Below are 72,089 nucleotides of genomic sequence, written 5' to 3'. Positions count from 1 at the left end.
GTACGTGGGTATATATAGGAGGAAGAAGTACGTTGGTGGCCGCTCGAGGGGCCCAGGAGACAGGGGCACGCCCAGGAGGGGTGGCCGCGCCCTCCTATCTCCTGGCCACCATGATTGCTTTTTTACTTGCACTCCAAGTCCTCTGGATCACGTTCATTCCAAAAATCACGCTCCCAAAGGTTTCATTCCATTTGGACTCCATTTGATATTCTTTTTCTTCAAAATACTAAAATAGGCAAAAAAAATAGCAATACGGGTTGGGCCTCCGGTTAGTAGGTTAGTCCCAAAAATGATATAAATGTGTAAAATAAATCCCATAAACATCCAAAAGAGGTAATATAATAGCATGGAACAATCAAAATTATAGATACGTTGGAGACGTATCAGTTCCCACTCATCTTGTAATTTTCTTGGAACTAAAACTTCTAATTCCAACTTTTTTTCAAAAGCTTTCATCATAGCATCAACAATATGTTTTGTAAAAACTTTATTATAAGCATGCTAGATTTTCTCCCTCTGAATCATAGGGATACGTTCTAACTAAAGTTGACTCTTCTCCAATCCCTTTTTCATCAATACTAATTTGACTAAACAAGGAATCAATAGAAGAAACACCAATCATTTTAAGATCTTCATCACTTTTATGAAAGTAATCACTAGAAAATGCTCTTTCTAAAATATTTCTTTTAGCTCTAAGCATAGCGGTTATTTTCTTAATTTCATCCATAGAAACATAAAGAGCTTTAATTAATTCTTCAACTTTAGGCACAAAAATTTTCATCTTGACTACATCATGAGAAATTCTATCAATACTTCTAGAGATATCATCAACCTTATTTAGATTTTCTTCTATCGTAGCATTGAAAATGTTTTGAGTATTGATAAATTCGTTAATGTTATTCTCAATATCAGAGGTGTTTCTATTATTATAATAATAAGGATTACCATAGGAATAACCATAATTATTAGAGGAATTACTAGGAAAAGTCCTAGAATTAACATTACCTCTATAAGCATTGTCATTGAAATTGTTTCACGAGATAAAATTCACATCTATGGCATCACTATTTTTCTCAATCAAAGTAGACAAAGGCACATCATTAAAATAAATAGGAACACTTTTATTAGCAACCAACTTCATAAGAGAACCAACTTTTTCACTCAAAGAATTAATTTCTTCTACCGAATTGACTCTTTTACTAGCAGGAGCTCTTTCGGTATGCCATTGTGAGTAATTAGCCATAGTGTTATCTAGCAACTTAGTAGCTTCGACCAAAGTAATTTCCATAAAATTACCCCCCGCGACGGAATCCACAAGATTACGAGAAACAAAATTCAACCCTGCATAAAAAATTTGTATGATCATCCAAAGATTTAACCCGTGAGTTGGGCAATTCCTTAACATCAATTTCTCCTTTCCCAAGATTGCGCAACATGCTCATGTTCAAGTTGCTTGAAATTCATGATCTGGGTTCTAAGGGAAATAATTTTTGCGGGTGGAAAATACTTAGTAATAAAAGCATCCTTGCACTTTTTCCAAGAATCAATACTATTGCGAGGCAAAGAAGAAAACCAAATTTTTGCACGATCTCGCAAAGAAACCGGAAATAATTTCAACTTCACAACATCATTGTCCACATCTTTTTTTCTTTTGCATATTGCATAATTCCACGAATGTGTTAAGATGGGACGCGGCATCCTCATTAGAAGTATCGGCAAATTGATCTTCCATAACAAGATTCAGCAAAGCAGTATTAATATCACAAGACTCTGCACTAGTGGCGGGAGGAGCAATCGGAGTGCTAATAAAATCATTGTTGTTGGTATTTGGAAATCACACAACTTGGTGTTCTCTTGAGTCATGATGACTTCACAACAAGATTGCACCCAAAAATAGATCTGACGAGAAAACGGCGAACAAAAAAGAGGGCAAATAAAACACAAATAGTTGTGAAGTGGGGGAGAGGAAAATGAGAGGCAAATGGCACATAATGTAAATTGCCAGGAGATGAGATTTATGATTAGGAACCAGGTTGACGTTGAAGATCCTCCCCGGCAACGGCGCCAGAAATTCCTTTTGATGGCTGCTTGAACTACGTCGGTATTTCCCCAAAGAGGAAGGGATGATGCAGCACAGCAGTGGTAGGTATTTCCCTTAGTGTTGAGACCAAGGTTATTGAACCAGCAGGAGAACCAAGTAACACAACATAAATAGCCCCTACACACAAATAACAAAAACTCGCAACCCGACGTGTTAAAAGGGTTGTCTATCCCTTTCGGGTAACGGTGCCAGAAATTGGTACATGGATGGGAGAAAGTTGTAATAGATTGAATAAATAGGTAGAAAAAAATAAAGTGAAGAAAGGTATTTTTGTATTTTTTTGGTTTAATAGATCTGAAAATAAAAGCAACGGAAAATAGATCACAAAGGCAAATATGATGAGAAGAGACCCGGGGGCCGTAGGTTTCACTAGTGGCTTCTCTCGAGAAAAATAGCAAACAGTGGGAAACCAATTACTATTGGGCAATTGATAGAACTTCAAATAATCATGAAGATATCCATGCAATGATCATTATATAGGCATCACGTCCAAGATTAGTAGACCGACTCCTGTCTGCATCTACTACTATTACTCCACACATCGACCGCTATCCAGCATGCATCTAGTGTATTAAGTTCATGGAAGACAGAGTAATGTAATAAGAATGATGACATGATGTAGACAAGATCTATTTATGTAGAAATAGACCCCATCTTGTTATCCTTAATAGCAACGATACATACGTGTTGTTTCCCATTCTGTCACTGGGATCAAGCACCGTAAGATCGAACCCATCACAAAGCACCTCTTCCCATTGCAAGATAAATAGATCAAGTTGGCCAAACAAAACCCAAATATCAGAGAAGAAATACGAGGCTATAATCCATCATGCATATAAGATATCAATGAAGACTCAAATAACTTTCATGGATAAAAACATAGATCTGATCATAAACTCAAAGTTCATCGGATCCCAACAAACACACCGCAAAAAGACTTACATCATATGGATCTCCAAGAGACCATTGTATTGATAATCAAGAGAGAGAGAGAGGAAGCCATCTAGCTACTAACTACGGACCTGTAGGTCTACAATGAACTACTCATGCATCATTGGAGAGGCACCAATGGACATGATGAACCCCTCCGAGATGGTGTCTAGATTGGATCTGGTGTTTCTGGAAACTTGCGGTGGCTGGAATTGATTTTCATCCACTCCCCTAGGGTTTCTGGAATATTGGGGTATTTACAGAGCAAATAGGCGGTGCGGGAGGCCAACGAGGAGGGCACAACCCACCTGGGCGCGCCTGGGCCACCAGGCGTGCCCTGGTGGGTTGTGCTCCCCTCGGAGCTCCCCTCATGTGCTTTCCTGGCCCACTGGATGTCTTCTGGTCCAAAAAATCCACAAAAAGTCTCGCTGCATTTGGACTCCATTTGGTATTGATTTCTTGCAATGTAAAAAACATGCAGCAAACAGCAACTGGTCTTGGGCACTATGTCAACAGGTTAGTACCAAAAAATGATATAAAATGACAATAAAATGATTGTAAAACATCCAAGAATGATAATATAACAGCATGGAACAATCAATTATTATAGATACGTTGGAGACGTATCAAGGCATACGCTGTGGCTTATCAAAGGTATCAGAGCTTTGGTCTCCATTGCTTTGGTTTAATCACCATTGCATGCTTGCTTGAATTGTATTGTGAATGCTTGAAATTGTGCTAATTTCCAACCTCAACAGGAAAAACTTCAAAATTGCTATCTTTGCTTGTTGAGGGTCTAATCACCCCACCCACCCCCTAGGCACCTCTTCTCGATCCTTTCAATTGGTATCAGAGCTTTGGTCTCCATTGCTTTGAATTAATCACCATTGGAGGAAGATGGATGAGTCTACAATGGGGAGTATTAGACATAGAGTGCCTATGCTTGATGGAGAGTTTTTTAGTGAGTGGAAAATGAGATGCTTGGAATTTTTCAGGAATATCACTTGAACAAGTACATTACAATCCTTGTGAATCCCTTGTTGGCCCCTTGCATCCTACCCATGATGAGTCTCTTGACATGATTCGCAATCTTAGAACTATCAATCTTATCACTAGATGTTTGCTTAGAAATTTGATTGGTCACTTGCAAACTCTTGATTGTGCTTCTACTATATGGAGATTTCTTGAGGAACGATTTCTGGACTATTCCTTGAAACACTTAGATGAGATTCTTCACAAGTCTATTGCTTTGAATAAGATGAATCCCAATGATCCTAAGTTTGGAAATTGTTTATTTGAGCTTCGTGACCTTATGCGTGCCAAAGGAGATGTTGGAATTACTAGCAATTTCATTTCTGAAGCTATTTGAATTCATAGAGATGAACATTGTCAAAATCATATATTTAATGAATGATTCTCTCTAGGAAATGATCATTTCCAAGATGATGTTGAACATGGATACTATGATGAGGATGCTGATAGTGACCTTGATCTTGAAGAGTCTATGAGACAATTTGGTCTTATGGCTAACCTTCATGGCTACATGGCTGGAGAAAAGGAATGGGTCCTTGATAGTGGATGTACCGATCAGATGACCGGAGACAAGGATATGTTTCGTGAGCCTGCTGAAAATGACGGCCCTCGAAAGTATGTCCCTTTCGGTAATAACTCAAAGGGTAAGACGGTTGGCCTCGGTAAGGTGGCCATCTCACATGACAGCTCCATAAAAAAATTTATGCTCGTTGAATCTCTTGGCTATAATCTACTTTATGTATCTAGACTAGCTGAGTTTGGTTTCAATGTCCTATTTACTAAAGTAGATTGCCAAGTGTTTCAAAGAGATAATCATAAAATGGTCTTTACCAGCATACGTAGAGGTGATCTATACATTGTTGATTTAGATAAAAAAGTGTTGTAGGGTCAAACCCTAGGTTGGATCTTTTCACACTTGGAGGGGGAAAAGGAGGAAAAACACTCAAGAACACAAGAACAAAACTCTCAAACAAACCCAAAAATCACATCCACTAGAGGGGCATACATGAGATCCACAAGATTACAAGATCAATCCAAGGGGAATAGCACTAGGGTAAAGGTCTTCTCACTAGGTGAGGTCTTGCATCCAAAGAGGATCTTCTCCAACAGGAGGGCTTGATCTCCAAGAGGAGCTTCTCCAAGTGGATGTCTAGATCTCCTAAAGGAGAAAGATGAGCAAAGCCCTCTTTTGTGTTCTAATATCTTTGCTAACCCACAAATGACCTAGGAGATGCACTTATATAGTCTAGGGACAAAATGAGGGAGGAGAGAGGATAAAAGGGCAAGGCCCCGAGGAGGTACGCAGGCCCACGGCTTCGTCCGGGCACCCGGGATCATGGGGTCCGGGCACCCGGACCAGACAGGGCCATCTTCAGGTTCGGCCGGCAACCCGGGGGCGAAGGGTCCGGGCACCCGGCCCGTGTAGGGGATCGGCTGGGGAGTGGCCCGGGCACCTGGGGTGGTGCCAGGCGGGCGGCTGGGAGGGGCCGGGCACCCAGGGATCCCAGGCCCGGGCACCCGGTGGGGCGGCCAGCGGCTGGGAGCCGGGGGCCCGGGCACCCGGAGGCCAAGGGGACGGGCACCTGGGGCGAGCCGGGGCAGCTCCCAAGTGGTGAGGCCGGGTACCCGGGGCTCGGGATGCCGGGCACCCGGGGTGTCTAGAGGCTCCTCCTCCATTCTTCCTTCTTCGTTCTTCTTGTCCTCTCCTTCCTCCTCTTGCTCCATGGGTGCTTGGGTCTTCCTCCTTGCTTCCTCACGATGATCTTCAATGTATCTAAGAACGCATAGTGTATCTCTTTGAGGTAGGATCCCATTCTCAAATGAAACCGAACGAAACTCGAAGAGGAGAGAATCAACCTCATTCTCGATGGCGCGTACACATGCTCTTGTCATTGGTCCACTCGGTGCTTGCGGTGGTGATGGAGTGTCGGTGCGAGTAGTCGAGGGATGCTCTGGATCATCTTCCCCCCCCCCCTTGGGAGAGATCCGTCCATGGATCGTGTTCTTCATCACCATGTTACTTGGCCAAGTTTTTGACGTTGAAGATGTCGCTAATGTTGTATTTGTCACATGGGATGTCGACCTTGTAGGCGTTGTTGTTGTAGCATGCGATCACCTTGAATGGTCCGTCGGCTCTTGGTAGTAGCTTGGACTTGCGCTCCTTGGGGAAGCGTTCTTTGCGGAGATGTATCCATACTTGATCACCCGGTTGGAACACCATCGGAGACTTGTTGATGTTGAGCTTGGCGGTGAGACGTTGCACTAGGCGCTCGATCGTGGAATGTGTTTCTTCATGCTTCTTCTTGAGGTAGGTGGCTCTTGCACTTGCGTGCATGTTTGCTCATTCTTGAAGTGGTAGAGGAAGGATGTCCAATGGCGACAAAGGGTTGAAACCATAGACGACCTCGAAGGGGGACTTGCCAGTTGTAGAGTGTCTTGCGCGGTTGTACGCGTACTCGGAGATGGGTAGGCACTCCTCCCACTCCTTGATGTTCTTCTTGATCAACACGCGTAGAAGAGTTGCAAGCGTCGGGTTGGTGACTTCTGTTTGGCCATCGGTTTGAGGATGATACACCATGGAGAATAGTAGCTTGATCCCGAGCTTGGCGCATAGCGTCTTCCAAAAGTAGCTTAAGAACTTGACATCCCGATCCGACACAATTGTCTTTGGCACGCCATGCAACCTCAAGATTTCCCTACAAAAGAGATTGGCAACATGTGAAGCGTCGTCTATCTTATTGCATGGGATGAAATGAGCCATTTTAGAGAATCGGTCCAGAACAACAAAAACGGAGTCCTTGACATTTTGAGTCCTAGGCAATCCAAGAACAAAATCCATGCTAATGTCTTCCCAAGGTTGATCTGGAATAGGTAAAGGCATATGTAAACCATGGGATTGAGAGTCTGACTTAGCTTTGCAACATGTAGAGCACCGGTTGGTGAAGCGGGCGACATAGCGAAACATCTTGGGCAAATAATAGTTCTTGGAGAGCGTGGCGAAAGTCTTGTTGCGTCCAAAGTGTCCCATGAGTCCGCCTCCATGAGCCTCTTGCAAAAGGAGCAAACAAAGAGAAGACTCGGGAATGCATAGTTTGTTAGCTCTCATAAGATAACCATCTTTGATATAATATCTTTCCCAAGAAGTATGCGTCACACACTTAGCATAAGGAGTAGCAAAAGTCACATCACCCTCATACAAGTCTTTGATATGATCAAATCCAACTACATTCAATTCAAGTTGAGTAAGTAACATGCATTTGCGGGAAAGGGCATCCGCCACCATGTTTTCTTTGCCCTTAATGTACTTTATCACATAGGGAAAAGATTCAATGAATTCACTCCATTTAGCATGCCGTTTATTCAACTTGGTTTGACCTTTGAGGTATTTAAGTGTTTCATGATCAGTATGTATGACAAACTCATGCGGTCTAAGGTAATGCTCCCACACATGTAACACACGCACTAAAGCAAACAATTCTTTGTCATAGATGGGATAGTTAAGTTGAGCACCGGAAAGTTTTTCACTAAAATATGCAATAGCTCGTTTTTCTTGCATCAAAACTCCACCAATTCCGGTACCACTTGCATCGCAATGAACCTCAAAAGTTTTGTCAAAGTTGGGTAAAGCAAGAATCGGAGCATGTGTAAGCAAAGATTTGAGCTCATCAAAAGCGGTTGATTGCAAAGGTCCCCAAACAAAAGGAGCATTCTTCTTACTCAAAGCATGCAAAGGAGCGGCAATAGTGCTAAAATCTTTCACAAAGCGACGATAAAAACCCGCAAGGCCAAGGAAACTTCGCACTTGTTGCAAATTGGTGGGTTGGGGCCAAGTTTTAATTGCTTCAATTTTAGATTCATCAACATGTACACCCTTGGAAGAAACAACGAATCCCAAGAAAACAAGCTTGTCAACACCAAATGTGCACTTTTTCATGTTGGCATAAAGACGTTCCTTGCGAAGAGTTTGTAAAACAGCCCTAACATGACTTAGATGCTCTTTCATGGATTTGCTAAAGACAAGAATATCATCAAAGTAAACCACAATGAAAACTCCAATGTAAGGTCGAAGCACAAAATGCATAAGATGCATGAAAGTACCGGGAGCTTCCGATAAACCCATAGGCATAACCAACCACTCGTACAAGCCAAATTTAGTTTTGAAAGCGGTTTTCCATTCATCACCTTCTTGTATGCGGATTTGATAATAACCACTTTTAAGATCAATTTTTGAGAAAATGGTGGCACCACTAAGTTCATCAAGCATATCATCTAAGCGAGGAATGGGATGCCTATAACGAACGGTAATAGCATTGATAGGTCTACAATCCGAGCACATGCGAAAACTACCGTCTTGCTTGGGCACAAGTATAACGGGAACGCACAAGGGCTTAAGCTTTCACGTACATGACCGTTGTCGATGAGTTGTTGTACTTGCCGTTGGATCTCCTTTGTTTCTTCGGGGTTGACGCGGTAGGGAGCCTTGTTTGGAAGAGGTGCGCCGGGGATGAGGTCGATTCGATGCTCAATGCCTCGAAGAGGAGGTAGACCCGGAGGTAGCTCATCGGGGAAAACATCTTGAAATTCCTGCAAAAGAGATTGAAACACCAAAGGTAGCTCGTGAGAGGTGTTAGTTTTTGGTTCTCCATCCTTGCACACAAGGACAAAGTGCATCACACTCGATGGGTTCTCACACACTTCTCTCATCTCACTTTTTGTGGCAAATAGTATGAGGTTTTTCTCTCTAGGCGAAGAGGCGCTCAAGTTTGGCTTGTGGCTCTCACTCACATTTGGGTGGATCACTTTCTCACTCTTCTCTCCATGATGGGTGGCTTGCTTGTCGGCTATCACTTGACTAGGAGACATAGGTCGTAGCACATATTCCTTCCCTTTCATCTTGAAGCTATAGTGATTGGTACGCCCATTGTGGATGAAACCACGGTCGAATTGCCATGGTCGACCAAGAAGGAGGTGGCAAACGGTCATTGGGACCACATCACACTCCAAAGTGTCCTCATATGCACCAATTTTGAAGGAGACTTGGACCGTATGCTCAATTCGGATAGTGCCGGAGTCACTTAGCCATTGAACCTTGTAAGGTTGCGGATGCTTCCTCTTGACCAATTGAATCTTGGATCATAGTTCTTCACTTGCCAAATTGTGGAAACTACCTCCATCGATGATGACCTTGACGGACCGTCCATTGATGCCGGCCTTGGTGTGGAAGATGTGGCACCATTGGGTCTTCTTCTTGGTGGTGTTGGAGCGTCAAGACCTTGGAGACCATGAGAGAGGGACTTGAATCGTTGTCACAAAAGACTTGATCATCTTCATCTTTGTTCACGCGCCGGTGCATGGCCACGTGCTCAATGGCTTCCATTTCTTCTTCACTCATTGAGTCGTATGTGCCATCATCGTTGAAGATCATTGTTCGCTTGTTGGTGCATTGGAAGGACTTGTGTCCTCGGCCGCCACATGTGAAGCACTTGATTGAACTTGTCTTGACGGGGTCATCGGGAGGTGCCGAAGATGAAGGAGTCTTGGATTTGTAGGTGCTTGCCGGAGGACGAGTCGAGGAAGGTGCCACTTGCTTGGAACTTGACTTGTCGCCGGTACTTGGTGATGCTCGAGTTGATGTAGGAGGTGCCGAAGTCGCGGGAGCTTGAGAGTAGGAGCCGTAGGTCTTGGACGAGTACTTGGTGTATTTGAAGTCATCTTGCACTTGTCGCTCGGCCTTGGTCGCTTGATGAACTAGCTCAAGAAGGTTGGAGTATGGTTGGAAGTCGGCGATCCGCTTGATTGGGTGGTTGAGGCTGTTCAAGAAGCGTGCCATTGTTTGCTCGTCATCTTCCTTGACATTGTCTCGTATCATGGCAATCTCCATTTCTTGGTAGTATTCTTCCACCGTCTTTGTGCCTTGCTTGAGGAGTTGCAACTTCTTGAAAAGATCTCGAGTGTAGTGAGTAGGCATAAAGCAGGCTCTCATCGCTTCCTTCATTGCTTCTCAAGTTGTGATTGGTGGTTCGCCTCTTGTATGTCGTTGCTCGATCACTTGTTCCCACAAAATGAGGACGTAGTCTTGGAATTCGAGGGAGGCCATGGCTATCTCCTTTTCTTCATTGTAGTTCTGGAGGCGAAAAATCTTGTCCACCTTCAATGCCCAAGAGAGATATTCTTCGGGATCATTGCTTCCGGAGAACTTTGGCATGGTGAACTTGAGCTTGCCGTAGCGGAGTTCTTCATCTTGATAGCGGTTGTGATATCGCTCTTGCCTTGGAAAGTCCTCAAATGCTCGTTCCTCGTGATGTCGCTCTTGGCATGGAGGAGGGTCTTGAAGCACTTGTTCCACTTGGTGTCTCTCTTGTCTTGGAGGAGGGCGAGGAATGTGCGCTTGGTTGCGCCTTTCTTGTTGCTCTTCGTGTCGGGCGGCTTCTTCTTGTATCTCGCGACGAAAAGCTTCCTCTTGTTCTCGCACTTGGCGGTTGCGGTCTTCGGCGGCTCTAGTGGCCTCGGCGAGTGTGCGTTGAGCTTCAAGTGCTTGTGCTTCACGGTCGAGGGCTTGTGTTTCACGTTGCTCTTGTGCTTGTCGAAGTGCATCACCGTCTTGAGGAGCTTGACGTGGTACTTGTGGAGGTATCTGCTCTTGCTCCATTGCTCCATGAGGGACTTGTTGTCGCATTTGTTCACGTGCTCGAACTCGGTCTTGTAAGCCATTGCCATGGAATGGATTTTCTTGTGCTTGGAGATCTTGATGATGATCACGTCGAGGAGGGCAAGCTCGTGGTGGACTTGCATCATAAGAGGAGTAGTCCGAAGATTGCCAACTTGTATGGTGACTTGAGTGGCCCCGTCTTGAAGAAGCCGATGAGGAAGACGGGCGTCGTACGATCATGTTGCGGAGTTCTTCCATTTGTGTGTTGAATTTGTCGTCGATGTTTTGAAAAAGGTCGGAGGCGAGTTGTTCCAAGCACTCACCCAATGCGACATTTTCTTGATGAAGCGCTCATTGCGCGATGAAGAAGTGGTTCTTGGAGACGAAGCCGGAATCATCACCTTGCTCCTCGAAAAGTGGGTTCGACGACGAGTTTGGCCTATCCATCATAACCAAGTGGGGTGAGTATGAAAATGAGAGAACAATACCAAAGTTACCTTCTCCGAGGATTGAAGATGTAACAAGTGTCACTCAATGTAATGCCACAATAGGAGAATTGGAACCGGGTTTGTTTCTCACACCTACAAGTAAGAGGCTTATGGAGTAGTTCGGTTAGGATGGTGGAAAAAAATTCAAGCAAATATTAGTCAAGATATCGATAAGGTTGAGAAGGTTCACAAAAATGCAAGTAAAGCAAATAGATCAAACCCAAAGGTATCACTAGGTACACACGCACGGAAGATACATGGGATCCGCACAACCAAGGAGTGAGCTCGAAATGTGCAACCACGGAAAATGCTCTTGTTGTGCGAATGCTCGAGAGACACTAGCTCGATTGCTCAAATGGGCAAGATACGCTTGTGCACCTACCTATGAGAGAACTGTGTCGTCTTCAATCCCAATTATGGTATATATGCGGTGACCAAGATGATATAGTTATGCAAATGGCTCAACTCTATTGCTTACAAGCTCCTTGTTTCTCCTCTTTTGCTTAAAAGATTTTCTTCTTTTTTTTCTCTATGCTTGATGCTCGAGCCGAATATGATATGAGACAAGTATATATGATATGCACGGGAGAGACTTATGGCACAAGGATGATAACACAATCACTACGGTGCACAATAGCGTGGCCTGGCAATTCTCAACTTGCTAGTCTCAATGGGTAAGCAACGCAAAGTGGCTCGGCCTATCAATGCAAAAAAGTAAGGTAAGAAGTAAGTGTCGTCGAGGTTACCGTCCTTTCTCACGGTTAGCGGTGAAGATGTCTCCAAGTCGATGATGGTGATGACGATCTCACACGCTCCTAAGTAGCTGAAACACCTTAGGAAACGCAAATGGCAACACAAAATCGGTCAAATGCGGAAGGTGGGTGTTTTTGTGATGATTTTTTGGATGGGGGCTAATGGTGGTGGTAGTGGGATGAGTGGATGGGGGATGTCAAGAGCTTCTAAATTAGCTAAAGAACACGAAAAAATGGACTTGGGAGGTGGAAGTTATGGCCAAAATGATGTTGGTAGCGGGCTGATTTGGGGGGGTGCGGGCACCCGGGGGTGTGAGGTGCGGGTGCCCGGGGGTGGCTGGGCACGGTGCGGGTACCCGGGGGTTTGAGGTGCCGGCACCCGGTGTTCTTCGGGAAGGGCGGAAAAATTGGGGGGAAAGCAAAATTCCGTGAATTTCGTGGTGGGAAGGGTGAGGATTGTTGGGGAGGGGCTAGATCAACTTTCCAAACATCAAATCCATGGACCAAAACAACAAAATCTCACAAGATCCAACAAATTGCAAGAAAAATTTTTGGGGTTATTTTTGTGGGGATTTCGGATTTGGACGAAAAACAACAAAATCAAGCTAGCAAATGGGGGGATGGGGCTCCAAGATGTCAATAAACCTTGCTCATGATACCAACATGTTGTAGGGTCAAACCCTAGGTTGGATCTTTTCACACTTGGAGGGGGAAAAGGAGGAAAAACACTCAAGAACACAAGAACAAAACTCTCAAACAAACCCAAATATCACATCCACTAGAGGGGCATACATGAGATCCACAAGATTACAAGATCAATCCAAGGGGAATAACACTAGGGTAAAGATCTCCTCACTAGGTGAGGTCTTGCATCCAAAGAGGATCTTCTCGAAGAGGAGGGCTTGATCTCCAAGTGGAGGTCTAGATCTCCTAAAGGAGGAAGATGAGCAAAGCCCTCTTTTGTGTTAAAATATCTTTGCTAACCCACAAATGACCTAGGAGATGCACTTATATAGTCTAGGGACGAAATGAGGGAGGAGGGAGGATACAAGGGCAAAGCCCCCAGGAGGCACGCAGGCCCACGGCTTCGTCCGGGAACCCGGGGTCATGGGGTCCGGGCACCCGGACCGGACAGGGCCATCTTCAGGTTCGGTCGGGCACCCGGGGGCGAAGGGTCCGGACACCCGGCCCGTGCAGGGGATCGGCTGGGGAGTGGCCCGGGCCCCCGGGGCCCTAGCACAGGCACTCGGGGTGGTGCCAGGCGGGCGGCTGGGAGGGGCCGGGCACCCGGGGGTCCCAGGCCCGGGCACCCGGTGGGGCGGACAGCGGCTGGGAGCCGGGGGCCCGGGCACCCGGAGGCCAAGGGGCCGGGCACCCGGGGCGAGCCGGGGCAGCTCCCAGGTGGTGAGGCTGGGCACCCGGGGCTCGGGAGGCCGGGCACCCGGGATGTCCAGAGGCTCCTCCTCCGTTCTACCTTCTTCGTTCTTCTTGTCCTCTCCTTCCTCCTCTTGCTCCATGGGTGCTTGGGTCTTCCTCCTTGCTTCCTCACGATGATCTCCAATGTACCTAAGAATGCATAGTGTATCTCTTTGAGGTAGGATCCCATTCTCAAGTGAAACCGAACGAAACTCTAAGAGGAGAGAATCAACCTCGTTCTCGATGGCGCATACACGTGCTCTTGTCATTGGTCCACTCGGTGCTTGCGGTGGTGATGGAGTGTCGGTACGAGTAGTCGAGGGATGCTCCGCATCAAAAAGGCTCAACCCAGAACTTGCTAAATTGCTAAATCTTCCAAAGGCTAGTTGTGGCATAGACGGTTAGGTCATGTGGGCATGCGAAATCTTGACAAGCTTATTAAAGGTGATCATATCCTTGGTGTTAAAGATGTCATATTTGACAAGGATAGACTTTGCAGTGCTTGCCAAGCAGGAAAACAGGTTGGAGGAAGCCACCCGGTAAAGAACATCATGACCACGAGGAGATCGCTCGAGCTACTTCACATGGATCTTTTTGGTCCCAATGCCTACAAGAGTCTCAGTGGTAACTCATTTGGATTGGTCATTGTTGATGATTTTTCAATATTTACGTGGGTGTTCTTTCTTGATGATAAATTGCTGGTCCAAAAGATCTTCAAAAACTTTGCTAGGAAGGCCCGAAACCAATTTGAAGTGAAGATCAAGAAGGTTCGCAGCGACAATGGAACGGAGTTCAAGAACACCAGTGTGGACACCTTTGTTGATGAAGAAGGGATTTCACATGAGTTCTCGGCTACGTACACACCCCAACAAAATGGAGTTGTTGAGAGGAAGAACTGGACGCTCATTGAAATGGCGAGAATGATGCTTGATGAGTACAAGACGCCAAAACACTTGGGCGGAAGCAGTTGAGACAACTTGTTATGCAACGAATCGTTTATATCTTCACAAGCTACTCGGCAAGACGGCATATGAGCTTCTCGCCGGTAACAAACCCCAAGTTGGATACTTTAGGGTATTCGTCTCAAAGTGCTACATTCTTGATAAGCATCGTCGTTCAAAATTTGCTCCTAAATCTCATGAAGGTTTCCTACTCGGTTATGGCTCAAACTCTCACACTTATCGTGTATACAAAAATTTCACCTGAAAGGTTGAATAGATGGTAGATGTGAAGTTTGATGAATCTAATGGCTCACAAGTAGAGCAATTGCCAATTGATGTAGGTGGCAAAGATCCTTCGAAAGCAATCCAAGACTTGTCTATTGGCAAGATTCACCCAACGGAGGTGAAGGAGAGTACCTCGTCCGTCCAAGTGGAAGCCTCAACTTCACGCCAAGATGAACCACAAGTTGACTTGGAGGCATCCACAAGTGGGACACATCAAGACGATGAGAACGAGGATGTACAACATGATGAACCTCGACGACCTCCTTATCCATCTCCACAGGAGAACAACAATGCCAACAACAACAAAGAAAGACAAGAGGAAGAACAAGACAATGAAGAGGATGTTCCACCCCGACCCAAACAAAAGCTCTCACGAGTTTGTGTAAGAGTCTCAAGAGATCATCCCATCGAACAAATCTTTGATGATATTCAAACCGGGAGAATTACTCGCTCTAAAACTCGTTTGGCTAATTTTTTGAAGCATTACTCATTCATTTCTAGCATTGAACCTATGGAGGTTGAAGATGCGTTGGAAGATCCGGATTGGATAAATGACATGCATGAAGAGCTACACAACTTTGAGAGGAACCAAGTATGGACGTTGGTTGAAAAGCCCGATGAGAAGCACAATGTCATTGGAACCAAATGGGTGTTTCAGAACAAGCAAGATGAAGATGGACAAGTTGTACGCAACAAGGCTCATCTCGTTTCTCAAGGCTACACTCAAGTAGAAGGTATGGACTATGGTGAGAAATATGCCCCTGTTGCTATACTTGAGTCCATTCACATCTTACTTGCTTATGCCAATCATCATGACATTACCTTATATCAAATGGAATCAAATGTGCTTTTCATAATGGTGAAATTGAGGAGGAAGTTTATGTTAAATAACCTCCCGGCTTTGTTAATCCTCCGAAACCCGACCATGTTTACAAACTCCACAAAGCTCTTTATGGTCTTAACCAAGATCCTAGAGCTTGGTATAAATCCTATTAAGTTTCTCCTTGAAAAAGGGTTTGAAATTGGTAAAATTGATTCTACACTCTTTACTAAAAGGGTTAATGGAGAATTATTTGTGTGCCAAATTTATGTTGATGATATCATATTTGGTTCAACTAACCCTCATTTTAGTGAAAAGTTTGGAAGGCTAATGTTGGAGAAGTTTGAGATGTCTATGATGAGTGAACTCAAGTTCTTTCTTAGTTTGCAAATCAAGCAAACTCAGGAGGGAACCTTTATCTCTCAAACAAAGTACACCAAGGACTTATTCAAGAAGTTCGACATCCAATAATGCAAAAGTATGAGTACCCCCATGCCTACTAGTGGACACCTTGACTTGACAAAGGATGGCAAACCGGTTGACCAAAAAGTTTACCGCTCTATGATTCGTCCATTGTTATATCTATGTGCCTCCCGTCCCAATATTATGCTAAGTGTGTGCATGTGTGCACGATGTCAAGGGGCCCCCAAAGAATGTCATCTTAAGGCTGTGAAAAGGATAGTGAGATACTTAATTCATACACCAAACTTTGGCATTTGGTATCCTAAGAGGTCTTCTTCTAATCTTGTTGGCTACTCCGATTCGGACTATGCCGGTGATAAGGTTGATAGAAAGTCCACTTCGGGTACTTGTCAATTTCTTGGTAGATCTCTTGTGTCTTGGTCCTCCAAGAAACAAAACTCGGTATCCTTATCCACCGCCGAAGCGGAATACATTGCCGCCGGTTCATGTTGTGCTCAATTACTTTGGATGACCCAAACTCTTAAAGATTATGGGATATATGTGAAACATGTCCATTGCTTTGTGACAATGAGAGTGATATTAAGATTGCTCATAATGTCGTGCAACATTCTCGAACTAAGCATATTGAAGTTCGTCGTCATATCATTCGAGATCATGTTGCTAAGGGAGATATCAAACTTAAGCATGTTTGTACCGATAAGCAATTGGCAAATATATTCACCAAACCGCTTGATGAGAAAGTGTTTTGTCGTTTGAGAGGTGAATTGAACATCATTGATGCCTCTAACTTGGAGTAGAAACTCCATGTGGATGCATGCAAGGCATGAGCCTTTCTATGACTATCCTTGATATTTCTCTTATGATGATGATCATATGTCTTGGATATTCTTGTACTCTTGCATGTTATCTAACCCTTGTAGGTACTTGGATAAGCCCAACTCTATGAGATTGCAACTCAATCACATACTAAGCAATCTCTACATCTCCAAGTCTCTACAATATGGTGGATGAAGACAAAGAAGCACGAATCCTTTCAATATATCCTTTGAAAATTTCTTTATATCAAATTTCATGATTGTCATTTTGGATACACAAGTGTTATTCCTTGCAAGACTAACCCATGTAGTTACATGAACATCAACTACAAGTGGTGCTCCCAACTCTTGATGAGCTACATCGACCTTGAGCATCCCACACAAGTTCAACTACATGGTTAAGATCAACACGACCAACCAAGGTTTGTCATTCCATCTTAGAGAAGCTTTACCCCAAGACATGGGTCAAGGCAACTCAACAAGATGAGAATACATCAAAATGCTTATATGAAAAATGGCAACCCCATTTTGAGCTTAAACGATGAGTATGACCTATGATCAAGTGTCTTCACTTGACTCCTAAGTCAATATACTCTAACATAGGTGACTTTGTCGCCGACCAATTCTAAAGGAAGCTCTCTATTGTTTCTTTGTGCGCTTGCATTTGTCTCTTGCATGCTTGTTCCCCTTTCAAAAAAACTTCATCCAGATTTCTTTTCTTTTCTGTTCTGCATTCCCTACATCCAATTCATTGCAAATCCTTTAGTTAATTCCTTGCATATCCTTGTGAGATCTTAGTTGTCTAAGCGAGCTAAGGTGACTAGTGTTTTCGCTCTGGGTTGAACTCGGCCTCACCGGTTTGTTTACTTCGGTTGAACCGAACCATCTCGGTGCCACCGAAAATAACAACTCGGTGCTACCGATTTCAATACTAAGATAAGTACTATGTCATTTACATCCTTCATATTTGCTCGAGCTCCACTCAATGATACTTGTCCTCTACCAGCATCCTATTACATGTTTCTTTGTAATGTGACTCAAGGACCAAACCTACTTGACTCATGCTCCAGAAGGAGATGTTGGAATTATTAGCAATTTCATTTCTGAAGCTATTAGAGTTCATAGAGATGAACATTTTCAAAATCATATATCTAATGAATCATTCTCTCTAGGAAATGATCATTTCCAAGATGATGTTGAACATGGATACTATGATGAGGATGCTGATAGTGACCTTGATCTTGAAGAGTCTATGAGACAATTTGGTCTTATGGCTAACCTTCACGGCTACATGGCTGGAGAAAAGGAATGGGTCCTTGATAGTGGATGTACCGATCACATGACCGGAGACAAGGATATGTTTCGTGAGCTTGCTGAAAATGACGGCCCTCGAAAGTATTTCCCTTTCGGTAATAACTCAAAGGGTAAGACGGTTGGCCTCGGTAAGGTGGCCATCTCACATGACAGCTCCATAAAAAATTTTATGCTCGTTGAATCTCTTGGCTATAATCTACTTTATGTATCTAGACTAGCTGAGTTTGGTTTCAATGTCCTATTTACTAAAGTAGATTGCCAAGTGTTTCAAAGAGATAATCATAAAATGGTCTTTACCAGCATACGTAGAGGTGATCTATACATTGTTGATTTAGATAAAAAGTGTTGTAGGGTCAAACCCTAGGTTGGATCTTTTCACACTTGGAGGGGGAAAAGGAGGAAAAACACTCAAGAACACAAGAACAAAACTCTCAAACAAACCCAAATATCACATCCACTAGAGGGGCATACATGAGATCCACAAGATTACAAGATCAATCCAAGGGGAATAGCACTAGGGTAAAGGTCTTCTCACTAGGTGAGGTCTTGCATCCAAAGAGGATCTTCTCCAAGAGGAGGGCTTGATCTCCAAGAGGAGCTTCTCCAAGTGGAGGTCTAGATCTCCTAAAGGAGGAAGATGAGCAAAGCCCTCTTTTGTGTTCTAATATCTTTGCTAACCCACAAATGACCTAGGAGATGCACTTATATAGTCTAGGGACAAAATGAGGGAGGAGAGAGGATAAAAGGGCAAAGCCCCGAGGAGGTACGCAGGCCCACGGCTTCGTCCGGGCACCCGGGATCATGGGGTCCGGGCACCCGGACCAGACAGGGCCATCTTCAGGTTCGGCCGGCAACCCGGGGGCGAAGGGTCCGGGCACCCGGCCCGTGTAGGGGATCGGCTGGGGAGTGGCCCGGGCACCCGGGGTGGTGCCAGGCGGGCGGCTGGGAGGGGCCGGGCACCCAGGGATCCCAGGCCCGGGCACCCGGTGGGGCGGCCAGCGGCTGGGAGCCGGGGGCCCGGGCACCCGGAGGCCAAGGGGACGGGCACCTGGGGCGAGCCGGGGCAGCTCCCAAGTGGTGAGGCCGGGTACCCGGGGCTCGGGATGCCGGGCACCCGGGGTGTCTAGAGGCTCCTCCTCCATTCTTCCTTCTTCGTTCTTCTTGTCCTCTCCTTCCTCCTCTTGCTCCATGGGTGCTTGGGTCTTCCTCCTTGCTTCCTCACGATGATCTTCAATGTATCTAAGAACGCATAGTGTATCTCTTTGAGGTAGGATCCCATTCTCAAATGAAACCGAACGAAACTCGAAGAGGAGAGAATCAACCTCATTCTCGATGGCGCGTACACATGCTCTTGTCATTGGTCCACTCGGTGCTTGCGGTGGTGATGGAGTGTCGGTGCGAGTAGTCGAGGGATGCTCTGGATCATCTTCCCCCCCCCCTTGGGAGAGATCCGTCCATGGATCGTGTTCTTCATCACCATGTTACTTGGCCAAGTCTTTGACGTTGAAGATGTCGCTAATGTTGTATTTGTCGCATGGGATGTCGACCTTGTAGGCGTTGTTGTTGTAGCATGCGATCACCTTGAATGGTCCGTCGGCTCTTGGTAGTAGCTTGGACTTGCGCTCCTTGGGGAAGCGTTCTTTGCGGAGATGTATCCATACTTGGTCACCCGGTTGGAACACCACCGGAGACTTGTTGATGTTGAGCTTGGCGGTGAGGCGTTGCACTTGGCGCTCGATCGTGGAATCGTGTTTCTTCATGCATCTTCTTGAGGTAGGCGGCTCTTGCACTTGCGTCCATGTTTGCTCGTTCTTGAAGCGGTAGAGGAAGGATGTCCAATGGCGACAAAGGGTTGAAACCGTAGACGACCTCGAAGGGGGACTTGCCGGTTGTAGAGTGTCTTGCGCGGTTGTAGGCGTACTCGGCGATGGGTAGGCACTCCTCCCACTCCTTGATGTTCTTCTTGATCAACACGCGTAGAAGAGTTGCAAGCGTCGGTTGGTGACTTCTGTTTGGCCATCGGTTTGAGGATGATACGCCATGGAGAATAGTAGCTTGATCCCGAGCTTGGCGCATAGCGTCTTCCAAAAGTAGCTTAAGAACTTGACGTCTCGATCCGACACAATTGTCTTTGGCATGCCGTGCAACCTCAAGATTTCCCTACAAAAGAGATTGGCAACATGTGAAGCGTCGTCTATCTTATTGCATGGGATAAAATGAGCCATTTTAGAGAATCGGTCCACAACAACAAAAACGGAGTCCTTGCCATTTTGAGTCCTAGGTAATCCAAGCACAAAATCCATGCTAATGTCTTCCCAAGGTTGATGTGGAATAGGTAAAGGCATATGTAAACCATGGGATTGAGAGTGTGACTTAGCTTTGCAACATGTAGAGCACCGGTTGGTGAAGCGGGCGACATCGCGAAACATCTTGGGCCAATAATAGTTCTTGGAGAGCGTGGCGAAAGTCTTGTCGCGTCCAAAGTGTCCCATGAGTCCGCCTCCATGAGCCTCTTGCAAAAGGAGCAAACGAAGAGAAGACTCGGGAATGCATAGTTTGTTAGCTCTCATAAGATAACCATCTTTGATATAATATCTTTCCCAAGAAGTATGTGTCACACACTTAGCATAAGGAGTAGCAAAAGTCACATCACCCTCATACAAGTCTTTGATATGATCAAATCCAACTACATTCAATTCAAGTTGAGTAAGTAACATGCATTTGCGGGAAAGGGCATCCGCCACCATGTTTTCTTTGCCCTTAATGTACTTTATCACATAGGGAAAAGATTCAATGAATTCACTCCATTTAGCATGCCGTTTATTCAACTTGGTTTGACCTTTGAGGTATTTAAGTGTTTCATGATCGGTATGTATGACAAACTCATGCGGTCTAAGGTAATGCTCCCACACATGTAACACACGCACTAATGCAAACAATTCTTTCTCGTAGATGGGATAGTTAAGTTGAGCACCGGAATTTTTTTCACTAAAATAAGCAATAGCTCGTTTTCCTTGCATCAAAACTCCACCAATTCCGGTACCACTTGCATCGCAATGAACCTCAAAAGTTTTGTCAAAGTTGGGTAAAGCAAGAATCAGAGCATGTGTAAGCAAAGATTTGAGCTCATCAAAAGCAGTTGATTGCAAAGGTCCCCAAACAAAAGGAGCATTCTTCTTACTCAAAGCATGCAGAGGAGTGAAAATAGTGCTAAAACCTTTCACAAAGGGCGATAAAAACCTGCAAGGCCAAGAAAACTTCGCACTTGTTGCAAATTGGTGGGTTGGGGCCAAGTTTTAATTGCTTCAATTTTAGATTCATCAACATGTACACCCTTGGAAGAAACAATGAATCGCAAGAAAACAAGCTTGTCGACACCAAACGTGCACTTTTTCATGTTGGCATAAAGACGTTCCTTGCGAAGAGTTTGTAAAACAGCCCTAACATGACTTAGATGCTCTTTCATGGATTTGCTAAAGACAAGAATATCATCAAAGTAAACCACAACGAAAACTCCAATGTAAGGTCGAAGCACAAAATGCATAAGATGCATGAAAGTACCGGGAGCTTCCGATAAACCCATAGGCATAACCAACCACTCGTACAAGCCAAATTTAGTTTTGAAAGCGGTTTTCCATTCATCACCTTCTTGTATGCGGATTTGATAATAACCACTTTTAAGATCAATTTTTGAGAAAATGGTGGCACCACTAAGTTCCTCAAGCATATCATCTAAGCGAGGAATGGGATGCCTATAACGAACGGTAATAGCATTGATAGGTCTACAATCTGAGCACATGCGAAAAGTACCGTCTTTCTTGGGCACAAGTATAACGGGAACAGCACAAGGGCTTAAGCTTTCATGTACATGACCGTTGTCGATGAGTTTTTGTACTTGCCGTTAGATCTCCTTTGTTTCTTCGGGGTTGACGTGGTAGGGAGCCTTGTTTGGAAGAGGTGCGCCGGGGATGAGGTCGATCCGATGCTCGATGCCTTGAAGAGGAGGTAGACCTGGAGGTAGCTCATCGGGGAAAACATCTTGAAATTCCTGCAAAAGAGATTGAAACACCAAAGGTAGCTCGTGAGAGGTGTTAGTTTTTGGTTCTACATCCTTGCACACAAGGACAAAGTGCATCACACTCGATGGGTTCTCACACACTTCTCTCATCTCACTTTTTGTGGAAAATAGTATGAGGTTTCTCTCTCTAGGCGAAGAGGCGCTCAAGTTTGGCTTGTGGCTCTCACTCACATTTGGGTGGATCACTTTCTCACTCTTCTCTCCATGATGGGTGGCTTGCTTGCCGGCTATCACTTGACTAGGAGACATAGGTCATAGCACATATTCCTTCCCTTTCATCTTGAAGCTATAGTGATTGGTACGCCCATTGTGGATGACACCACGGTCGAATTGCCATGGTCGACGAAGAAGGAGGTGGCAAACGGTCATTGGGACCACATCACGCTCCAAAGTGTCCTCATATGCACCAATTTTGAAGGAGACTTGGACCGTATGCTCAACTCGAATAGTGCCGAAGTCACTTAGCCATTGAACCTTGTAAGGTTGCGGATGCTTCCTCTTGACCAATTGAATCTTGGATCATAGTTCTTCACTTGCCAAATTGTGGAAACTACCTCCATCGATGATGACCTTGACGGACCGTCCATTGATGCCGGCCTTGGTGTGGAAGATGTGGCACCATTGGGTCTTCTTCTTGGTGGTGTTGGAGCGTCAAGACCTTGGAGACCATGAGAGAGGGACTTGAATCGTTGTCACAAAAGACTTGATCATCTTCATCTTTGTTCACGCGCCAGTGCATGGCCACGTGCTCAATGGCTTCCGTTTCTTCTTCACTCATTGAGTCGTATGTGCCATCATCATTGAAGATCATTGTTCGCTTGTTGGTCCATTGGAAGGACTTGTGTCCTCGGCCACCACATGTGAAGCACTTGATTGAAGTTGTCTTGACGAGGTCATCGGGAGGTGCCGAAGAGGAAGGAGTCTTGGATTTGTAGGTGCTTGCCGGAGGACGAGTCGAGGAAGGTGCCACTTGCTTGGAAATTGACTTGTCGTCGGTACTTGGTGATGCTCGAGTTGATGTAGGAGGTGCCGAAATCGCGGGAGCTTGAGAGTAGGAGTCGTAGGTCTTGGACGAGTACTTGGTGTATTTGAAGTCATCTTGCACTTGTCGCTCGGCCTTGGTCGCTTGATGAACTAGCTCAAGAAGGTTGGTGTATGGTTGGAAGTCGGCGATCCGCTTGATTGGGTGGTTGAGGCTGTTCAAGAAGCGTGCCATTGTTTGCTCGTCATCTTCCTTGACATTGTCTCGTATCATGGCAATCTCCATTTCTTGGTAGTATTCTTCCACCATCTTTGTGCCTTGCTTGAGGAGTTGCAACTTCTTGAAAAGATCTCGAGTGTAGTGAGTAGGCACAAAGCAGGCTCTCATCGCTTCCTTCATTGCTTCTCAAGTTGTGATTGGTGGTTCGCCTCTTGTATGTCGTTGCTCGATCACTTGTTCCCACCAAATGAGGACGTAGTCTTGGAATTCGAGGGAGGCCATGGCTATCTCCTTTTCTTCATTGTAGTTCTGGAGGCGAAAAATCGTGTCCACCTTCAATGCCCAAGAGAGATATTCTTCGGGATCATTGCTTCTGGAGAACTTTGGCATGGTGAACTTGAGCTTGCCGTAGCGGAGTTCTTCATCTTGATAGCGGTTGTGATATCGCTCTTGCCTTGGAAAGTCCTCAAATGCTCGTGCCTCGTGATGTCGCTCTTGGCATGGAGGAGGGTGTTGAAGCACTTGTTCCACTTGGTGTCTCTCTTGTCTTGGAGGGTGGCGAGGAATGTGCGCTTGGTTGCGCCTTTCTTGTTGCTCTTCGTGTCGGGCGGCTTCTTCTTGTATCTCGCGACGAAAAGCTTCCTCTTGTTCTCGCACTTGGCGGTTGTGGTCTTCGACGGCTCTAGTGGCCTCGGCGAGTGTGCGTTGAGCTTCAAGTGCTTGTGCTTCACGGTCGAGGGCTTGTGTTTCACGTTGCTCTTGTGCTTGTCGAAGTGCATCACCGTCTTGAGGAGCTTGACGTGGTACTTGTGGAGGTATCTGCTCTTGCTCCATTGCTCCATGAGGGACTTGTTGTCGCAAATTTTCACGTGCTCGAACTCGGTCTTGTAAGCCATTGCCATGGAATGGATTTTCTTGAGCTTGGAGATCTTGATGATGATCACGTCGAGGAGGGCGAGCTCGTGGTGGACTTGCATCATAAGAGGAGTAGTCCGAAGATTGCCGACTTGTACGGTGACTTGAGTGGCCCCGTCTTGAAGAAGCCGATGAGGAAGACGGGCGTCGTACGATCATGTTGCGGAGCTCTTCCATTTGTGTGTTGAATTTGTCGTCGATGTTTTGACAAAGGTCGGAGGCGAGTTGTTCCAAGCGTTCACCCAATGCGACGTTTTCTTGATGAAGCGCTCGTTGCGCGATGAAGAAGTGGTTCTTGGAGACGAAGCCGGAATCATCACCTTGCTCCTCGAAAAGTGGGTTCGACGACGAGTTTGGCCTATCCATCATAACCAAGTGGGGTGAGTAGGAAAATGAGAGAACAATACCAAAGTTACCTTCTCCGAGGATTGAAGATGTAACAAGTGTCACTCAATGTAATGCCACAATAGGAGAATTGGAACCGGGTTTGTTTCTCACACCTACAAGTAAGAGGCTTATGGAGTAGCTCGGTTAGGATGGTGGCAAAAAATTTCAAGCAAATGTTAGTCAAGATATCGATAAGGTTGAGAAGGTTCACAAAAATGCAAGTAAAGCAAATAGATCAAACCCAAAGGTATCACTAGGTACACACGCACGGAAGATAGATGGGATCCGCACAACCAAGGAGTGAGCTCGAAATGTGCAACCACGGAAAATGCTCTTGTTGTGCGAATGCTCGAGAGACACTAGCTCGATTGCTCAAATGGGCAAGATACGCTTGTGCACCTACCTATGAGAGAACTGTGCCGTCTTCAATCCCAACTATGGTATATATGCGGTGACCAAGATGATATAGGTATGCAAATGGCTCAACTCTATTGCTTACAAGCTCTTTGTTTCTCCTCTTTTGCTTAAAAGCTTTTCTTCTTTTTTTCTCTATGCTTGATGCTCGAGCCGAATATGATATGAGACAAGTATATATGATATGCACGGGAGAGACTTATGGCACAAGGATGATAACACAATCACTACGGTGCACAATAGCGTGGCCCGGCAATTCTCAACTTGCTAGACTCAATGGGTAAGCAACGCAAAGTGGCTCGGCCTATCAATGCAAAAAAGTAAGGTAAGAAGTAAGTGTCTTCGAGGTTACCGTCCTTTCTCACGGTTAGCGGTGAAGATGTCTCCAAGTCGATGATGGTGATGACAATCTCACACACTCCTAAGTAGCTGAAACACCTTAGGAAACGCAAATGGCAACACAAAATCGGTCAAATGCGGAAGGTGGGTGTTTTTGTGATGATTTTTTGGATGGGGGCTAATGGTGGTGGTAGTGGGATGAGTGGATGGGGGATGTCAAGAGCTTCTAAATTAGCTAAAGAACACGAAAAAATGGACTTGGGAGGTGGAAGTTATGGCCAAAATGATGTTGGTAGTGGGCTGATTTGGGGGGGTGCGGGCACCCGGGGGTGTGAGGTGCGGGTGCCCGGGGGTGGCTGGGCACGGTGCGGGTACCCGGGGGTTTGAGGTGCCGGCACCCGGTGGTTCTTCGGGATGGGCGGAAAAATTGGGGGAAAGCAAAATTCCGTGAATTTCGTGGTGGGAAGGGTGGGGATTGTTGGGGAGGGGCTAGATCAACTTTCCAAACATCAAATCCATGGACCAAAACAACCAAATCTCACAAGATCCAACAAATTGGAAGAAAAATTTTTGGGGTTATTTTTGTGGGGATTTCGGATTTGGACGAAAAACAACAAAATCAAGCTAGCAAATGGGGGGATGGGGCTCCAAGATGTGAATAAACCTTGCTCATGATACCAACATGTTGTAGGGTCAAACCCTAGGTTGGATCTTTTCACACTTGGAGGGGGAAAAGGAGGAAAAACACTCAAGAACACAAGAACAAAACTCTCAAACAAACCCAAATATCACATCCACTAGAGGGCATACATGAGATCCACAAGATTACAAGATCAATCCAAGGGGAATAGCACTAGGGTAAAGATCTCCTCACTAGGTGAGGTCTTGCATCCAAAGGGGATCTTCTCCAAGAGGAGGGCTTGATCTCCAAGTGGAGGTCTAGATCTCCTAAAGGAGGAAGATGAGCAAAGCCCTCTTTTGTGTTAAAATATCTTTGCTAACCCACAAATGACCTAGGAGATGCACTTATATAGTCTAGGGACGAAATGAGGGAGGAGGGAGGATACAAGGGCAAAGCCCCCAGGAGGCACGCAGGCCCACGGCTTCGTCCGGGCACCCGGGGTCATGGGGTCCGGGCACCCGGACCGGACAGGGCCATCTTCAGGTTCGGCCAGGCACCCGAGGGCGAAGGGTCCGGACACCCGGCCCGTGCAGGGGATCGGCTGGGGAGTGGCCCGGGCCCCCGGGGCCCTAGCACGGGCACCCGGGGTGGTGCCAGGCGGGCGGCTGGGAGGGGCCGGGCACCCGGGGGTCCCAGGCCCGGGCACCCGGTGGGGCGGACAGCGGCTGGGAGCCGGGGGCCCGGGCACCCGGAGGCCAAGGGGCCGGGCACCCAGGGCGAGCCGGGGCAGCTCCCGGGTGGTGAGGCTGGGCACCCGGGGCTCGGGAGGCCGGGCACCCGGGATGTCCAGAGGCTCCTCCTCCGTTCTACCTTCTTCATTCTTCTTGTCCTCTCCTTCCTCCTCTTGCTCCATGGGTGCTTGGGTCTTCCTCCTTGCTTCCTCACGATGATCTCCAATGTACCTAAGAATGCATAGTGTATCTCTTTGAGGTAGGATCCCATTCTCAAGTGAAACCGAACGAAACTCTAAGAGGAGAGAATCAACCTCGTTCTCGATGGCGCGTACACGTGCTCTTGTCATTGGTCCACTCGGTGCTTGCGGTGGTGATGGAGTGTCGGTACGAGTAGTCGAGGGATGCTCCGCATCAAAAAGGCTCAACCCAGAACTTGCTAAATGGCTGAATCTTCCAAAGGCTAGTTGTGTCATAGACGGTTAGGTCATGTGGGCATGCGAAATCTTGACAAGCTTATTAAAGGTGATCATATCCTTGGTGTTAAAGATGTCATATTTGACAAGGATAGACTTTGCAGTGCTTGCCAAGCAGGAAAACAGGTTGGAGGAAGCCACCCGGTAAAGAACATCATGACCACGAGGAGATCGCTCGAGCTACTTCACATGGATCTTTTTGGTCCCAATGCCTACAAGAGTCTCAGTGGTAACTCATTTGGATTGGTCATTGTTGATGATTTTTCAATATTTACATGGGTGTTCTTTCTTGATGATAAATTGCTGGTCCAAAAGATCTTCAAAAACTTTGCTAGGAAGGCCCGAAACCAATTTGAAGTGAAGATCAAGAAGGTTCGCAGCGACAATGGAACGGAGTTCAAGAACACCAGTGTGGACACCTTTGTTGATGAAGAAGGGATTTCACATGAGTTCTCGGCTACGTACACACCCCAACAAAATGGAGTTGTTGAGAGGAAGAACTGGACGCTCATTGAAATGGCGAGAACGATGCTTGATGAGTACAAGATGCCAAAACACTTGGGCGGAAGCAGTTGAGACAACTTGTTATGCAACGAATCGTTTATATCTTCACAAGCTACTCGGCAAGACGGCATATGAGCTTCTCGCCGGTAACAAACCCCAAGTTGGATACTTTAGGGTATTCGTCTCAAAGTGCTACATTCTTGATAAGCATCGTCGTTCAAAATTTGCTCCTAAATCTCATGAAGGTTTCCTACTCTGTTATGGCTCAAACTCTCACACTTATCGTGTATACAAAAATTTCACCTGAAAGGTTGAATAGATGGTAGATGTGAAGTTTGATGAATCTAAGGGCTCACAAGTAGAGCAATTGCCAATTGATGTAGGTGGCAAAGATCCTTCGAAAGCAATCCAAGACTTGTCTATTGGCAAGATTCACCCAACGGAGGTGAACCAGAGTACCTCGTCCGTCCAAGTGGAAGCCTCAACTTCATGCCAAGATGAACCACAAGTTGACTTGGAGGCATCCACAAGTGGGACACATCAAGACGATGAGAACGAGGATGTACAACATGATGAACCTCGACGACCTCCTTATCCATCTCCACAGGAGAACAACAATGCCAACAACAACAAAGAAAGACAAGAGGAAGAACAAGACAATGAAGAGGATGTTCCACCCCGACCCAAACAAAAGCTCTCACGAGTTTGTGTAAGAGTCTCAAGAGATCATCCCATCGAACAAATCTTTGATGATATTCAAACCGGGAGAATTACTCGCTCTAAAACTCTTTTGGATAATTTTTTTGAACATTACTCATTCATTTCTAGCATTGAACCTATGGAGGTTGAAGAAGCGTTGGAAGATCCGGATTGGATAAATGACATGCATGAAGAGCTACACAACTTTGAGAGGAACCAATTATGGACGTTGGTTGAAAAGCCCGATGAGAAGCACAATGTCATTGGAACCAAATGGGTGTTTCAGAACAAGCAAGATGAAGATGGACAAGTTGTACGCAACAAGGCTCATCTCGTTGCTCAAGGCTACACTCAAGTAGAAGGTATGGACTATGGTGAGAAATATGCCCCTGTTGCTATACTTGAGTCCATTCACATCTTACTTGCTTATGCCAATCATCATGACATTACCTTATATCAAATGGAATCAAATGTGCTTTTCATAATGGTGAAATTGAGGAGGAAGTTTATGTTAAATAACCTCCCGGCTTTGTTAATCCTCCGAAACCCGGCCATGTTTACAAACTCCACAAAGCTCTTTATGGTCTTAACCAAGCTCCTAGAGCTTGGTATAAATCCTATTAAGTTTCTCCTTGAAAAAGGGTTTGAAATTGGTAAAATTGATTCTACACTCTTTACTAAAAGGGTTAATGGAGAATTATTTGTGTGCCAAATTTATGTTGATGATATCATATTTGGATCAACAAACCCTCATTTTAGTGAAAAGTTTGGAAAGCTTATGTCGGAGAAATTTGAGATGTCTATGATGAGTGAACTCAAGTTCTTTCTTGGTTTGCAAATCAAGCAAACTAAGGAGGGAACCTTTATCTCTCAAACAAGTACACCAAGGACTTATTCAAGAAGTTCAACATGCAAGAATGCAAAGGTATGAATACCCCTATGCCTACTAGTGGACATCTTAACTTGACAAAGGATGGCGAACCGGTTGACCAAAAGGTTTACCGCTCTATGATTGGTTCATTGTTGTATCTATGTGCCTCCCATCCTGATATTATGCTAAGTGTGTGTATGTGTGCATGATATCAAGCGGCCCCCAAAGAATGTCATCTTAAGGCTGTGAAAAGGATAGTGAGATACTTAATTCATACACCAAATTTTGACATTTGGTATCCTGAGAGGTCTTCTTTTAATCTTGTTGGCTACTCCAACTCAGACTATGCCGGTGACAAGGTTGATAGAAAGTCCACTTCGGGTACTTGTCAATTTCTTGGTAGATCTCTTGTGTCTTGGTCCTCCAAGAAACAAAACTCGATATCCTTATCCACCGCCGAAGCGGAATACATTGCCACTGGTTCATGTTGTGCTCAATTACTTTGAATGACCCAAACTCTTAAAGATTATGCGATATATGTGAAACATGTTCCATTGCTTTGTGACAATGAGAGTGCTATTAAGATTGCTCATAATCCCGTGGAACATTCTTGAACTAAGCATATTGAAGTCCGTCATCATTTCATTCGAGATCATGTTGCTAAGGGAGATATCAAACTTAAGCATGTTCGTACCGATAAGCAATTGGCGGATATATTCACCAAACCACTTGATGAGAAAGTATTTTGCCGTTTGGGAGGTGAATTGAACATAATTGATGCCTCAAACTTGGAGTAGAAATGCCATGTGGATGCATGCGAGGCATGAGCCTTACTATGACTAATCCTTGATATTTCTCTTATGATGACGATCATATGTCTTGGATATACTTGTACACTTGCATGTTATCTAACCCTTGTAGGTACTTGGATGAGCCCAACTCTATGAGATTGCAACTCAATCACATTCTAAGCAATCTCTACATCTCCAAGTGTCTACAAACTGGTGGATGAAGACAAAGAAGCACAAATCTTTTCAATATATCCTTTGAAAATTTCTTTATATCAAATTTCATGATTGTCATTTTGGATACACAAGTGTTATTCCTTGCAAGACTAACCCATGTAGTTACATGAACATCAACTACAAGTGGTGCTCCCAACTCTTGATGAGCTACATCGACCTTGAGCATCCCACACAAGTTCAACTACATGGTTAAGATCAACACGACCAACCAAGGTTTGTCATTCCATCTTAGAGAAGCTTTACCCCAAGACATGGGTCAAGGCAACTCAACAAGATGAGAATACATCAAAATGCTTATATGAAAAATGGCAACCCCATTTTGAGCTTAAACGATGAGTATGACCTATGATCAAGTGTCTTCACTTGACTCCTAAGTCAATATACTCTAACATAGGTGACTTTGTCGCCGACCAATTCTAGAGGAAGCTCTCTATTGTTTCTTTGTGCTCTTGCATTTGTGTCTTGCATGCTTGTTCCCCTTTCAAAAAAACTTCATCCAGATTTCTTTTCTTTTCTGTTCTGCATTCCCTACATCCAATTCATTGCAAATCCTTTAGTTAATTCCTTACATATCCTTGTGAGATCTTAGTTGTCTAAGCGAGCTAAGGTGACTAGTGTTTTCTCTCTGGGTTGAACTCGGCCTCACCGGTTTGTTTACTTCGGTTGAACCGAACCATCTCGGTGCCACCGAAAATAACAACTCGGTGCTACCGATTTCAATACTAAGATAAGTACTATGTCATTTACATCCTTCATATTTGCTCGAGCTCCACTCAATGATACTTGTCCTCTACCAGCATCCTATTACATGTTTCTTTGTAATGTGACTCAAGGACCAAACCTACTTGACTCATGCTCCAGAAGTCCCTTCTTGGAAATTGATGTCAATGGGGGAGAGAGAGCACATCAAAGCTTATCACATAAGAGAGAATGCGCACCTAAAGCTTCTCCTCATGCTTATTATTCTTAAGAGGAAAGTTTTTGCGTGTCTTCAAGAGGGGAAAGACATGATAGTATATGTTATGATTTTATTTTGCTCTAATTTTGTTGTTTGCTCTGATTTTCTTTCCCTATCTTCTTCCATTATCCAATGTCAGATTCAAGGGGAGAGATCTCGGTCCTAAGGGAAGAAAATATTTCAAATTCATTGCATATCTTTATTCTTGGGGACATGTCTATAACCAACTAGAGTACCTAGTACTCACTTTCTACATGTCATTCCCGTCTTGGTATTCTTGTGATCTCCTATTCTTGCTCTGTCTATTAGATGTTGTTGTGTTATCTAACCTTGTTTTCTCAGGTTCATCTCTTCCAAAGCCAGTTCAAGACCACAAGGTAAGTATGTGCATCACACTCATGTGAATGAAGATCTCTTGCTGTGGTATATATTGTTTGCAAGAGAGATTCATGAACATGAAGGCATATTTCCAGTATCTGCACCATTTGCTCTGATGCATATAGCCAAGACACATGTAACTCATTGCTTGCTCTGTCATGCTTATGCATTCTCGTACTCTTGTGATATATCTTCACATGATTGCACACATATAGGGGGAGCTAACGCATGATGCATGTCTTTCCAAAGCTTTACTTGCTATTTTCTCCATATATTTATCTAAAGCTTTGATGTATGTTGTCATCAATTACCAAAAGGGGGAGATTGAAAGCACAAGTGCTCCCTGGGTGATTTTGGTAATTAATGTCAACATATCTCTTGTTGGAATAATATTTCTACCTAGTATATTTCAGATAAGTTCAACATTGGAGTGGCATGGACAAGAGGATGTGCAACCACTTCAAGATGCTAAGGACAAACATTGGCAGAAGCTCAAGACTCTACATTTTCATTTTAGTGATCCAAGATCACATTGAGTCCATAGGAAAGCCAATACTATTAAAAGGGGATGAGGTGGTTCTTAATGGCTTGCTTGCTCAAAGTGCTTAGTGATATGCTCCGAAACCCTCAGCCACTTTCTCACATCCACATATGTCCTAAACCGAAAAGTCAAACTCAGCCCCACCGATTTGATATATCCGGCGCCATCGAGTTCATTTGACTTAGCCACTACCAAACCCTAATCAGTTTGGTCTCACCGATGGGATCTCGGTCTCACCGAGATGGTCTTGCAAATTCTCTGACCTATTGCAATAATTTTGGTCACACCGACTTTGTGCAATCGGTCCCATCGAGTTTGCTTGACCAATTCTCTGTTTGCTTATTACCAAAATCGGTCTCACCAAGTTTGTGTAATTGGTCAAACCGAGTTGAGGTTTTACCCTAACCCTTGCACATCGGTCCCACCGAGTTGACCTTGTCGGTCCCATCGAAAACTCTAACGTTCACATTTTGACCTAAATTGGTCTAACCGACTTTCACCATTCGGTCTCACCGAGTTTTGGAATCTGTGCGTAATGGCTAGATTTTCTATGGAGGCTATATATACCCCTCCACCCATTCTTCATTCGTGAGGAGAGCCATCAGAACGTGCCTACACTTCCACTACTCATTTTCTGATAGAGAACCACCTACCCATGTGTTAAGACCAAGACATTCCATTCCAACCACAAGAATCTTGATCTCTAGCCTTCCCAAGTTGCTTTCCACTCAAATCATCTTTCCACCGTAGCTAAATCTGTGAGAGAGTTGTTTGTTGGGGAGACTATCATTTGAAGAACAAGAGCAAGGAGTTCACCATCAACACACCATCTGTTACCTTTTGGAGAGTGGTGTCTCCTAGATTGGTTAGGTGTCACTTGGGAGCCTCCTTCAAGATTGTGGGGTTGAACCAAGGAGTTTGTAAGGGCAAGGAGATCGCCTACTTCATGAAGATCTACCCAAGTAAGGCAAGTCCTTCATGGGCGATGGCCATGGTGGGATAGACAAGGTTTCTTCTTCGTGGACCCTTCGTGGGTGGAGCCCTCCGTGGACTCGCACAACCATTACCCTTCGTCGGTTGAACTCTCCACCAACATGGATGTACTATAGTACCACCTATCGGAACCACACCAAAAATCTTCGTGTCTCTAATTGCATTTGCACACTCCAATCCCATCCCTTTACTTTCTTGCAAGTTGCATGCTTTACTTTCCGCTGCTCATATACTCTTTGCATGCTTGCTTGAATTGTATTGTGAATGCTTGAAATTGTGCTAATTTCCAACCTCAACTTGAAAAACCTAAAAATTGCTATCTTTGCTTCTTGAGGGTCTAATCGCCCCCCCTAGACACCTCTTCTCGATCCTTTCAATTGGTATCAGAGCTTTGGTCTCCATTTCTTTGGTTTAATCACCATTGGAGGAAGATGGATGAGTCTACATTGGGGAGTATTAGACATAGAGTGCCTATGCTTGATGGAGAGTTCTTTAGTGAGTGGAAAATGAGATGCTTCGAATTTTTCATGAATATCACTTGAACAAGTACATTACTACTCCTTGTGAATCCCTGTTGACCCCTTGCATCCTACCCATGATGAGTCTCTTGACATGATTCGCAATCTTAGAACTATCAATCTTATCACTAGAGGTTTGCCTAGAAATTTGATTGGTCACTTGCCAACTCTTGATTGTTCTTATACTATATGGAGATTTCTTGAGGAACGATTTTTGGACTATTCCTTGAAAAACTTAGATGAGATTCTTCACAAGTATATTGCTTTGAATAAGATGAATCCCAATGATCCTAAGTTTGGAAAATGTTTATTTGAGCTTCGTGACCTAATGCGTGCCAAAGGAGATGTTGGAATTATTAGCAATTTCATTTCTGAAGCTATTAGAGTTCATAGAGATGAACATTGTCAAAATCATATATCTAATGAATCATTCTCTCTAGGAAATGATCATTTGCAAGACGATGTTGAACATGGATACTATGATGAGAATGATGATAGTGACTTTGATCTTGAAGAGTCTATGAGACACTTTGGTCTTATGGCTAACCTTCACGGCTACATGGCTGGAGAAAAGGAATGGGTCCTTGATAGTGGATGCACCGATCACATGATCGGAGACAAGGATATGTTTCATGAGCTTGCTGAAAACGACGGCCCTCGAAAGTATGTCACTTTCGGTGATAACTCAAAGGGTAAGGTGGTTGGCCTCGGTAAGGTGGCCATCTCACATGACAGCTCCATACAAAATGTTATGCTCGTTGAATCTCTTGGCTATAATCTACTTACTGTATCTAGACTAGCTGACTTTGGTTTCAACGTCATATTTACTGAAGTAGATTGCCAAGTGCTATGAAGAGATAATCATAAAGCGGTCTTTACCGACATATGTAGAGGTGATCTATACATTGTTAATTTAGATAAAAAGGCTCAACCCGGAACTTGCTTAATTGCAAAATCTTCCAAAGGCTGGTTATGGCATAGACGGTTAGGTCATGTGGGCATGCGAAATCTTGACAAGCTTATTAAAGGTGATCATATCCTTGGTGTTAAAGATGTCATATTTGACAATGATAGACTTTGTAGTGCTTGCCAAGTAGGAAAACAGGTTGGAGGAAGCCACCACGTGAAGAACATCATGACCACGAGGAGACCGCTCGAGCTACTTCACATGGATCTTTTCGGTCCCAATGCCTACAAGAGTCTCCGTGGTAACTCGTTTGGATTGGTCATTGTTGATGATTCTTCAATATTTACGTGGGTGTTCTTTCTTGATGATAAATCGCAGGTCCAAAAGATCTTCAAAAACTTCGCTAGGAAGGCCCAAAACCAATTTGAAGTGAAGATCAAGAAGGTTCGCAACGACAACGGAACGGAGTTCAAGAACGCGAATGTGGCCACCTTTCTTGACGAAGAAGGGATTTCACATGAGTTCTCGGCTATGTACACACCTCAACAAAATGGAGTTGTTGAGAGGAAGAACCGGACGCTCATTGAAATGGCGAGAATGATGCTTGATGAGTACAAGACGCCAAAACACTTTTGGGCGGAAGCAGTTGAGACAGCTTGTCATGCAACGAATCGTTTATATCTTCACAAGCTACTCGGCAAGACGGCATCCGAGCTTCTCACCGATAACAAACCCACAGTTGGATACTTTAGGGTATTTGGCTCAAAGTGCTACATTCTTTATAAGCATCGTTGTTCCATATTTTCCCCTAAATCTCATGAACGTCTCCTACTCGGTTATGGTTCAAACTCTCACACTTACCGTGCCTACAACAATTTCACCCGAAAGGTTGAAGAGACGGTAGATGTGAAGTTTGATGAATCTAACGGCTCGCAAGTAGAACAATTGCCAATTGATGTAGGTGACAAAGATCGGAAGCAATCCAAGACTTGTCTATTGGCAAGATTCACCCAACGGAGGTGATAGAGAGTACCTCGTCCGTCCAAGTGGAAGCCTCAAGTTCACTCCAAGGTGAACCACAAGTTGACTTGGAGGCATCCACAAGTGGGACAAGTCAAGACGATGAGAACGAGGGTGTACAACAAGATGAACCTCGACGACCTCCTTCTCCACCTCCACGGGAGAACAACAACGCCAAAAAACAACGAAGAAATACAAGAGGAAGAACAAGACAATGAAGAGGATGTTCCACCCCGACCTAAACAAAAAGCTCTCACGAGTTTGTGTAAGAGTCTCAAGAGATCATCCCGTCGAACAAATCTTTGATGATATTCAAACCGGGAGAATTACTCGCTCTAAAAGTCGTTTGGATAATTTTTTTGAACATTACTCATTCATTTCTAGCATTGAACCTATGAAGGTTGAAGAAGCATTGGAAGATCCGGATTGGATAAATGCCATGCACGAAGAGGTACACAACTTTGAGAGGAACCAAGTATGGACGTTGGTTGAAAAGCCCGATGAGAAGCACAATGTGATTGGAACCAAATGGGTGTTTTCGAACAAGCAAGATGAAGATGGACAAGTTGTACGCAACAAGGCTCGTCTCGTTGCTCAAGGCTACACTCAAGTAGAAGGTATGGACTATGGTGAGACATACGCCCCTGTTGCTCTACTTGAGTCCATTCGGATATTACTTGATTATGCCAATCATCATGACATTACCTTATATCAAATGGACATCAAATGTGCTTTTCTTAATGGTGAAATTGAGGAGGAAGTTTATGTTAAACAACCTCCCAATTTTGTTAATCCTAAGAAACTCGACCATGTTTACAAACTCCACAAAGCTCTTTATGGTCTTAAGCAAGGTCCTAGAGCTTGGTATAAATGCTTGACTAAGTTTCTCCTTGAAAAATGGTTTGAAATTGGTAAAATTGATTCTACACTCTTTACTAAAAGGGTTAATGGAGAATTATTTGTGTGCCAAATTTATGTTGATGATATCATATTTGGATCAACTAACCCTCATTTTAGTGAAAAGTTTGGAAAGCTTATCTCGGAGAAGTTTGAGATGTCTATGATGAGTGAACTCAAGTTCTTTCTTGGTTTGCAAATCAAGCAAACTAAGGAGGGAACCTTTATCTCTCAAACAAAGTACACCAAGGACTTATTCAAGAAGTTCAACATGCAAGAATGCAAAGGTATGAATACCCCCATGCCTACTAGTGGACATCTTGAGTTGCCAAAGGATGGCGAACCGGTTGACCAAAAGGTTTACCACTCTATGATTGGTTCATTATTATATCTATGTTCCTCCCGTCTCGATATTATGCTAAGTGTGTGCATGCGTGCACGATATCAAGTGGCCCCCAAAGAATGTCATCTTAAGGTTGTGAAAAGGATAGTGAGATACTTAATTCATACACCAAATTTTGGCATGGTATCCTAAGAGGTCTTCTTTTAATCTTGTTGGCTACTCCGACTCGGACTATGCCGGTGACAAGGTTGATAGAAAGTCCACTTCGGGTACTTGTCAGTTTCTTGGTAGATCTCTTGTGTCTTGGTCCTCCAAGAAACAAACTCGGTATCCTTATCCATCGCCGAGGCGGAATACATTTCCGCCGGTTCATGTTGTGCTCAATTACTTCAGATGACCCAAACTCTTAAAGATTATGGGATATATGTGAAACATGTTCCATTGCTTTGTGACAATGAGAGTGCTATTAAGCTCATAATCACGTGCAACATTCTCGAACTAAGCATATTAAAGTTCGTCATCATTTCATTCGAGATCATGTTGCTAAGGGAGATATCAAACTTAAGCATGTTCGTACCGATAAGCAATTGGCGGATATATTCACCAAACCACTTGATGAGAAAGTGTTTTGCCGTTTGAGAGGTGAATTGAACATAATTGATCCCTCAAACTTGGAGTAGAAATTCCATGTGGATGCATGCAAGGCATAAGCCTTACTACGACTAATCCTTGATATTTCTCTTATGATGATGATCATATGTCTTGGATATACTTGTACACTTGCATGTTATCTAACCCTTGTAGGTACTTGGATGAGCCCAACTCTATGAGATTGCAACTCAGTCACATTCTAAGAAATCTCTACATCTCCAAGTCTCTACAAAATGGTGGATGAAGACAAAGAAGCACGAATCCTTTCAATATATCCTTTGATAATTTCTTTATATCAAATTTCATGATTGTCATTTTGGATACACAAGTGATATTCCTTGCAAGACTAACCCATGTAGGTAGATGAACTTTAACTACAAGTGGTGCTCCCAACTCTTGATGAGCTACATCAACCTTGAGCATCCCACACAAGTTCAACTACATGATTAAGATCAACACCACAACCCAAGGTATGCCATTCCATCTTAGAGAATCTTTACCCCAAGACATGGGTCAAAGCAACTCAACAAGATGAGAATACATAAAATTGCTTAAATGAAAATGGCAACCCCATTTTGAGCTTAAACGATGAATATGACCTATGATCAAGTGTCTTCACTTGACTCCTAAGTCAATATACTCTAACATAGGTGACTTTGTCGCCGACCAATTCTAGATGAAGTTCTCTGTTGTTTCTTTGTGCTCTTGCATTTGTTTCTTGCATGCTTGTTCCCCTTCCAAAAACACTACATCTAGATTTCATTTCTTTTCTGTTCTGCATTCCCTGCATCCAATTCATTTCAAATCCTTTGGTTGATTCCTTGCATATCCTTGTGAGATCTTAGTTGTCTAAGCAAGCTGAGGTGATAAGTGTTTTCTCTCTGGGTTGAACTCGGCCTCAACGGTTTGTTTACTTCGACTGAACCGAACCATCTCGGTGCCACCAAAAGTAACAACTCGGTGCTACCGATTTCAATACTGAGATAAATACTATGTCATTTACATCCTTCATATTTGCTCTAGCTCCACCCGATGATACTTGTCCTCTACCAGCATCCTATTACATGTTGTTTTGTAATGTGACTCAAGGGCCAAACCTACTTGACTCATGCTCCAGAAGTCCCTTCTTGGAAATTGATGTCAAAGGGGGAGAGAGATCACATCAAAGCTTATCACATAAGAGAGAATGCACACCTAAAGCTTCTCGTGATGCTTCGTATTCTTAAGAGGAAAGTTTTCTCATGTCTTCAAGAGGGGTAAGACATGATAGAATATGTTATGATTTTATTTTGCTCTGATTTTATTGTTTGCTCTACTTTTCTTTCCATATCTTCTCCCATTATCGTCCTAAGGGAAGAAAATCTTTCGAATTCATTGCATATCTTTATTCTTGGGGACATGTCTATAACCAACTAGAGTACCTAGTACTCACTCTCTACATGTCATCCCAGTCTTGGTATTCTTGTGATCTCATGTTCTTGCTCTGTCTAGTAGATGTTCTTGTGTTATCTTATCTTATTTACTCAGGTTCATCTCTTGCAAAGCCAGTTCAAGACCACAAGGTAAGTATATGCATCACACTCATGTGCATGAAGATCTCTTGTTGTGGTATATATTGTTTCCAAGAGAGATTCATGAACATGAAGGTATATTTCCAATATCTACACCATTTGCTCTGATGCATATAGCCAAGACACATATATTTTGTTGCTTGCTCTTCATGTTTATGCATTATCATACTCTTATGATCTATATTCACATGATTGCATACATATAGGGGGAGCTAATGCATGTTGCATGTCTTTCCAAAGCTTTACTTTCAATTTTCTCCATATCTTTATCTAAAGCTTTGATGTATGTTGTCAACAATTACCAAAAAGGGGGAGATCGAAAGCACAAGCGCTCCCTGGGTGATTTTGGTAATTAATGTCAACATATCTCTTATTGGACTAATATTTCTACCTAGCATATTTTAGATAAGTTCAAAATTGGAGTGGCATGGAGAAGAGGATGTGGAACCCCTTCAAGATGCTAAGGGCAAACATTGGCAGAAGCTCAAGACTCTACATTTTCATTTTAGTGATCCAAGATCACATTGAGTCCATAGGAAAGCCAATACTATTAAAGGGGATAAGGTGTTGCTTAACGGCTTGCTTACTCAAAGTGCTTAGTTATATGCTCCGGAACCCTCAGCCACTTTTTCACATCCACATATGTCCTAAACCTAAAAGTCAAACTCAACCCAACGATTTGATATATCCGGCGCCACCGAGTTCATTTGACATAGCCACTGCCAAACCCTAATCAGTTTGGTCTCACCAATGGGATCGCGATCTCACCGAGATGGGCTTGCAAATTCTCTGACCTATTGCAATAATTTCGGTCTCACCGAGTTTGTGCAATCAGCCCCATCGAGTTTGCTTGACCAATTCTCTGTTTGCTTATTACCAAAATCAGTCTCACTGAGTTTGTGTAGTTGGTCAAACCGAGTTGAGGTTTTACCCTAACCCTTGCACATCGGTCCCACCGAGTTGACCTTGTTGGTCCCGCTGAAAACTCTAACATTCATATTTTGACCTGAATCGGTCTGACCGACTTTCACCATTCGGTCTCACCAAGTTTGGGAATCTGTGTGTAACGGCTAGATTTTGTGTGGAGGCTATATATACCCCTCCACCCATTCTTCATTCGTGAGGAGAGCCATCAGAACATGCCTACACTTCCACTACTCATTTTCTGAGAGAGAACCACCTACTCATGTGTTGAGACCAAAACATTCCATTCCAACCACAAGAATCTTGATCTCTAGCCTTCCCCAAGTTGCTTTCCACTCAAATCATCTTTCCACCATAGCCAAATTTGTGTGTGAGAGAGAGAGAGTTGATTGTTGGGGAGACTATCACTACAGGAATCAGTAACTTTGTCATCCGCCACGGCTGACGGCAAAGGCACACATAGCGGACGGCAAAGAACTTTGTCGTCGGTTAGAAGACCGCAACATGTCCGGCTGAACAGGCTACGGCAATGGCTTCTTTGCCATCTGCTGGCAGACGACAAAGATGCAATGGTATTTGCCGTCCGCCAGCAGGCGGAAAAGAGCCTAGACGGCACACGTGTCAGCTTAGGTTCGTTAAGGGGTTAACGGCGTGCTTTGCCGTCTGTTGGCGGACGGCAAAGATCTTTGCATATTTGCCGTCTGCCAAGAAGATTGCAAATTCCGGTTCACATGCCTCCTAGATTAAAATATCTCTATGTCAACTTGATGTCCAAAATTGTCATAAATGCGAAATGCAACAAATAGTTATTTTTGATTTACCACATCAGCATCATAAAGCGGGTGAGGACCAACGGGGACGGATATCAAGACCATGGCACTATGTATAACAAACAATCATAGAAAGTAAGAAAATTATACGAGTAACTATATAAATCATACAAGTAACTATATAAATCAAGTACAACATAAAAATTAATACCTGGTAATAATTGGGTTCAATAAATGCTTCGGGATCAATAAATGCATCATCATCATCACTATCAGTAATGACGTGCTCATCATCATCATTAATAAATGCATCATCATGTGGAAGGCCACCTCTACGTAATCTGTCAAGCATTGACAGGTCATCCGCAGAAGTAACCTCTTCTAGTTCAGGCTCTTCTTGTTTCGACTGAGGGGTGAAGTCGGGTTCACTGTCACTGTCTACTTCAATGTTCTGGGGTGAAGTAGAGCGGTTCTTGAAACGTTTTTTTGGAAAGATGTGTTTCTTGGAAGAATTCTCCTTCATATGTGTCTGGGTTAATGTGAGGTTCATAATCATCTTCATTGGGGGGAGGTGGTCTAACACGTGGCGGCACATCATAAATGACATCCCAACCTTTGAGATTAGGATCACTTTGATAGGCCCACGGTAGATAGAAAACTTGGGTTACCTTTTGAGCCATAATATAGACATCGGGAACATCCAAATGGGTGCTTTGATTGATTTCCACTAGCCCTATATGTTCATGAGTCCTTCTAGTCTCCTTTGGTTGGAACCAATAACATTTGAAGACTACGACGTTTGGTGGGTTTGCACCATAGAATTGAAGTTCATAATTTGCTTCAACTCTTCCATAATACTCGGTATCTCCTTCGCTGATAGCAGAGACACAACAATTTGTAGACTTTCAGTCGGCCATAGATAGCTCTTTGCCATAGGTACGAAAGCAATACCCGTTGATGTTGTATTTGTCAAATGAACGGACCTTATAGTCAAAACCATTAGCGACTTGTCTCAATTCGGCGTCCATAAGCTCTGAATTAGCCTACAAGTTTAATACGAAAGGGATTGTTGCATTAGCCACAAATTAGACGAAGAAAGTAAATGGTCTGATGGAAATTACCGTTTGTTCGAACCAAGAGATGAAACCGGGATAGCCGCCTCCTTTACCAGAAGCTCATACTCTTTGACGGAATCCTTTTGGATCGCCGCTCCATACGAGAATTTGGCGACGTATCGACTGTATCAAATTTATCCAACAATAAGAGCAGTTCAAAGGAATTAGAAGTTGCGGAACAATGTACCGAGAACTTACTCGATGTAAGGCCGCACTTCTGTTAGGTTGTTGAAGATATACAACAAAATGGTCTGCCATTCTTCAAAATCCAACGTTAAGGAATTGGAAGCACCGGCTGGTGCCAGATCCCTTTTGAATAGGCTGAGGTTGGATCGACCCTTTTTAGGGTCGTCGGCATTGTATCGAGGCTTCGGATTATGCACATGATGATTTTTGGCTTCGTAGTGTGATGTCACGAAGTTTGCCGCCTCCTCAGTAATGAATGCCTCGGCCATTGATGCTACAATTCTACATTTATTTTTACATTTTGCTCGAAGCGTCTTCTACATCCTATCAGTTGCGTAGCACCAACGATTCTGCACAGGTCCCCCAATCTTGCCTCGGTTGGGAGATGCAAAATCAAGTGTTGCATTGGATTAAAGAAGCCTGGTGGAAATATCTTCTCTAATTTGCAGATCAACTTTGGCGCCAACTCTTCCATTTCTTCTACAAAGTTAGGCAATATTTCTTTAGCACAAAGAACACGGAAGAAATAGCTCAGCTCTGCCAGTACTAGCCATTCATCCTCAGGAATGAATCTACGCAACATCACCGGCATTACCCGCTCAATCCATATGTGCCAATCATGACTCTTGAGACCAGATATATTCAATTTATCAAGACTCGCTCCCCTCTTTAGATTCGCTGCATACCCATCGGGGAACATCAACTGCATTTTCACCCACAAGATAATTTTCCTCATAGTTGGCCTTCCAAGATTTAACCATGCCTTTGGCTTTGTCCAGTTCTTCTTTCCTTTTGGTGGTTACATGTTTTGTAACGGTCTATGACATAGCGCCTCCTGATCGACTCTTGCCTTAGGATTATCCTTTGACTTCCCATCTATGCCGAACAATGTACCAAAAAGTGCCTCGGCGATATTCTCCTCAGTGTGCATCACGTCGATGTTGTGTGGGCAGAGGAGGTCTTTGAAGTAAGGCAGATCCCACAAGCATTTCTTGTGAGTCCAGGCGTGTTGCGAATTATACACCTTGAAATACCCTGGGCGCTCTGGATCTGGCTCGAGAGCATTTAACTGATCCAGGATCTCTTGGCCTGTCAATGGAGGTGGTGCAGAGTCTTTCAGAACTCTACCTTTGATGAAGTTCTGCTTGTCTTTCCTGAACTTATGGCGAGGATGCAGGAACGGTCTATGCATGTCGAAGCAAGAAAACTTGCGACCGGCCTCAAGCCAACGAAACTGAAGAGCTCCCTTGCATGTGGGGCATGGTAACCTTCCATGCAGACACTAGCCAATGAATAGCGCATATGCCAGCAAGTCATGCGTCGAGTACATGTACCACACACGCATTATGAAGTTCTTTTTGCTAAAGGTGTCGTATGTCTTGAACCCATTATCCCAGGCTTCTTGCAATTCATCCTTTAGCGGCTGCATGTACACATTCATATTCTTCCCCAGATAGTTCGGCCCTGGAATTATCAACATCAGAAAAATGTTCTTTCTTTGCATAATCTATCCGGGGGAGAGATTGAGTGGAATGACAAATACGGGCCAACAACTGTATTGGGTTGCCGTCAGACCAAACACACTGAACCCATCCGTGCCGATGGCGACTCGAGGATGCCTCGGATCTGCCACTTTGTCGTCATGTAATGCATCGAAGCGCTTCAATGCTTCACCGTCTGATGTGTGCACCATCATCAGCTTCCCATCTGCATCTAGTTGGGTTCTTTTGCCCGTTTTGTGCCATGTCATCTGTCTTGTCGTCTCTTCGACCATGAAAAGATGTTGAAGTCTTGGTACGATTGGCATATACCGAAGAACATTAACAGGGATTTTGGTATGCGTCTTCTCACCCATACCGTTGTCTACCACAACATACCTGGATGACTTGCAAATGGGACAATAGTTCAAGTCCGCATAGTAAAGCCTAAATAAGGCACATCCATTCTCACAAGCATATATCTTCTCATAGGGCATCTTAAGAGCACAGAGGATTTTGTCTGACTGGTACAGGTTTGCAGGTAGTACGTGGCCTTTGGGTAGAAAACATCCAAATGTTGTCATCATTTTGTCGTAGCATTCTCTGCCCAAGTTGAATTGAGCCTTCAGAGCCATTATTTGTGAGATGGCATCCAGCTGACAAAGCTCAGTGTGCTCGTGGAGAGGACATTTTGAAGACTCCAACATTTCATTGAAGGCCTTTGCAGATTCCTCCATCTCATCGTCCGAGTCCTCAGCATCATCAAAGTCTTGCACCATGTCTTGCATCCCGGTACCATGCTCGTTGGTGCGACGAGGAAGCACCTCAGCTCTGGCGTGTTGGTCAGACTCACCATGAAATGTCCACACCATATAATCTCGCGTAAAACCCCTCTACTCCAAGTGTTTGCCCATTTCATCCTCTGTCCTCTTGTGCCAATTGTTGCACCCTGCATAGGGGAACCAGGTTGTCCTCTGGCCATTTGCAAATGCGGTTCTCAGAAACCCCTTGGTTTTTGTTAACCATTCAATTGTCATGTTTTTGTGACTAGTGTGACCGGTGTACATCCACGCACGATCACTCATCTTGCCTAGCTACTAGACACATAAGAAATATATATAAATTAATCAGCATGTATATATTCATCAGTTAATGGAGTTTGTCACTTTTATTACGTCCATGCAACCTAGACGCTAATAGGTAAAGATAGGTCCTAATCCCACCCGAGTATGTGTAGATTGGGTTCGTTTTCCCATGCTCTGCTCCGGATCCGATGCAAAATTTCAGTAGCACATCCCCGTTGTTCTCCCGATACACGTCTCGGCAATAAGTAGAGAGGATTTGTACTCGGAGAACAACAGGGAGGCATTGATGAAATTCTACATCGGATCCGGAGCAGAGCATATGGGAAAATGAACCCAATCTACACATACTCGGCTTTCCATGGATAACGTTGGACAATTTGAAACAATCATGGTTATAAATATGCAAATGCATGCATATTTATAGATGTAACCCTTTCGAATGGGAGACGCATAGTGGTCACGCATACTGATGATTGAAGCCACCTATAGCAAGCAAGTTTCATCGGCACGAAGACCGGAACAGAGCAAATCAAGGGGGGGAAGGAGATGTCATTTGTGCTAACCCACGAACGTAGGGACGGAGCACGTCAAACACTAGACCCTCGTAGCGACGAAAAAACAACACATTTAATCGAAAGATGAGTTACATAGCAATATTGTTTTTTCTGTCAACCTAACTAAATATTTACAATAGGACGAGCGGGTTGGGGATTCCTTGGTATCGATAGAACCCTAAATAGCAAGTATCATCGGTGCAAGATACATGAGCCGCTCGGTGTTGAACACTAGATCCACCCCCCACAAGCGACCCTGGCGCCCGGCGTCCCGCAGCAATAGTTCTGGTGGTCGACGACGGTCGAACACCTTAGCAGATTTGTCTGGCAGCCTTTGCAATGAGAATTAAAGCCAAGTTTTGAAAGTTCAAACAACCAAACCGAGTTTAGTCAGTTTGGGTGTTTCAAGTTTCAACACTTAGCTTTCGATCATCATCTTAGAGGCTGCCAGACAAATTCGCGATGGTGTTCGACCGCCATCGATGCTGAGAACTATTGCTATGGACACAGGACCCCTGTGTCACTTGTGGGACGTGGATGCAGTATTCGACACTGACGGCCACATGTATCTCGCACTGACGATACTTGCTATTTAGGGTGCCATCGACACCGAGGAACCCCCTAACCCGCTCATCCCCGGGTAAAGTAAATTAGCATGCATTCAATAAGCAGAACTACATCATTTGTTGCGTCCATACATCGTCGAATATTATCACTTACATCTTGAATAGTATCATACATATAGCATCGCTAATACAGCTTGAACCGTAGTGAACGATGGGTATCGGCGCGGGCGGTGGACATCCAAAGAGAAGGATCCATCACAGGATCATAGCTCCAGTGAGGTCCCTGAAGAACCTGCCAGGTATTTCCGAACCTGCCCTCCAATGCAACCATGTAGCGACGGACGTGCTCGTCCTCCTCGCTGACACGGTGACGTACCACCTCCGCGGTGTCCGAAAGCCTCGGCACCATCACTAGCCCACGTGACCTCCACCAAACAAGGTTCATGTCAAAGACGGGCTGGCTCCTCACCAAGCTGCACCCGCCGGAAGGTAGAACCTCCCAGTACTAGCCCGACGGAGCCCAGTCTCGGACATGGCCCCTCTGATTGAGCAGGCCTCCTCCGCCGAGTCGACGACGAGGATGCAGGATAGGCATCGTCGACGTCGATACGGGAATAAATGCTTGAACTAAAAAAACAACAAATTTCACATGTTCAAAATAAACCATAAACTTAACCTAAACTAAACTAATCTAAACCTAAACTAAACTAACTAAACTAAACTAAACCTAAACCAAACTAACTAAACTAAACCTAAACTAAACCAAAAACTTAACCTAAATTAAACTAAACTAAACCAAAACTAAACTAAACAAAAGCTAAACTAAATTATACTAAACCTAATTAAACTAAATCTAAAAAAACAGGAAAAAAATCTCACCTTGGAGCGGCCGGGGCGGCGAGACGGGGCGGTGGGGCGGGGCAGCGAGGCGGGGTGGCGAGGTGGGGCAGCGAGGCGGGGCGGCGGGGCAGCGGGGTGGGGCAGCGGGGTGTCCGGGGCAGGGCGGGCCGGCGTGGAGGGGCGGGGCGACCTGGCAGGACAGCCGGGGCGGCGAGGCGGCCTAGGCCGGCGTGGACGGGGCGGCGAGGTGGGTCGGGATGGCCGGGGCGGCGAGGCAGTCTCGGGCAGTGAGGCGGGGCGGGGCGGCGTCACGTGGTTGGGACGAGGGGAGGGAGAGAGAGCTAGGGAGAGAGAGGCAGGGTTGGGCGTTTTGTTAGATAGGGCACAGCTCTTTAACGTCCACTAGCAGACGAATGGCAAAGAGGCTCTTTGTCTTCTGCTAGCGGACGGCAAAGATTCTTTGCCATCAGCTAGTGGACAGCAAAGAAAGTGGCTGTTAGGTGGCTCTCGTCAGCGGCCCACCGTGCCTCTTTGTCGTCTGCTAGCGGATGGCAAAGGTTCTACGCCATCAGCTAGCCGGTGGCAAAGATTTTCCGAACGGCAACCATTTTCTTTGTCGCCAGCTGCTTCTTGGCTGTCCATTTTCCTCAAGCTGATGGCAAAGACCCTCTTTGCCATCAGTTAGCTGACGGCAAAGAACCGGCTGACGGCAAAGTTCCTGATTCCAGTAGTGTATCATTTGAAGCACAAGAGCAAGGAGTTCATCACCAACACACCATATATTACCTTTTGGAGAGTGGTGTCTCCTAGACTGGTTAGGTGTCACTTGGGAGCCTCCGTCAAGATTGTGGAGTTGAACCAAGGAGTTTGTAAGGGCAAGGAGATCGCCTACTTCGTGAAGATCTACCCAAGTGAGGAAAGTCCGTCGTGGGTGATGGCCATGGTGGGACAGACAAGGTTGCTTCTTCGTGGACCCTTCGTGGGTGGAGCCCTCTATGCACTCGCGCAACCGTTACCCTTCGTGGGTTAAAGTCTCCACCAACGTGGATATACGATAGCACCACCTATCGGAACCACGCCAAAAATCCCCGTGTCTCTAATCACGTTTTCACACTCCAATCCCATCCCTTTACTTTCTTGTAAGTTGCATGCTTTACCTCCCGCTGCTGATATACTCTTTGCATGCTTGCTTAAATTGTATTGTGAATGCTTGAAATTGTGCTAATTTCCTACCTCAACTTGAAAAACTTAAAAACTGCTATCTTTGCTTGTTGAGGGTCTAATCACCCCCCCCCTCTAGACACCTCTTCTCGATCCTTTCAAAGAGTCATTGTGGATTGCCCGTGAACGGAGCCTGTGAAGTTTTAGGAGTCTATCTTAAAGACTTACCAGAGTGATAGGGCGAGGACAGGGTGTCCTTAGCTCTAGGGGAATAAGGTGAAGACACAATCTTCTGAGTTCAATCTCAGCCTCCCTAACCAGACATACAGTTGTCACAGCAATTGGAACTGGTCTACCAAATCCCTGCCTTCACCAAGCAACTGGTTCTATCCCCTACCCTCCTTACTTTTCAGTTTGTCTTCGTGAAGTCATTGCTTGCTTGCCTGATCCATTTGACTTCAGTGTGTGAAGACTTGTAATTGTTTGACTTCATACTGTCTTCTATTCTGATCCTTTCTACCTAGCTGTTGTTAGTGTTCGAGCATCCACGTATTTCTTGCTTGACTATTGCTTGTCTAGTGTAGTTTATCTTCCGCTGCATATCATATAGATTCAGATTTATAGTTTGTCTTCAAAGGCCTCGTGTTTTGAATACTTTCATAAAAATCGCCTATTCACCCCCCCCCCCCCTAGTCGATAACTAGCACTTTCAGAGTGAGATATAGTGATGGTCAAATCAGATATCTGTGACATACTTTGATGCATTTCAATCATAATAGCCTACTCAATGATATTTATTTATATTTGATGCATTGCCTTTTGTGTTGGATTTCATGCCTGGACTGGGCAACACGCGTCAAGGCGCGCTTTCTATCTATGTTGATATTGACCATCACTATGTCTCACTCTATCACAATTTAATGCTTTTTCTTCACTTTATTGTTATTATCTGTGTAAATGCATATGTTAAACCTGGATTACTACTGACTTAGCATTACCTACTTGACCAACATATTAGGACCGACACCCTCGCCCCAAGGTGCGATCCCGATATAGTTTTTAAGAAGAAAGGAAGCACCCTACAAGCGCTCTCAAAGCTCGGTGATTTTTGACCGTCGGGTCGAGCTGCTTGATGTGATTCTGGCTGTCCGATCAAGCTCCGGATTGACCTGCTCCATCGTCTCGAGTCCCCACCCCTGTAGCAATGAGTAGTCCCGCTTTGCTCACGTTGTCGCTTACTCCGGCTGTTTAGACCGGGTCTACGTGCGGGGTAGATCACGTGTGGGCCGCCTTTGTCAGTGGCAGTGTCTGTTTGGTGTGCGGCTCGTCCGCTCGTTCCAGTGAGCAAATATCTGTTGCCACCGCCAAAATATCTGATCCCCGCCGAGGGCATTTTTGGGTTTCCCTATTTTTGGCGTGTGCGTAGTGGGCGCCGGTTGGCCCGTGCATCGATGAGGTGGGGGAGGGCGGTTGGCTTGCCCTTTCATGCTTCCTTTCGCCCCTTTCTCTCTCAACTCCTTCTCCTCTTACCGCCGACCAGCCGACGCCTATCCTCACGCTGCCGTCATCTCCGCCAACGGGGAGACGCTGCTGGGAACCCTGGATGTCCTGTGGACGGTTGGAGTTGGTGCCCCTCCGTCATCAAGCTCGATCCACTCTCCCTATTAGATCCTCCTGTACCTAACCTAACCACTCACAGGAAGGAGAAGAGGGCATGGTGGTCATGGGGAGAGGAATATGAGGCCATGGGGAGGAAGAAGATGGCCCCCTGGTTCTAGAGGTTGGTCTTCGCGTCAACTGTGATGGATTCGCCATGCGACGCTGATGAAGGTGATTTTCCTTGTCATGTGTTATTTCTTCCCGTTCTCTTATCCGTCCTTTGTTGATTTCCGATCTGGTCTGGTTGCAGGGTCCCTTGTTCTTGTCGTTGATGCGTTGGATCTAATGGTCCATTCACCAATTTGTGCTAGACATTTATTTTGCCCCGTTCATGGTCATTCCCTACAACTTAAGCTGAGTTTGACTTTGATTTTGCTGTGGATTGATCCATCGGGTGCAAGTGCTCGTTCTGCTCGTCAGTTCCTCGCTCGATCTGTGCCAGCCTGATGCGTCTTCATCCAGGGATCTACAGGTCGACCACTTTTCCTCTTCTTCTTTGTGCTCCTCTTCTTTTTAGACATAGGCTTACAATTGTGAAGCAATGTATATTCTTGTCTGTTTGGGTACGCTGTTGGATTTAGACTATTATGTACAGTCTGGCCAATGAGGGGCAAAGGTTGGATTTCTGTGGTCTCCTTTCTTCCTTAATTTTATTCTGGATTATAGGTGTGTGCTTCTTGTTCCTTGTCTGGATTCTGCTAGGCCTTAAGTTTTTTTGTTCATTTGCACATGGATTCTTGGTGCTTTTGTTCTTTTCTTTGTTTTGTTTACTATTTATTTTTGGCTTTCTAAGAATAGTCTACCGACTTGTCAGTTGGTCCTTCTCGTCTTGTGTCGTGATATTGAGGCATGTAGGCTTCAGCTTAATCTGATCCATTTGAGTTAGGCTGCTTAATATGTGTCCACTTGGTCTGCTTGTTTCGCCTGTCATCTTTAGGTTTGTTTACTAGGTTAATTAGATTCCTAATTTAGTGATTGTAGCTCCTTCGGTTTGTCTTATTTGATGGAATTTGGATGTACGTGGCTTTGCTACCTATTCCGTCAATGAGTTGCTCAGTTTTAGTTTTTTTGGGCATCTACTCTATATAGCTTTCTGGTCTCTCCTTCTGGCCTACCATACTATTTATAATTTGTCTCTATTCACAAACCTAGGCTTTGTCAGTGTTGTCTGCATGTGTTATACCGTATTAGATTATGTGTTATGCTCAGTAGGGATTATTTATCTGTACTTCTTAATTTTCCAGAGAGTCTGATTAGAGAAACGGCAATTCACATCTCAGTAGCCTTTGTTGTTTAATTTAGACAACATGTGCAGGTTCATATAGTAGTACACATGTGTGAATGGAAACTCTTCATGTAAGGTGGCAGTAAAAGGCCTCTTCATTTTACATTCGGCACTACAATCAGCTAATAGATAGGCCCATTGCTTGCGTGATGATAAGTTTTGAACTGATGGTATCATTGACAATAGTTGCATCAGTGTACATGAGGTCCAAAGAAGCATAGTTTCATGTTTTACAATTAAATCATGTCTACTCTAAGAGACAGTATGTTCCGCTTCTGTATCCTACCACCCTCTGCATACTTTCTTTGTGATATACTATAAGAGCTACACCCTCTGCATACTTTCTTTATGATATAGATAAGAGCTACACCATTTTGTTGGGCTTCTTACATTTGTGTCTATCGATTGGGATCTTATCTATGTTTTTTTGGTTGTATTATGCGGATAGAGAATACACTGTAATTTTCTGCCTGGCCAGCTTGGTTTGATATATGCATTTTTTTGCCTTTACCTATCCTATGGTGTTAGAGTTTCTTTCCCATATCAGTTTAGTAGTTCTATGTCTGCTCATATTCCTTTTTGTATTTTTCAGGACTGGATACTATTGTTTTTCCTACTCCCCGCTTTGGTCGTGATTAATGACAATGATATCTTCTCTACAATTCTGCAAATTGTTGGATTTTAGAGGTGAGGGCTTCCACATGCCCAGATCCTTGTCTGGTTGAAAGAGGATGGTCAAAAGATTGGTACAGATGTTACTTCTCTTTTTCATTTCTGTAGAAATTACAGACCATGTTCTTTATCCTTTAGGTTATTCCATGTTTTCTACATTTTTTCCGTGATAGAGGCGAAGGTGTCCCGATGTTTCGATGAGATAGCTATCATTTTCTGTGGGAGTCGACTTTGACGATCTGACTACGAACATGCGAAGACGTCGCACCTTAGCAATCGCTAAACTAACTTTCGAGGGGTTATTGACCACGCCGGAGCATGATCAACCTAACCATGAAGGTCTATTTCCTGCGAGCAAACGAAGAACAAGCAAGAAACTGACATTGCAATCTAGATATTGCGAATATAAGATGAAAGCTTTATTGATCAAGATGGGGTTCTGTGACGTCTTGGTCTTGTCGTTGAACACAAACGAGGTACGCGAAGTTGCAGCTATGGCAAACTTTTAATCTAAACAAAATCCAAATTCTAAACGGTGCCTTAAGGGCTTGATATGTCCATTTGGCATCATGCTTTTATATCAATATTTATTGCAATATGAGGTGCTACTAGACATTATGTCAAAATACTTATGCCTTTTCTCTCTTATTTTACAAGGTTTACATGAAGAGGGAGAATGCCGACAGTTGAAATTCTGGGCTGGAAAAGGAGCAAATATCTATTCTACGCAACTCCAAAAGTCCTGAAACTCCACGAAAGTTAGTTTTGAAATATATTAAAAATATTGGGCGAAGAAAGCACCAGAGGGGGGCCACCCACAGTCCACGAGGGTGGAGGGCGCGCCCAGGGGTAGGGCGCGCCCCTCGATGCCCATCTTATGGTATATGGAGTCTTTTGCCCTGGAAAAAATCATAAGGAAGCTTTCGGGATGAAGCGCCGCCATTTCGAGGCGAAACCTTGGCGGAACCAATCTAGGGCTCCGACGGAGCTGTTCTGCCGGGGAAACATCCCTCCGGGAGGGGGAAATCATCACCATCGTCATCACCATTGATTCTCTCATCGAGAGAGGGTCAATCTCCATCAACATCTTCACCAGCACCATCTCCTCCCAAACCCTAATTCATCTCTTGTATCCGATCTTTGTCTCAAAACCTTAGATTGGTACATGTGGGTTTCTAGTAGTGTTGATTACTTCTTGTAGTTGATGCTAGTTGGTTTATGCGGTGGAAGATCATATGTTCAGATCCTTTATGCACATTAATACCCCTCTGATTATGAACATGAACATGATTTGTGAGTACTTACATTTGTTCCTGAGGACATGGAAGAAGTCTTGTTATAAGTAGTCGTGTGAATTTGGTATTCGTTCTATATTTTGATGGGATGTATGTTGTCTTTCCTCTAGTGATGTTATGTGAATATCGACTACATGACACTTCACCATTGTTTGGGCCTAGGGGAAGGCATTGGGAAGTAATAAGTAGATGATGGGTTGCTAGAGTGACAGAAGCTTAAACCATAGTTTATGCGTTGCTTCGTAAGGTGCTGATTTGGATCCATGTGTTTCATGCTATGGTTAGGTTACCTTAATTCTTCTTTCGTAGTTGCGGATGCTTGCGAGAGGTGTTAATCATAAGTGGGATGCTTGTCCAAGGAAGGGCAGTACCCAAGCACTGGTCCACCCACATATCAAATTATCAAAGTAACGAACGCGAATCATATGTGTCCTCGAGAGCACTTTGCCGGGTCATTATGAAAGGGATCATATTTTATAACATGTTATTTTCTTTAAAAGAGCGATTACTCTGGCTTGCAAGCTCTCTAATGCAGGACAAGTTGCCTACTACAAAAGGGACCAAAGAGAGTCTATTACAAAGCACAACTCAAACATAGGTACCCTGCTTCAAAGGCCAATCACTACTGGAATCTGGCACTTTGCCATCTGCCATGGGAGATGGCAAAGGCATGGTCGGCGGATGGCAAAGGCTTTGCCATCTGCCAGCAGATGGTAAACAGTTTGTCTGAAACCCTGCCGGCAAACACTTCTTTGCCGTCTGCTGGCTGATGGCAAAAATCCTGTGCCTTTGCCATCAGCTGGGAGATGGCAAAGCCTCTTAACGGGGTTAGCCCCGTTAGAAGGCCAACGGCATACTTTGCCGTCTGCCAGCAGATGGCAAAGGCTGCAGGCTCTTTGCCGTCTGCCAGCAGATGGCAAAGGCTTCAGGCTCTTTGTCGTCTGCCAGCAGATGGTAAAGACTGCATGCTTTGCCGTCTGCCAGCAGATGGCAAAGAGCTTTGTCATCTGCTGGCAGATGGCAAAGGGCCCAAATAGGCCAGCCCAAATTTTACATGTAGATGACACGTGGCCTCTTTGCCATCTGCCAGCTGATGGCAAAGTGCCTATATTGCCCCATTTAATTTGATTTTTTCTTATATCAATTCATTTTCACAGAAAATCAAACACAAATATATATGACCAATATAGCATATTCAACACATATTACCAATAATCATGAACACATATATATCGAACACATATCCAACACATGTTACCAATAGTAATAAGTTTCATCCATGCATATACAGAGTTTCATCAATACTACACAGTTTCATCATAGGTAGCAAGTTTCACAAAGTCAAAACAAAAACTATAGACAAGCACTCCATCAACCCAAGCTTCCGTGATCTGAAGCAAATCTACAAAATGGGAAAGAAGAAAGTTAGAAGAAGAAGATTATTATGATGCAACTAAAATGTGAAGATTATTATGATGCAACTTATATCTGTAAAATAGGTCATTTTGGAGCTAAGTATGGTTATTATATCATTTTTGAGCTAACTAAGCATACTAAGTCATTTTGGTGTAAAAAAATGCTAAGTAATGTCATTTTGGAACTAATAAGTTTATTATGTCATTTTGGAGCTAGCTAAGCATATGAAGTCATTTCGGAGCTAAAATATGTCATTTCGTAAGTCATTTTAGAGCTAGCTAAGCATATTAAGTCATTTGGAGGAAAAAAATGCTAAGTATAGGTCATTTTAGAGCTATCCTAGGTTAAATAGGTCATTTTTGAGCTAGCTAAGCATATTAAGTCATTTGGAGGAAAAAAATGCTAAGTATAGGTCATTTTAGAGCTATCCTAGGTTAAATAGGTCATTTTTGAGCTAGCTAAGCATATTAAGTCATTTCGGAGGAAAAAATGCTAAGTATAGATCATTTTAGAGCTATCCTAGGTTAAATAGGTCATTTTGGAGCTAATTAAGAAAAGCACTAGGCAAAACTTACCGTCAACCCGTAGGTGAAGGATCAAGGTTCTTGCTCGCGGTAGTGGCTGACGGAGGAGGGTCAGGGTTCTTGCTCGCCCCAATGGCAGACGTCGATGCTTGTCGGGAGTTATGTTGTACCAAATTAAAGATCATTTCCAATGTCTCGTTAGCATGAACGCACGGGGAGGTCGTCGAACACCAGACCCTCATAGCGATGAAACAACTGCACATTTAAATCCACCTGATCAACACAAATATATTATGATGTTTTCCATAACAAAATCGGAAAATATATGACCTAACTCATAGTTCATAAATACCATATACTTATTTGATCCATAAGGTATGAAATACAATAGGAATACCCGGGTTGTGGTTTTGTGGAAGTAAATTGAAATACAACATATAGGCATCTTCATATATAATTGAACTTATAAAACACATGTATACATGTTGTAATTAGAAGAAGAAAAATACAATGGTAACTCATCTCAGTTAGTAATTGTAGACCATTTAGTGAAATAGCTTCTCAGATGTTAAATGCTTCACTACCCTTGCATTCTAGCCGACAATTAATTCTGATTTAACAAATAAAAACGGGAATGATTGAAACAATTATTGTGTTTCAAAGAGCGCGTGAGAAAGGTACATAGCCTTGGTTTTTTAGCTCTTCTCTCTTTGGATGTTTTTTTGAAACCCTTGCGCCACCTTGGAGCGCTTGATTTCTAACGTCTGGTAGCATGTTCGCAGAAAAAACAAACATATAGCAAATAGAAATATATGAAACTATAGCTTATATATGAAATAGCCTAGAATGAAGTGAGCATGGAAACTTTAAAGCTAGCTACGTCAATAAGGTTCTACAAATAATATAGAAACAGATTAAACTGATGTACTTACACGAACGACCGAGAATAGTAAGCTGCCATAGTAAATGTCCTTCAACAGTGTTTGTATATTCATATTTTGGGACAACAATGAAATTACAAACAATTGTAAACAGAAATAGTAATTGTGGATCACTACAGTACATGCTCTTAGACTTGACATTAGTTTTCCATTGAACTGTTCTTAAATGGTTGTAGTAATATTTTAGTTTTGATTGGAACAAATTGGAGTATCTGCTCAAACTAATCGTGATGGAATTGCATCTTTTTGTTCCGGAATAAATATGAAAATAACATCAACCACGTACATATGTTACGGAAACTTATAAATGTTCAAAATAATTACGACATTGTAGAAGTTATAGCCGTTTGCAATGGTTATTTATGGAATGACTGAATTATACTCCTTTGTTATTTACTAATTAGAAGTTTGATTTTTTATGTTTAGTTTGATTTTGGATATGTCACAGAGGTATATTTGTGGAAGTATGGTTCAGTCTGGGACTACTACAAAGAAACAAAAGTACGATCAAGGTTTAGATCTACTAATTCAGTGAAAACAGTTTTTAGCTGACAACATGTAGACCCAAAATAAACAATTTTATCTCTGGTGGATCTCCACTAACATATAATCAAAATATGTGAAACACGATCGCTATTAAGTTGGGAAGTAAACATTGCCTCCCTCCCTTTATGTCAATATATCATGATTTTTTTCATGTGAACCATCAAAAGCTAATAATTATGTGCTTCTGTGTTGACAACCATGTTTTTCTTCCTATTTCCAACTTATCCTGTTCGTGTGAGGCCTTAATATTGTGGATTCCTCCGCATTAGACATGGGTTATTTGAGGCACATGTGCTTTTTACCATCGTCATCAGCTCAGACGATCTTGCACCAGAAGTAAAAGTGTGATGTGGATCAAATGCCAATTGTATAGTAAAGCTTCATCTAAGTCGGACAAATTAGAATGGACAAGCCAGCAAACATGAGGAAAGGAAGAGCATGTGTAGCAATCTCCATTGCATTGGCTTCCCAAATTGAGAATTATGATCATACACTACACATATGCATGCTTGTTCGTGATTTCGTAGTGTCGTTGTCGTGTCCATTGACTGGCCCACACTAATAAATTTCCATGTAAACTTGAAGTGCACACATTTCCAATCAAAACAATTATGCAGAAAGGAGAAAGCAATTATAAAGTTATTATATAATTACAAACTGCTTTTTATATGGAGTGGTCAGGCAGTCCAAACTATGAAAATAGTATATAAAAGTTAATTAACAAACCATGAACCATTGTCGGACAACTACGACTACATCATTACCTATTGGTTTAACCATACAATTTTCTCTACGGCACTTTTCAGTTCTCACTGCCTCTAGCAAAGGGTACATATATTGAACTAAACATAATCATAATACTTATATACATTACATCATATGAAGTACAAAGAACTCACACATATATCTGTCTTGGAAGAAAAAGGAACTGATAGGTACCTCTACATACATGGTAAATCAGTGAGATCGATAAGGTATAAAAACAGTCGTTCACAGGTCAGAAATTGTGTTAAGTATCTCTTGCAATTTGTTCATATATAGGAAAAGCTATTAAGCATCCCAACATGGTTTGGAATAAACATGTAAAATAGATCCTGAACGTATATGTATTAAAACATCAAGGTCAATCTGTAAATGGTAAAATATATTGCCTCCGCCATTGGTTGTCCCTAGGATGAAACAACTATGGGAAGAATCAAAATATATGTAAGTAATTTGTTTCATAAGAAAAGAATTAATTTGGTAGCGGCCAAACGAACATATATTCATTAGGTGTTGCAGTGACTTAATTATACTTGGACAAAAAGCTGTAGAAACATTTTTGTCTCAACACAGATATAAGCTCTGCAGAATATAGATTTGTACATCTATATATGTGGCGATCATCTAAATGATTTATCATCTAATATGTGAGAATGTATGCAGGATAAGAGACACATTTAGGGGGGGGGGGGGTTACGCTCATGCAAAGGACGAAAATCCTGTGATTGCCCATTATTTATATGTATATAAATGGCAGGCAAAAATATTAGCTATTTATGAATCTGAAGGTTCCCCATCAAAGTTCCACCAGGTGATATGCTGGAGAGGATAACTTTATTAGAACCAACCTTTAGGAGTAAAATATGGTGTAAAAGAAAGGAAAATGAACGACAAAGTTCAGATGCCTCAAACATCATAGATGTTTCGATTGTTGCTGAATAAAACAACATTTTCTATCTTAGTAAACCAACAGGGGCCTCCTTCCCATGTCAAACATCCACAAATGATTTAATTAAATCATCATGCTAATTTATTATCAAAATCTGGAATGTTATTCGATCCAGCTAGCTGATTACTATTCTTTTTCATAATAACAAATTGACTGTTATTTTTTCACACTTATACGAAAGGACTGGATATGGATTTTCTGTTAATTCATGTCCATATATGGCCCATATGGGAGTATATCTGAAGATGTAAAAATAGCCTAAAAGGTTTCTAGTAACTCATCAAATACTAATCTACATGGATCGGCAACTTTCCTGGTGAGATGTATGTGTACTTGAAACTTGATGATGTAACTAAGCATCTGCAAGAAATAAGAGAAAACAATTGGCCAGTTCTACTGGTTCAATCCTAAAAAACTTAGATGTGTATATATATAATATGGAAAAGGTAAAAGAAACAATTAAGTAGCGGATTAACCATTGGCTATAACACTTGTTCGTGATTGCCAACAACATATGCATTGTTGCCTTTTTGTGTTGCACTACAAAAGTCGTAACAACAGTAATTAGAGAACGAAATTATAGCAAAACTATGTGAGCCAAAATTATCTAAAGAAGATAATTTAAATTACTTGACTACTAATTTTCTCTACTGAATGGGTCTAGAATTGAAGAGTGTCAAGGAGGTGAACAACAATTCACTGCTAGTCTTTACCAAGAGGTTAACTTGCACATAATTTTCCAATCTACCATATTGCTTCCGACAAATACTGCTAGGTTCAGACGTTCTTGTCCTCTTGAATGCATATATGCTCTAGATTTACCAAACAGTTGTACAAAAAGTATCCATCAGAACAGACTGTATGTGCTTCTAAGATATCAAATCGTAGTGGACTGTTGGGTGATCATAGTTGAAAGTATAGATCCATATGAAAATAAACATGTAGCTTTTTCTTGAGGATTAATTTGGAGCCTCGGTTGGTGCCTCCAATTAGTAAATATATAAGATAAGATATAAGATATAAGATTGCAGTACCCACATAGCAAAATGCATTAACTTGTGATTCCAGAATTAAACAACCAACAGCATGCGCCATGGTAGGATTTTGCACACAACAAGTACTCTGAAAATAAACTGCACACATGTACAGAACAGAGAACATGAGCCAGGACACTGATCCATAGGGAAGAAGAGAAGGGGACGAGCTCACCTTGCAGTTTAGGCTTCGGGGGCGTGGTTGTCCTGGTGCCGCTCCTAGCTTGGGAGCGTCGCTCGGGCATCAATGGCGTCGGGGCTAGCTCCTCTAAGACATGGGGTCGCAGCTCCTTGAAGAAGGCGCGTCGGACGGCGGCGAAGATGGGATCCGGTGGGAAATAGATCGGGCTGACGGGGGCGGGGCGGTGGACGGCCTGGATCCAGAGCAGCGACCGACGGGGACCGGCGCGGCCGGCCTTGATCCTTGGGGTGGCGGGCGGCGACCGGCGGGGAGGCGCAACTGGTTGGTCTCCTCCCTCGCGGTGGGGCGGGAATGGACCGGCGGGATGGCCTATCCTCCGGCCATGTAGGGGAAACCGACGGCGGCGGCGGCCGGTGAGGGCGGCGGCGGCGACCGGTGAGGGCGGCGGCGACCAGTGAGGGTGGTGGGGAACCCTATCCAGCACGCATGGGAGTGTGCTGAGACTGATTCGGGGTGGCTGGGGTTTTTTCAGGGAGGCTGGGGGTTTTCTTTTCTTTAATTTTTCACTCTTTGCTTTTTTTAGCAAGGAGAGAGATAGTCCCATCTCTTTGCCATCTGCCAGCAGATGGCAAAAAAATTTTACTGCTCGCAGATGGCAAAAAAGTGGGGCTGGTACGCCGTTACACTCTTGACGGCCATAGGATTTGCCAACCTCTTTGCCATCTGCTGGCAGATGGCAAAGATTATTTGCCATCCACTAGCAGATGGCAAAGAATTGGTTGATGGCAACCATGTTCTTTGTCGTTTGTCGGTTCTTTGCCATCTATTTTTTATAAGCAGATGGCAGCTGGCAGATGGCAAAGAGTTGGCTGATGGCAAATTCCCTGTTTCCATTAGTGAATTGGAGGCGCGTCGTATTCCAATCAGGCTATTAACCCCTTTTGGTCGGCTTCCTGGTCGTATTCGAACTATAGCTGTAAACACTTAGATCATTTGGGGGCTGGATCGTATTCGAATCATAGCTTAACCCCTTTTGGTCCGGCTTACTGATCATATTCGAATCAGAGTCGTTAAAGCTTCAAGGTCGGTTGGGGGCTTCCTGTTCAAACATAGGTGTATGCACCAAAGAGAACATAGCTGTTGGTACCCTCTTGATCGGCGCAATGCCAACACTTCAAGGTCACTGGGGGGCTTCTTGATCGTATTCGAATCATAACTGCCGGTACCCCTTTGATCAGCGCAATGCCAAAAACCATTAGGGGGCTTCCTGGTCGTATTCGAATCATAGCCATTAACCCTTTTGGTCCCGCTTCCTGGTCGTATTCGAACCATAGCCTCGTTTGTTCTAATTTGGCTTGATTTTTTGAAGATTTTTTCCGATTCTTCTTGATACTATCTTGCCTTTTTGGTTTAAAGTGATTCCGTCCATGCAGCCTTCAATCTCATAGCTTATATTTGAAGAACACCCGTGGTTTCTATTAACCCGGCCTGGCTTTCGACGATAAGTCGCCAGCATATGACAATATTAAATACTTGGAAGTATTGGCTTCTAAGATTTGGGTTATCACCCTTACTGCATTGGTATCATAAGCCAGTAGTACGATTCAATATCACAGGTATGATATTTTTTGTTATAAGTATATCTAATTGTGATTAAACCGGCACATGTCACAGGAACCGGTTTTCAAACCGGGTTATTTATTCAAATCTTTAATAGCCAACATGGCTGGATTTTTATTATGGTTATCAATAGCCAATATTATGATGGAGGTCTTCAAAGTCGCTTGAGCGCAATGGTTATTATTTTATTAATGGACATCATTTATTTTTACAATGGAGGGAATAGTCCCGAGTCGTTGCAGGCTTACGACCCGGCACTTGGGGGATACATTATTCAAATTGAGATGACATCAAATCTGCAAGTCCCATGTCACTCCCAGCATGCACCATGGTACTTGGGGGCTAATGTAAAGTCATTTTTTGATCAACTTATTGAAGACCCGACTCATCCCATTTGTAATGAGCCGGCCCTTGGGGGCTACCAATTGCTCCTGTCAAAAATTCAAGGTACACAAGCCTCAGTCCATTATATTGAAAGATCCACTATTCAGTTGGTAGAGTACAAAGCTCTTAACCTTATGGACGTGGGTTCAAGCCCCATGGTGGAGATCACATCATATGATGTTATTATCAATGAATTATATACAAAATTCCAGCTCAGTATTATCTTACTGAGCCAGCCCTTGGGGGCTACACGTTGCTGCTCAAATCTACATGATCATATTTACAAAGTCCCTGCTCATTATTTCATAATGACCTGGCACTTGGGGGACACATATCAAACTAGCTTGACGATAATTCCCATGTGTCCTCGGAAGCGCTTTGCTTTATATAAGAGTTTGTCCAGGCTTGTCCTTTGCTACAAAAAGGATTGGGCCACCTTGATGCACCTTGTTTACTTTTGTTACTTGTTACCCGTTACGAATTACCTTATTACAAAACTATCTATTACCGATAATTTCAGTGCTTGCAGAGAATACCTTGCTGAAAACCGCTTGTCATTTCCTTCTGCTCCTCGTTGGGTTTGACACTCTTACTTATCGAAAGGACTACAATAGATCCCCTATACTTGTCAGTCATCAAGACTATTTTCTGGCGTTGTTGTTGGGGAGTGAAGCGCCTTTGGTAGGTGGAATTTGGTAAGGAAAAAATTATATAGTGTGCTGAAATTTACTATCACTTGTTACTATGGAAAATAATTCTTTGAGGGGCTTGTTTGGGGTATCTTCACCCCGACCAGTAGAGCAAAGAGTTGCTCCTCAACCTAATGAACCTACTGAAAATTTTTACTTTGAAATTCCTTCGGGTATGATAGAGAAACTGCTAGGTAATCCTTTTACAGGAGATGGAACATTACATCCCGATATGCACCTAATATATGTGGATGAAATTTGTGGATTATTTAAGCTTGTAGGTAAGCCTAAGGATGTTATCAAGAAGAAGGTCTTCCCTTTATCTTTGAAGGGAAAGGCATTGACATGGTTTAGGATATGTGATGATATTGGATCATGGAACTACAACCGATTGAAACTGGAATTTCATCAGAAGTTTTATCCTATGCATCTGGTTCATCATGATCATAATTATATATATAATTTTTGGCCTCGTGAAGGAGAAAGTATCGATCAAGTTTGGGGGAGGCTTAATTCAATGTTATATTCATGCCCCAACCATTTGCTCTCAAGAGAAATTATTATTCAAAAAATTTATGCTCAACTTTCTCTCAATAATCGCTCCATGCTCGATACTTCTTGTACTGGTTCTTTTATGATGAAGAGTATTGAATTCAGATGAGATTTATTGGAAAAAATTAAACACAACTCTGAGGATTGGGAACTCGATGAAGGTAATGAGTCAGGTATAACACCTAAGTTTGATTGTGTTAAATCTTTTATGGATACAGATGCTTTTCATGAATTTAGCAATAAATATGGACTTGACTCTGAGATAGTAGCTTCTTTCTGTGAATCATTTGCTACTCATGTTGACCTCCCTAAGGATAAGTGGTTTAAATATCATCCTGCCATTGAAGTAAAAGTAGTAGAACCTATTAAAGTTGAAGAAAAGACTATCACTTATAATGTTGATCCTATTGTTCCTACCGCTTATATTGACAAACCACCTTTCCCTGTTAGAATAAAGGATCATGCTAAAGCTTCAACAGTGGTTCATAAGAGTAATGCTAGAACACGTACACCCCCTGAGCAAATTAAAGTTGAACCTAGTATTGCTATGGTTAAGGATCTCTTGGTCGATAATATTGATGGGCATGTTATTTACTTATGTGATGAAGCTGCTAGAATTGCTAGACCTGATACTAAAAATAAACATAGACCTGTTGTTGGCATGCATGTTGTTTTTGTTAAAATAGGAGATCATTGTTATCATGGCTTATGTGATATGGGTTCTAGTGCTAGTGCAATACCTCATTCCTTATACAAAGAAATTATGCATGATATTGCACCTGCTGAGATAGAAGATATTGATGTTACAATTAAGCTTGCCAATAGAGATACTATTTCACCAATTGGGATTGTTAGAGATGTTGAAGTCTTGTGTGGGAAAGTTAAATATCCTACTGATTTTCTTGTTTTTGGTTCCCCACAAGATGTCTTTTGTACCATTATATTTGGTAGACCCTTCTTGAATACTGTTAATGCTAAGATAGATTGCGAAAAGGATATTGTTACTATTGGTTTAGGGGATATGTCTCATGATTTTAATTTTACTAAATTTTGTAGACAACTCCATGATAAAGAATTGCCTAGTAAAGATGAAATTATTGCTCTTGCTTCTATTGTCGTGCCTCCTAATGATCCTTTAGAACAATATTTGCTAGACCATGAACACGGTATGTTTAGGAATGAAAGAAGGGAAATAGATGAAGTATTCTTTAAACAGGGACCTATATTGAAACACAACTTGCCTGTTGAAATCCTAGGGGATCCTCCTCCACCCAAGGGTGATCCCGTGTTTGAGCTTAAACCTTTACCTGATACTCTTAAATATGCCTATCTTGATGAAAATAAGATATATCATGTTATTATTAGTGCTACCTTTCAGAGCATGAAGAAGAGAAATTATTGAAAAATCTGAAGAAGCACCGTGCTGCTATTGGATACTCTCTTGATGATCTTAAGGGCATTAGTCCCACTCTATGCCAGCACAAAATAAAGCTGGAGAAAGATGTGAAACCAATTGTTGATCACCAACGACGGTTAAATCCTAAAATGAAAGAAGTGGTAAGAAATGAAATACTAAAGCTTCTTGAGGTAGGTATAAGTTATCCTATTGCTGATAGTCAGTGGGTAAGTCCTGTCTGTTGTGTCCCCAAGAAGGGAGGTATTACTGTTGTTCCCAATGATAAGGATGAATTGATCCCACAAAGAATTGTTACAGGTAATAGAATGGTAATTGATTTCTGTAAATTAAATAAAGCAACTAGAAAAGATCATTACCCTCTACCTTTTATTGATCAAATGCTAGAAAGATTATCCAAACATACTCGTTTTTGCTTTCTAGACGGTTATTCTGGTTTCTCTCAAATACATGTGTCAAAAGAGGATCAGGAAAAGACCACTTTTACTTGCCCTTTCGGTACCTTTGCCTTTTGGTTTATGTAATGCACCTGCTACCTTTCAAAGATGTATGACTGCTATATTCTCTGACTTTTGTGAAAAGATTGTTGAGGTTTTCATGGATGAGTTCTCCTTGTATGGAACTTCTTTTGATGATTGCTTAAGCAACCTTGATCGAGTCTTGCAGAGATGTGAAGAAACTTATCTTGTCTTGAATTGGGAGAAGTGCCATGTTATGGTCAATGAAGGTATTGTATTGGGGCATAAAATTTCTGAAAGAGGTATTGAAGTTGATAAAGCTAAAGTTGATGCTATTGAAAAGATGTTGTGTCCTAAGGACATCAAAGGTATAAGAAGTTTCCTTGGTCATGCCGGTTTTTATAGGAGGTTCATTAAAGACTTCTCAAAAATTTCTAGGCCTCTTACTAATCTCCTACAAAAAGATCTTCCTTTTGTCTTTGATGATGATTGTGTAGAAGCATTTGAAATACTTAAGAAAGCCTTGATTTCTGCACCTATTGTTCTGGCACCTGATTGGAATTTACCCTTTGAAATTATGTGTGATGCTAGTGATCATGTTGTAGGTGTTGTTCTAGGGCAAAGAGTTGATAAGAAATTGAATGTTATCCAATATGCTAGTAAAACTCTAGATAGTGCCCAGAGAAATTATGCTACTACTGAGAAGGAATTTTTAGCAGTTGTATTTGCTTGTGATAAGTTCAGACCTTATATTGTTGATTCCAAAGTAACTGTCCACACTAATCATGCTGCTATTAAATACCTTATCAAAAAGAAAGATGCTAAACCTAGACTTATTAGATGGGTTCTCTTGCTACAAGAATTTGATTTGCATATTATTGATAGAAAGGGAGCTGAGAACCCCGTTGCAGACAACTTGTCTAGGTTAGAAAATGTTCTTGATGACCCACTACCTATTGATGATAGCTTTCCTAATGAACAATTGTCTGTCATAAATGCTTCTCATACTGCTCCATGGTATGCTGATTATGCTAATTACATTGTTGCTAAATTTATACCACCTAGTTTCACATACCAGCAAAAGAAAAAGTTTTTCTATGATTTAAGATGTTACTTCTGGGATGACCCACACTTTATAAAGAAGGAGTAGATGGTGTCATTAGATGTTCTGTACCTGAGCATGAACAGGAACAGATCCTATGCAAGTGTCACCCCGAGGCATATGGAGGACACCACACGCACTACAAAAAATACACTTCTGTGATGATACGTGTTTGTCATAGTAGGTCACGTTTTTTGTCATGCATGTACATCCATGACGATTTTATGACAGAATTAAGATAGTCATACCTGTGCTATCGTAGAAGTATTCCATGACATTACCAAAATTATCATCACGAAAGTGTCCACTTCCATGACGATAAATCGCGCATCACAGAAGTGCTTTCGTCAAGGGTGACCGACACGTGGCATCCACCGTAACGGAACGCTGTTAAGCTATCGGGTTCGGTTTTGAATCCGATAACCCGTTAACAGCCCCGACCAATGGGGATTTTCCATGTGTAAAATCATCATTGGCTGGAGCAAACACGTGTCGGCTCACCGTTGGGACAGATGTCATCCACTCATTGGACCGAAGGTGCCTATGATACGGCAACATGTGGCACGGCCCAACAGAGGCCCATTCCTGTGAAAAGGCTGGCCCGTTTGACTTGGTTAAAAGATGGCGGGCCGGCCCATGGAAAGCCTGTTAACGGCATGTTCGCATATAGCCCATTTACAGCCCGTTACAACCTCTCCGAATTAGGCCCGGTAGCGTCATCTAGGCCGTCCAATATGATTCCAGCCCGTTTTAACTTCCAGCCCATATGTGGCCCATGGCTTCTTTTGGCCCATATGAGGCCCTTTGTAACTCTTGGCCCATTAACGGCCCATGGTGAAACTGGCCCGTAATGAACAGTGTATCACTTTATACCCATTAACGGCCCGTTATTCCATTGGGCCGTTTCCAGCCCAAGTTATCTTTCGGCCTTCTCAGGGCCCATTGATTCTTGGCCTCATTTGCAGCATTCGGTTACATACGGCCCTTTACTGTCATTTTCTGCTTGTGGGCCAAATCAGCCTGTTGTTACAGTCGGCCCATTTGCGGACCGTTAATACATTGGGCCGTTTTCATGTCAAAAAACCCGTTGGGCTGTTTTCATAGAGTTATCAAATACGGCCTATTAACGGCCCGTTATGGTCCACGAATAGTACGGCCCATGATTGGCAAAATGATGATACGCCCCGTAGAAGGCCCATGGATCCTACGGCCCGTATGAGGCCCATGGACAGTACGGCCCGTAGAAGGCCCATGGATCGTATGTCCCGTAGAAGGCCCATGGACCCTACGGCCCGTAGAAGGCCCATGAATCCTAAGGCCCGTATAGAAGGACAATGGATCCTACAGCTCGTATAGAAGGCCAATGGATCCTACGGCCGCCAGAAGGCCCATGGATCATACGGCCTGCAGGAGGCCCATTGTTACAACAGTCCGTGTGTTGCCATGATTATTTTGGCCTAGTTACCAAAAATAGGCTATTGTTGCCACTAGAAAAAACAGAAAAATAACTATAGTGACTACAAGCAAACAACTAAACAAGACAATAAGGAAATAAATAAGCAAGCAATTAATGCTAGCCTATTACCACTATTACACATATTACATCCACTGGGCATCAAAGTTCGCCACCAGTGCAAATATAGGGAACAAAGCAGCATATTACATACACTGGCCATCAAAATTGGCCACTAGTGCAAATAAACGCGGCAGCAAAACAAGAGCATAACTGAAACAACTTCAGAAGAGCTCAAGAAACGTTATCCTGGGTATCCACCATGCTGGCAATAAGCTTAGCAAGCTTATTAGCTTTGTCCTATTTGGCGCTATAGTCCTCCAACGCTTACTGTTGCACTAGAAAATATGCATTTGAATGCTCCAGGGACTTTCGCAGTCCTTCCGCTTCTTGTCGCAGCACAGCTGATCAATATCTTTTAGCTTGTAGTTGAGACTCAAGAAACCGAACTGATTCAGAAAGTGAGTTTGAATAGCTTGTGCAAGCAGTAGTGGCCAGTAACTCGAACACTAAACCAAGACAGGACTTTGGGGTTGTCTCACTGTCTTCAAGATAGTCTTCCTTAGCTGTTTTATCAGCTTTGTTGGAGACCAACAAGGATGTGTCACTATCCTGAACCTTATCTACATTACTTCCTTTACCATTGCTTAATAAGGCACTCTTCCCCAATATTCTGCCAGCATTCTAAAAGAAGAAACAAGCAGACACATAACAAGTTTAGCATGTACTAGTATATGAAACTCATTTTGGTGAACCAGTTCATTAGTAAGGTGGATATGATTAAACTACCAAGTCTTCTATTGCCAAGTACTAGTACATAATAAAAGCATCAAACAAACATATATCTATGTCCTATGGCCACCCGCATTGTCTTGCCAAATCAAAATAGAGACATAGTTCAAATCATATCAGTTCAAGACAAAGCAGCAGTGAAAGAGTACAAAGCATGGGAAACTACACGTCACAACAAGATTTCAGATGGGTACCACGGGTCTACATGTACAACAACACTATTGGCTCTGTTGTGATGCTAGTAATGTGCATGATATGAAAGTCAACTATATACACAATTGAAATTGAAATCAACAGAGCTATTGATAAGAGAAAACCTGTTAAAGAAACATGTGTGAACATACCTGCTGTGCCATTGGAGTTTCGATTGGATCCTTCAATTTAAAAATAAGTTTGTATGAGTAAATACAGTGATACAAGAGCAAAGCAATCATAGTTAAAAAAGGCACGCCTAAGGCATTGGCAAAACGCATTGCGCATAGCTATGCTTAATCTATGCATAACTGCGCATAAGCATGCGCTTTGGTCAGTAAAGCGCAAGGCGGTGGCAAAATGCACAATTAACGCCTACGCTTTTTTGAACTATGATAGCAATGGAATCTTAAACTAGAACAGTTGTTCTTCAGGTTTAGGCACTTGTTCTACATCAACAGAGTACAGTAAGACGCAAGAATATAATACTTAAAAATAGAAAATGAGCTCATAGACCTTACCACATTCTTGGTTCGGAACTAGTACAAAACAAGGCGTTCCCGGTCATCGTCCAGTAAATGTGTCTCAGGAGAACGTAAGGGAATTTGATGAGTTTCTTTGCCGGTGAAGTACGTTTTCTTCAGGTAATTCCGATACTGCTACCAAGCATTCTTGAAGATAGGATAGGTATTAGCACAGGTTACCTCATCCTGAGTTTCCAAATTGGTCCTTCTCTATAGACAAAAATGGGAAAATTTGCTGTATTATAACCATCATGGAGGTAGGATGTATGGGACAAAGCAAAGTAATTGCCATGAATAACATTACTTACACATAACTCCTGGACAAACACCTGCAACTGGCATTTTCCTTCATCTTCGGTATAATATTTCCAAGATGGGAAGATACGCACATACGATTTAACAACATCAAATGCGATAGCTACTAGACTACGACTAGCTGGTTGTGCTTCCTCCACGGGAATAGGCGTACTAACTGGTGGAGTTGGGGTTCACCGTGGTAGTACTGGCCCTTTGGGCACTAGAGCTGCCTTACTAATTGCTCTTGTTTGAGAGCTCTATGGTGGAGATGGTGTTGTGTCAACAGGAACTGGGTTACTATCTACTAGGGTTGGGGTTAGATTGGGTGAAGTTGTTTCTCTGTCCATCGCAGTAGGGGTACAATCTGTGAGAGTTTGGGTTATGTGTGGTAGGGCTGGTTCTTGTGCATGTACAACCGGGGTGCTATCTCCACCAAGAGGTAGCACTGTTTTATTTGAAGACCGTGTTTTTAGTCCACTGGATACTGGCATCACCCGCTCCAATTCAAATGGCTGATAAAAAGGAAACATAGTTGAATGTACAGACATTGTATGAGAGACAGATGCAATAGATAGTGTGGGAAAAGGCATGAAATAGTTGACATGTATATTGTTTAATTAAAATGGATAGCATGACATAATTTCACATATATGATGTCTATCTAAACTGGATAGCATAGCATAATATAATTCAAAGATATGATGAATAACTAAACAGGGTCGCATGACATAATTCACCTACATGGTATCTAAGTAATCAGGATCGCATCATTTAATTCACATATGTGATTTATATGCTAAATAGAGGGCATTCGATATGATGTCTGAACTAAGAACAAGGTGTTGAATATTGTGTATATGATGTCTAAACTATGCAATGCAAGACACCATATGCATGATATGAGCAGTATAACCGTGCCAAGTTTGAGCATACACCTCGGTGGGGGAATAGGATTGGTCATCTGTCTCTGAATCCATCTCCGAGGAGCTAACGGGACCCAACAAGAGATCTGCTTCGACAGGTAGCACTGTCTGCTCTGAAGGCCTTGTTTTCACTCCAGATTTTTCCATTTCCCACCCAAATGGCTGATTCACAGGAAGAGTAGTTTAATGTACAAACATTGTTGACAAATGGAAATGTAATGAAGAAAAGGATGGGCAAGATATCATTCAAATATATGATGCCTGGTTAAACAGGATGGCATTGCACATTTCACATATATTATGGCTGGCTAAAAGACATGAGACTGCATAATTCCCATATATGATATAGAAACTTGTGACGCCCCCGATTCAATCGTACACTAATCATGCACGCAAACGTGTACGATCAAGATCAGGGACTCACGGGAAGATATCACAACACAACTCTAAAACATAAATAAGTCATACAAGCATCATAATACAAGCCAGGGGCCTCGAGGGCTTGAATACAAGTGCTCGATCATAGACGAGTCAGCGGAAGCAACAATATCTGAGTACAGACATAAGTTAAACAAGTTTTCCTTAAGAAGGCTAGCACAAACTGGGATACAGATCGAAAGAGGCGCAGGCCTCCTACCTGGGATCCTCCTAACTACTCTTGGTCGTCGTCAGCGGCCTGCACGTAGTAGTAGGCACCTCCAGTGTAGTAGTCGTTGTCGATGGTGGCTTCTAGCTCCAGGGCTCCAGCATATGGTTGCGACAACCAGGTAGAAGGGAAAGGGGGAAAAGAGGGAGAAAAGCAACCGTGAGTACTCATCCAAAGTACTCGCAAGCAAGGAGCTACACTACATATGCATGGGTATATGTGTAGAGGGCCATATCAGTGGACTGAACTGCAGAATGCCACAATAAGAGGGGGATAGCTAATACTGTCGAAGACTACGCTTCTGGCAGCCTCCGTCTTGCAGCATATAGAAGAGAGTAGATTGAAGTCCTCCAAGTATCATCTCCAAGTAGCATCTCCAGTAGCATCGCATAGCATAATCCTACCCGGCGATCCTCCCCTCATCGCCCTGTGGAAAAGCGATCACCGGGTTGTCTGTGGAACTTGGAAGGGTGTGTTTTATTAAGTATCCGGTTCTAGTTGTCATAAGGTCAAGGTACAACTCCAAGTCGTCCTGTTATCGAAGATCACGCCTATTCGAATAGATTAACTTCCCTGCAGGGGTGCACCACATAACCCAACACGCTCGATCCCATTTGGCCGGACACACTTTCCTGGGTCATGCCCGGCCTCGGAAGATCAACACGTCGCAGCCCCACCTAGGCACAACAGAGAGGTCAGCCCGCCGGTCTAAATCCTATGCACGTAGGGGTCTGGGCCCATCGCCCATTGCACACCTGCACGTTGCGAGGGCGGCCGGAAGCAGACCTAGCAACCTCCATTACAAAGGAAGTTGCATTAACGTAGTCCAATCCGGCGCGCGCCGCTCCGTCGCTGATGTCAAGAAGGCTTCGGCTGATACCATGACGCCGGGATACCCATAACTACTCCTGCGTAGATGGCTAGTGCGTATAGACCAAATGGCCAGACTCAGATCAAATACCAAGATCTCGTTAAGCATGTTAAGTATCCGCGAACGCCGAACAGGGCCAGGCCCACCTGTCTCCTAGGTGGTCTCAACCTGCCCTGTCGCTCCGCCACAAAGTAACAGTCGGGGGCCGTCAGGAACCCAGGCCCACCTCTACCGGGATGGAGCCACCTGTCCTTTCAGCCCCCTCATCAGAATCACTTGCGGGTATCATCGAGCTGACCCGACTTTAGTCACCATCTGTATAGTATGTATGTATGTATAGTAAATACCCGTGATCACCTCCCGAGAGATCACGGCCCAATAGTATAGCAAGGCAGACTGACAAGAATGTAGGGCCAATGATGATAATCTAGCATCCTATACTAAGCATTTAGGATTGCAGGTAAGGTATCAATGACTGTAACAACAATGTCAGGCTATGCATCAGAATAGGATTAACGGAAAGCAGTAACATGCTACACTACTCTAATGCAAGCAGTATAGAGGAGAATCGGCGATATCTGGTGATCAAGGGGGGGGGGGCTTGCCTGGTTGCTCAGACAAGAAGGAGGGGTCGTCAACACCGTAGTCGATCGGGGTACCAGCAGCAGCATCAGCCTCGTAGTCTACCGAAGAGAAGAGGGGGAAGAAACAATAAACACAATGCAACATAAGCATAACGATGCGTGACAAAGCAAACGGCGGTGTTAGGTGCGCCCTCACGCGATATTAGGTGATACCGACGAAGGGGGAAAAACATCCGGGAAAGTATCCCCGGTGTTTCGCGTTTTCGGGCAGATGAACCGGAGGTGAAATGTTGCAGGTTCACTATGCTAGGGACGTGTGGCGGACGAACGGGCTGCGTATCCGGATTCGTCTCGTCGTTCTAAGAAACTTTCATGTAGAAAGTATTTTCATCTGAGCTACGGTTTATTTTATATGATTTTCTAAAGTTTTAATCATTTTTAGAATTTATTTAACTATTAATTAAATTAACATTATCCAGAATAGTGTTTGCTGACGTTAGCATGGCGTCAGCAGTTGACCGTTGACCTAGTCAACCTGACAGGTGGGTCCCATTTGTCATTGACTGAGATTAACTAAACAGGTTAGTTAGCTTAATTACTTGATTAGGTTAACTAATTC

The 72,089-nt window shown here is 43.5% G+C and overlaps 1 long non-coding RNA gene across 2 annotated transcripts; it reads left to right on the top strand.

The window, feature by feature from the left end:
- The first annotated feature begins 49,090 nt into the window (after positions 1-49,090).
- Positions 49,091-51,505, top strand: LOC123089559 (uncharacterized). Of its 2 annotated transcripts, XR_006442322.1 has the most exons (4): positions 49,091-49,514; positions 49,594-49,815; positions 51,221-51,374; positions 51,474-51,505. It is a non-coding gene; the product is annotated as an uncharacterized lncRNA (long non-coding RNA). The 2 variants fall into 2 exon arrangements; XR_006442321.1 differs by having other exon boundaries at positions 49,101-49,514; positions 51,221-51,505.
- The last annotated feature ends 20,584 nt before the right edge of the window (positions 51,506-72,089 follow it).

This window comes from Triticum aestivum, chromosome 1B (genome assembly GCF_018294505.1).
Source record: "Triticum aestivum cultivar Chinese Spring chromosome 1B, IWGSC CS RefSeq v2.1, whole genome shotgun sequence".
In the NCBI taxonomy this organism is placed as follows: Eukaryota; Viridiplantae; Streptophyta; class Magnoliopsida; order Poales; family Poaceae; genus Triticum; species Triticum aestivum.
This window is presented reverse-complemented; position numbering and strand designations above follow the sequence as displayed.